The sequence below is a fragment of the Gossypium arboreum genome, chromosome 11 (assembly GCF_025698485.1).
Source record: "Gossypium arboreum isolate Shixiya-1 chromosome 11, ASM2569848v2, whole genome shotgun sequence".
NCBI lineage: Eukaryota > Viridiplantae > Streptophyta > Magnoliopsida > Malvales > Malvaceae > Gossypium > Gossypium arboreum.
In genome coordinates, this window is record NC_069080.1 from 15,045,117 (window position 1) to 15,117,205 (window position 72,089).

Below are 72,089 nucleotides of genomic sequence, written 5' to 3' on the forward strand. Positions count from 1 at the left end.
GGTGACTTTAATGAATAAACTGTACTAATTGGCTAAACCAAAAATTCTGAAAATTTTATGATAAGAATACATGTGAGTCTAGTTTCAGGAAAAATTAACGGATCTTAATTTTGAGTTCTTTAGCTTAATTTATAAATAATTTAGTGACTATGACGCAAATGGACAGCTTTGAATGTACATATAAGTAAATAGTGAAATTATTGATAATGTTACTTGTTGTATGTTATATAAATTAAGGATGTGGAATGGAGAGGAGGAGGAGGAAAATATGTATGAATATTCATCTAGCATGGCTAATTTGCATGTTTTAGGCTCAGGGACTAAATTGAATAAAAGTAAAATTTTATGGGCAATTTTGTAAAAATGTCGAAATGACTAAATTGCATGAAATAGATTATTTTATTATTTAAATTACAGAAATTTAACGAAATTATCAATTTAGTTCAAGATCGGGAAAACATGTTTTAGGGATTAAATTGAAAAGTGTTGAAATTATGGAAAATTTTGATATTTTATAGAATTCATGGACTGTTATCATTATATATGAGAATAATAGTTGGAAATAAGGATTAAATTGCAAGAATTTTACTTTCCGTCCCTAAGGATGAAATCGTCATTAATTAAAGTTTAGGGGCAAAATGGTAATTTTGCCTAGAGCATTAATTAAATGTATTAGAATATGAAATGAATGAAAATGATGATCAAATTTATTTATAAAGATCCGGACGATACAAATACTGAGACTTGATTATGGAAAAGAAAATATATCGAATAATGAAATAATAAACACGAGCAATCAATGAGGTAAGTTCGTGTAACTTGAATTATATTCGAAATGCTTGAGATTGTATGTTATTGATGTGAATATGATTTGAATGTTCATTGTATGAAAATTTATAAAACATTGATATATTTGATAAAATGGGAAGAAATCCGGTTGAATGAAAGGAAAATTCGATGGATCTCGAAAAGGAATTGACGGTAAAAGGATCTAGCAGGACGGGTGATCCTATCTGAAATAGCCCTCCGAAGAATATGTGTAAAATGGATTTAGCCGGACGGGTAATCCGAATTAGGGTCTGAATTTAGCTTTGACTGGTAATTCGGATCCAAGCTCATTAGAGTAATTGTCGTTGAGGATTTAGCTTGGTGGTAATCCCGACAATACTCTATGAGTTTATATTGTAGGATTTAGCTCGGACTGGTAATCCCGCCGCAAGGATGAGGTTCATGGAGTGTGCTCTCGATATGAAATGTGTAAGACCATGGTTGAAAGATACCATGGCAACTTTGAGTGTAAGACCATGGTTGAAAGATACCATGGCAACTGATATAAAATGTAAGACCATGGTTGAAAGATACCATGGCAACTGATATGAAATGTGTAAGATCATGGTTGAAAGATACCATGGCAACGTGATATGAAATGAATAAGACCATGGTTGAAAGATACCATGGCAACATGATGAAAATGAGTAAGACCATAGTTGAAAGACACTATGGCATCATGTCAAAGATAAATAAGACCGTGGATGGGAGACGCTCTAGCATCTGTTGAACAATTGATATTCGTGTAATATGTATCGATGACGAATGGTTATATGAAATAATTATGAAGATAGATAAACGAAATAAGTACAAGTACATGAAATATAATTTATGTTAAGTTTGATATAAGCTATTACCGGAATAAATATACATAAAATATATGGAAATGATGGAGCATGAAATATTGATATAATGAAATGAATGATATATGCTTATGAAGAAACGGTAAGAGCATGATATGTTTCATGACATGTACATATATGATTATCTTTGATATGTTGATACAAGGAAATTATGTAATTGAGACTATTATTAAACTCAAGTGCGATATGTCGAGAAAATAGATATATCAGTGTTGAATTTATATGAGATATGTGCAAGTATACTAACAATGTTGCTGTTTGATGCTTATACAACTGTCAAACTGTTGATTGAATGGTAATATATTTATTTATATGATGCATTGAATCGGTAAGTATTTAAATTTTTTTTTGTGATCTGTAAATGGTAGTAATGCTCCGAAACCCTGTTCTGGCAGCGGATACGGGTTAGGGGTGTTACAATCATCTTTCCATGCATGCAACCAACATTAGAATAGAAGGAAAAGAAAGAAATTTTCTTTTCTTTACAATTTGGTCTTTCCACCAAAAATTCACCATTTTCACCTAGAAATCAAAAGAATTTTCATAGCTACTAAGAGAGAAAAATGTTAAGGAGACCATGGGGAGTTAAAATATCAAGTTGGATTCAAGAAATAGAAGCTGGAGGAGAGAGAAAATCAAGTTAAAGATTAGTTTCAATAGAATAAGGTAAGTATATTAAGATTTCAATATGTTTTTAAGTTTGTTATTATTGACAAAGCATGGAAATAATGTTATAGTAGAGTTTTCTTACATAAGGTCCTATGTTCTTGATATGTTAGTGAAGAGAAAATAAGAGAGAGTGATGAGAAATGGTGTAGAAAAAAGAAAATAAGGGTGTTATAACATGGTAATTAATATCTTGTACTAAAACAGTTTTGGACAGTAGCAGTAGTCTAACTTTGAAAAATCATCAAAATTGTATAAATCTAATTATAGGATGAATAAAATATGAAATTAAATATTATTAAGTCTAGTTTCTTATAGAAGAAATGATGTAAGCAATAGAATTTTAAATAATGAGATATGATGAATTTTGTGAGACAAGGTCAGAATGATTTCGTGTTCCCCTGTTCTAAATTTGTAAAATCATAAAAAATTGGATAAAAATAATTATGGGCTTAAATTTATATTTTTAGAATCCTGAATGAGTCTATTTTCAATAGAAACAAACGGGAACATTATTAGAATTCTGTATGATGAGATAATTAATTTTTAGTGAAGAAGGGCCAGAACTGTTAGACATCAGAAGAGGGGTAATTTTAAAGAATAAACTTTACTTATTGGCTAAACCAAAAATTCTGAAAATTTTATGGTAAGAATATATATAAGTCTAGTTTCATGGAAAATTATCATATCTTAATTTTTAGTTCTATAGCTCCAGATATAAATAATTTAGTGACTATGACACGAGATAGATAGCTTGAATATTCATAAAAGTAAATAATAAATATTATGGATAATGTTACTTGCAAGTGTGTTATCTACATTAAGGATGTGGAATGGAGAGTAGGAGGAGGAAAAATATGTATGAATATTCATCTAACATGGCTAATTTGTATATTTTAGGCTCAGGGACTAAATTGAATAAAAGTAAAACTTTATGGGCAATTTTGTAAAAAATGTCAAAAATGATTAAATTGCATGAAATGGATTATTTTATTATTTAAATTACAAAATTGAATGAAATTATTAATTTAGTTCAAGATCGGGGGAAAACATGTTTTAGGGATTAAATTGAAAAGTGTTGAAATTATGGAAAATTCTGATATTTTATAGAGTTCATGGACTGTTATCAATACATATGAGAATAATAGCTGGAAATAAGGATTAGATTGCAAGAATTTTATTTTCCTGACCCTAAGGATGAAATCTCATTAATTAAAAGTTTAGGGGCAAAATGGTAATTTTTCCTAGAGCATTAATTAAATGCATTAGAATATGAAATGAATGAAAATAATGATTAAATTTATTTATAAAGATCCGGACGACTCAAATATAAGACTTGATCGTGGAAAAGAAAAGATATCGGATTAATGAAATTATAAACACAAACAATCAATTAAGTAAGTTCGTGTAACTTGAATTATATTCTTAAATGCTTGAAATGTATGTTATTGATGTGAAAATAATTTGAATATTCATTGTATGAAAATTGATGAAACATTGATATATTTGATAAAAAGGGGAAGAAATCCCGGTTGAATGAAAAGAAAATTCGATAGATCTCTGAAAAAGAATTGACGGTAAAAAGGATCTAGCCCGGACGGGTGATCCTATTCTGATATAGCCCTCCCGAAGAATACGCGTAAAATGGATTTAGCCCTGACGGGTAATCCGAATTAGGGTCTGAATTTAGCCTGGACTGGTAATTCAGATCCAAGCTCATTAGAGTAATTGTCGTTGCAAGGGATTTAGCCTGGACTCGTAATCCCACTGTAAGGATGAGGTTCGCGGGAGTGTGCTCTCTGATATGAAATGTGTAAGACCATGGTTGAAAGGACCATGGTTGAAAGATACCATGGCAACCTGATATGAAATGTGTAAGACCATGGTTGAAAGATACCATGGCAACGTGATATGAAATGAACAAGACCACGGTTGAAAGATACCATGGCAACATGACAGAAAATAAGTAAGACCATAGTTGAAAGACACTATGGCATCATGCCAAAGATAAATAAGACCGTGAATGGGAGACGCTATGACATCTGTTGAACAATTGATATTCAGGTAATATGTATCAGATGACGAATGATTATATGAAATGGTTGTGTGAAATGTTTACAAGAACTGGTCATATGGAAATATATGTACAAAATAGTTGTATGAAATAATTATGAAGATAGATAAACGAAATAAGTATAAGTACACGGAATATAATTTATGTTAAGATATAAGCTATTACCGGAATAAATATACATAAAATATATGGAAATGATGGAGCATGAAATATTGATATAATGAAATGAATGATATATGCTTATGAAGAAACGGTAAGAGCATGATATGTTTCATGACATGTACATATATGATTATCTTTGATATGCTGATACAAGGAAATTATGTAAGTTGAGACTATTATTAAACTCAAGTGCGATATGTCGAGAAAATAGATAGATCAATGTTGAATTTAGATGAGATATGTGCAAGTATACTAACAATGTTGCTGTTTGATGCTTATACAAGTGCCAAACTGTTGATTGAATGGTAATATATTTATTTATATGATGCATTGAGTCGGTAAGTATTTAAAAAAAATTTTAAGTGATCTGCAAATGGTAGTAATGCTCCGAAACCCTGTTGTGGCAGCGAATACGGGTTAGGGGTGTTACAATGCATACATGTGTAGTATAAATATATGTTTAATTATATTATAAGTAAATAATAATAATAATAATTACTAAAATATAATAATATAATAAAAGAATAAAGAAATAAAATAGAAAAAGAAAGAAAGAACAGACAAAGTGGAACGAAATAGGAAAGAAAAAGAAATGAGAAAACAAAAAGGGAAAAATTAGGGTTTTGGAGTTTCAAGCTTTGATTGGTAAGTCAATTTGACCCATTTTCTTGTAATTTTAGTGTCTATGAAATCCTAAGAAGAAATACTATTTGAGTTATGTTGAAATTTAGAAAGTTATTGAATTTTTAGATATTGATTAAGTTGAATAAATGGAAAAGTTAAGTGTAATTTGATAGAAATTTAAGTTAGAAGTGGGAGAAGAATTGAATTGTAAAGATAGATATAAGTTTTGTTATAGTAAGGATTAAATTGTTTAAATTGTAGAATTGATTTTTATATTGAATATTAAGAGTTGAAACTTGTTTAAAGTAGGTATAAAATGAAAACTATAAGGTTATTTGAAGAAAAGAATGGTTATGGTGGAAGGACTAAATTGGAATTTATGTAAAAGTTACATGGAAAATTAAAGAGTGTGTTATTAAATAACATATATTGATAATTTTAAATGTTAAATTTTATGTAGCCAACGTAGCACCGGAAACTTCATTGAAAAAGGAAAAGGAGAAAGTGAACGAGGATATCGAATAAACCCGAGAATTTTGGTTTGTATTTCTATAAACTATGTTTAATAATTTAATAATTGTAATTGTTATTTTTATATGGTTAGTATGTATGATAAATGATGTGATAGAAATTGTTACTATTTTTGTTCCAAAATGAAATTATTCAAATACGCTATTAATAGTGTCGTGCCAGTCGGATATAATTGGCATGCCGTAGGATTGGAAGTGTTCAGGGATATTCCGACTGTGTGTCGATGAGACACTATATGTGTCGGCTACTGTGACTGTTCCGGATTCGTTCCAAAGAGGTACTTTGTACCTGACTATGACTGTTACTGTTATTGTTACTGTTACCCTACAGTGTATTCCGGTTTCAGCCAATGAAACATTGTATATTATCCTCGGTGTGTGGGTTGGATCCGCGTATTCGTTTAGGTCCGGGTTATGTTAATAGGGGTATATGAAAGTACTGAAGACTGACTGTTATTGATTATGTAACTGTGACTGTTATACAATTGTTGAAAGATATTGAATGATATGAAATGTATATAAAGAATTGTTTAATTACATTTAAGAGCTATAAGTTAGAGGTAAGTGATGAAGTTATTAAGATTATGAAAGTAAAAAGTTTAAGTTACAATGTATATACATAGCTTATTATTGTTTAAGTATTAGTTAATAGAAATACCACTGAGTGTATGCTCAACGTACGGTTTGTTTCCGTGCGTAGGACTAGGTACGAAAGGAAGCTAAGGACTCAGCATCCAAGCCAATCCCGAACTCAAAGTGGTGAAATACCTTTCTTTTGGTAAAATGGCATGTACCTAGGCTGATAAGAATTTTATTTAGTAAATGATAGGAATGAGCATGAAAGATGTTGAAACATTTAGTGTGAAATATGCATATTTTGGAAGTTAAACTTACATGAGTTTGATTAGTATGATAATGTACTATAATTTTGATGAATTGTCGTATATAATCCTCAAGAGGTAATGAAGTGAATGAATGAATATTTGCTAAGTTTGAATGGAATAACGAATGATAATTGATTTAAGAACTATTAGTAAATGTTTGGGTATGAATTAGATATGTTTAGCATGTGAAAATGGATAAAAATGGTCAAAAATCATGTTTTCACACGGCCAAGTCACATGGGTGTGTGCTTAGGCCGTGTGGCTCTCTGTTTATGTCACACGGGTTGTTCTCACGGCCGTGTGTGTAAGTCAGATCTGCCCACAGCTTGGCCCCATGGCCATGGGAGCCCCACGGGCAGGCCACACGAGCATGTCCCAGGCCACACGGGCGTGTGCCCTTATTTTCAAGGAAAAGTTTTCAAAGAAAAGTTTTCAAAGTTCCCGATTTAGTCCCAAATCATTTCCTAAGCATATTTTGGGCCTCGTAGGTCCATATTAGGGACTTAAAGATGATATTTGAGACATTTTAAATTGAAATACAGATTTATGAATCGGTTTTGTTCGTTTATTAGTGTGTAATTTTGGTAATGCCTCGTAACTCTGTTCTGGCGACGGGATGGGGTTAAGGGGTGTTACATAGAATTATCTAATTTGAGTATTGACTATTTTACCCTTCACGTTTCTTTAAAATCTCATCTTTGAGTCACTACTCACTTTGGTAAAATTACAATTTTAGTCCCTCTTATTCTATACGTATTCAATTTAGTCCTTGCATGACAATTCCATGTCATAAAAAATTGAGCTATTTTCATTCTTGGTCTTTAACTTACTCATTTTTACATTTTGACCCTCAAATTTTAAATATTATACTTAATCCATAAGCTTTTCACATATTTACAATTTAGTCATTGCTTTAAATTAATGTATCACAACATACTTCTTAATTTAAAATTTTTTTTATTGGTAGCACTCAACCTTTCTTTTATCATCTTTTTACCATTTTTTCACTTTACCGAAAAAATCAATTATACACCATTTAATTTCATACCGTTTTCCAATATTCCCAATGTAAAGGTGCATGCTGGATGAATCCCATAAAAAAGAGTAGATGAATTCATGCAAATTATCCCAAGTACTTAAGAAGGGAGAAAAAAACCAGTGACATAGAAGAAAGGTAAAGCCTGAGTCAGTGTTTTAAGAAGGACCTCTTTATCTGTTCTTCCAACCAATGATGGTTTGCTCAACCTGAAAGAAAAATTGTTTTAATATTAAATACAAAGAAAATATAATTGGATTAATTACTTGCTGGAAATGGAATGGGACCAAAACTGTTGGGCCTTGCCGGCGTTTTCAGACCATGAAATAAGAGGGCGCAGAATGGCCCAAAAATTGAACAAATCACTCGCTTTCCTTCTTCCATTGACGTTTAAGCATATAAAAAAGCAGGCGTTTTTATCGCTAATTTCACGTGACAGTGATTTTTAAAAAATTTTATTTAAAAAAATCAGATGGAAAGCATTTTATATGCTGGGACCCCTGACGTGGCATCAATAAATGCCGATAAATTTAAGAGATAAGAACCGAATTTTTAAATTAAATAAATAGAATTTGCAAAAAAACAAAAAGAAGAAGAAGAAGAAAAGAAGAAACCCTAACATTTTGAGAGATCTGAAAACCTTATTGTTGTCAGGTGAAGCAGGGGAATCTTGCTCAAGTTCGGAGCCACCAGTTTTCCATCTCAAGTAAGGATTTTTTTTCTCTTTTATTTATTGGGTTTCGCGTATTTATGCTTACCGTTAAAGCCTTTGACTTTTGCATTTGCTTTCTGATTTCGTTATTTGATAGGTTCTTTTTTGAGATTTAGTTATTGGAATGGTTTTTTTCAGAAGCTGTTAGTTTTGGAAATTGAATGTTGATGAAAATCTGCTAAGTAGTTAAGAAATTTGTCGAATTGCAGGTTAAGGATTTTAATTCAGCTGCTAGATGTGGTTTTTGGGGATATTTAAGTGCTTGAGTTGAATGGGCAGTGTTGATTATGGTTTAGGAATTTATAGGGTTTATGTCATAGCTACTGGGTACTCTGTTATAATTGGGGCTTTCCTTACCTAATTCTGAACTCTAATAAAGAAATGGGTGAAATGTTTTGGGCAAATGAGGAAGATAAGGCTAAGGTGGAATCTGTTTTGGGCACTGAAGCCTGCGACTACTTGATATTGTTGGCTTCTAAGAACATGTTGTCAGATTTCATCTCTCCACCACCCAGTTATTTGGGTCTGCAACAAAAGCTTTGCGAGGTCGTAGAAAGGTCAAATTGGAACTATGCAAGTTACTGGCAAGTGTCAAGCTTGAAATCTGGTGGATCGATCTTGATTTGGGGTGATGGGCATTGCCGGGATCTTAAGCTTGGTGGAGTTGGTGATGCAAGTTGCTCGGCTGATGCCAAATTGGAAGGGGTTGAGAAGATAAATGAGGTGAGAAAGCAGGTACTCCAGAAGCTTCGTGCATGCTTTGGTGGGTCAGAGGAGGATAACTATCCTGCTAAGTTGGATGGCGTGTCAGATATGGAAATGTTTTATCTCACTTCAATGTTCTTTAAATTTCATTGTGATGCATCATATGGTCCTGCAGAATCGTATAAGTCAAGCAAACCAATTTGGTCCTCAGATTCGAATTGTTTTTCAGATCATTATCAATCAAGATCATTTCTAGCTAGATCTGCTGGATTGCAAACAGTGGTTTTTGTACCTGTGAAGTCTGGTGTGGTTGAGCTTGGATCCGTCAATTTGATTCCTGAAGATCAGAATGTTGTGGAGATGGTGAGTGCTATGTTTGGTGGATCCAGTTCTGTACAGACAAGAACCGTACCAAAGATATTTGGACGTGAACTAAGTTTGGGTGGTTCGAAGTCTCAGTCGATTAGTATTAACTTCTCTCCGAAAATGGAAGATGAATCAGGCTTCATGTTGGAATCTTACGATGTTCAAGCTCTAGGTTCCAATCAAGTTTATGGTAACTCTTCTAATGGATCTCAAGGTGATAGTGAAGCAAAGTTGTTTCCACAGTTGCTTGTTGGAGGTCCGAATACACAAGCAAGAATTTCTGGCGTGGAGCATCCTAAAGATGACTCACCTTCTTTACCTGATGAGCGGAAACCAAGGAAAAGGGGAAGGAAGCCCGCCAATGGGAGAGAAGAACCATTGAATCATGTTGAAGCAGAACGACAGAGGCGGGAAAAACTTAACCAGCGATTCTATGCATTAAGGGCTGTTGTCCCTAATATCTCTAAGATGGACAAGGCTTCTCTGCTTGGTGATGCCATTACCTATATCACCGACCTCCAGATGAAGATTAGGGTCTTAGAAACTGAGAAGGAGATGGTAAACAATGGGCAAAAGCAGTTGTCAATGCCTGACATAGATTTCCAGCAAAGGCACGAAGATGCAGTTGTGACCATGCGTTACCCTTTGGATGCTCACCCAGTCTCTCAAGTCTTAAAAGCTTTGAAGGAAAATCAAATTACAGCACGTGAATCTGACGTATCAACAACAGATAATGACAAGATTGTCCACACCTTCACCATTGGAGCCCCAGGTGGTGCTGCCGAACAATTGAAGGAAAAACTGTTGGATGCTTTATCTAAGTGACCAATCAGGTAACAGTTGTGTTGATAATGTACATCTAAGCGAATGCTGTGCATCAACTTGTAGAAAAATGGGATTCTGCAGTGACTAACAGATTAGTGGCTAGTGCCTTTTGTTTCAATGAATCATATGTACCTTAGTTCTTTTAAAAGATATGTACCCCCCAGAGTGCATGGATTAGATGCATGACAAGGGAACACTCTTAGCTTGTACTACATCTTAAAGACTTCCAATTAGAAATTCCATCAGGGGTTGTGGCATAGAATCATATATTTCCTTGTGTTGGTTTGCAAGTTGCAATCTGTATACCATTACACTTCATTTGTATTCCTTGCATAATTTTTCTAGTTCCTCTTCTCATATTGGGCTAGGATTAAACTTTTCTATATATGAACGGTTAAATGTTAAATAGCCAACAAAAATAGATGAAGCCTACGCTTGATTATGATTATTCATCAAGAAAGTAGGCACAGCTATCTCAGGCAGCCACTTGCTCCATAAATTTAAGGTGTGACTATCTTGTGAATGCATCTGGCCTCTGAAGTCAGAACCCTTCATTGTTCAAACAGCATATGGTTATTTATTCAGGAAATGACTTAAAATATTCAAATCAATCTTTAAAGTTTTGTCAAATGATGCGGTCGTTTCCTTGATCTAAATTCATGCCGTTGTTTGATTTTGAAGTTTGGAATAAGATTTGCCAAGACTGTTGCGGGTTGATTTGAAGCCTTTTTTGTTTTTTGTTCTTTTTTTTTTTAAACCAAAAACTCTGCACCTGAAGGCATACAAGAGTAGGAAAAGGTTCCCTTCGAATTTATTAGCAGATGATTTCATTTCAATTAGCAATAAAAACAAAAACAAAATTATGTTCGCTCTTTCATTATCTCTACTTTCCAATATAGTTTGTTTTGTTTTTTTCACATTGTATAATTTGTGGGGGTGGATATAGATGATCAAACCATGACTACATTCTTTTGAAAACAAAATAAACAAGTACTATTGTCAAACATTTCCCACTTTTACGACTGTGTGTGAAGGTGCCGTGTTGTTGATCAGTTCCAACTCGTTTCAGTCTTCAAACCATGGCTTAGTCAAATTCAGAAATTTTATTAAAAGTCCTTTAAGGTTGCAGTCAAACCGCACCCATAGAATAAACATGGGGGAACACGGCTCAATATATTGCTATAAATCCATAACGCCCTTGAAAATTCTCAGCCAATTCAGCATATCAACTCTCTCCTCAATACTCGAGCTAGAAAACACTGAAAATATACACAAGTAATTTTTTTTTCCCAAAACAAAAAAGGGGATGGCATTCTCCAATAGGAAAAACCTATTCAGAACTCTATTGGTTTTGTCGTTATTAGTAGCTTGGATTCAAGTTGGAGCAATGAGGCCACTGGATGGAGAGCTTGTGATTCAATCACTCCCTCGAGGACCGGTGACACCATCGGGTCCCAATCCATGCACCAACATCCCTGGAAGAGGAGGTGGCGTTTGCAAGCTGGGTGTCATTAACGTAGCCGGTAATGTTATGCACTCTCCTGCAGTATTTCCCGGCGTTGTAACTGTGTTCGGGGTGGCTTCCACTGCCAAGAGGTCTCATGATGAAGACATGAGCTCTTAATAGCTAAAAACTTCAGCTATCCAAAACTAAAAAATATACATACTAATCTGATCAAAATTTTCTACTTTCTGTATTTTTTTTCATCATATACTTGTAAATTATTTTCATTATTCTTTCTTGGGAGACAACACATCAAACAGTTGAAAAAATTATTTATGTTGTGCCAAATAAATAACTTATAATACCATTAAAGAAACAAATTGCAACAGTTGGAATTTGATTAAGTTAAATTAGAAGGCTAAATGGTTTTAATATACTTTAAACAGCTTCAATTGTCAATTGATGACTACTTAAATTTAATCATTTTCTTCTCCTTGAAATTGAAAATTGGAATTAGATATTAAAGCAGGAGCATCGATATTTATGTGTCAAGTTCAACAAATAGCATGTTTTATTCACAATTCATCTTGTGTTTAGTAAATGCTCAATACATCTCAAAGAAGTCAAAGAATTAATAGGAGAAAGAGAGCTTCAATCGGGTGCTTATAGTATGAAGATCAACACACTATAAATTTTGGGTTATACGTTTAAATAAAAAATTTATTATTAAAAATAGATTTGGATAAAAATAAAACTTATTAAAAAAGTTAATTTTGTAAACTTATCTTTCAATTATATTATCTATACAAAGTTGCACATGAATTTTGATTTAATGTGTAATTTAATACATTAATTTTGATTTGGTGTAACTATACACATGAAACTTTAATCGCGGTTTAAATGTATACATGAAATTTTTATTATAACTCAACTATACATATTCAGAGAAATAAATACATCACTTTATTTTCATATTAGATAAATATAATTAATTTTGCATCTAATATGACATAAAATAGTGCTATATTGTAATTATTATTTTCTTCTTCTTCTTCTTTCTTTCTTGTGGTTGGAAATTAAAAGTTTGTAAATTTATTTTTGTCCAATGTTTGAGATAGACATGGTTATAGTTTTAAGGAACGTTTGAATTTACGGTGGTGTCATGGAGCTGGTTGACTTAAAAATTTTATCTGTCATGTGAGTATGGAATCATCACCCGGGAAGCCGAATCACGTTGCAATTCAAGGTTCAAGTTGTGGTGATTATATGGCCTGGGGTTGAAGTGCAACTAGGGCCTCAAATTTACAAAGGTTATGTTGTCAAAGGATGGAGCTTAAATGGGGCCCTAATTGGCAGTGGTTATGTTGGCACAACAATAAGTTTTTCCTCCTTCAAAGAGGATGCTTTATAAAACCTAAAAAAACGTACAGAGAAGAAGAAAAACGCAGTGGTCTTTTAATATAATCAAGTATTTTGTTTTATCCATGCCCACCAAAGACGATGACCCCGTTATTATAATCTGTAACATAATTAGGGTGTAACAGGTTTTACTAATAAGGACACTGCCTTTCGTGGGCATGGACAACACTAATTACTTGATTATACTGGAAGGCCCTGTGTTTTTCTTCCTCGCACTTCCGTGTGGGTTTCATAAAGCATGCTTCTTTGATGAGGAGAAACTAGTGGTCATACCCACATAACCAATGTCAACTGGGGCTCCAATTATACAACATATTTGTAACTTTGAAACCCTAGTTACACTTCAACCCGAGACAGTATAATCACCGCCAACTTGGACCTCGAGTTGTAAAGTCATCTCGGTTTCTCAGGTGATGGCGCCATACTCACACGACAAGTGAAATTTGTAGGATATCGAGCTCCATGACATCACTATGAACCTAAACACAACTTGAGAATCCCGAGTAGCATGGGTTCAGAGGCAAAAGCAATCAAGTTGGCTTGGAGATTGAAATGGCCAAAGAGAAAAAACTCCTTGCAGGTAGCGTTTTCACTCCCTGCAAGAGACGTTTTCATCTAACATGTCAGTGAAAAACGCTTTCTGTAGGAAGCGTTTTTCTCTTTGGCTATTTCAACTTCAAGGCAACTTCAATTAACCACATTTTTTAAACATATATTCTATAAATTATCCAAATACTTTGATTTAAGATGGTTTTTAATGTTGGAATTTTCTTACTTTGTCTTAAATCACTATCACGTACACACTACGCCTTGAACTCGCAAAGTGGGTTGTGGAGTAAATGCCCATAGCCAATAGGTCAAACATTGAGGTTCAAAAATTTTATTAAATATATATATATTATTTTATTTAATATTTAAAAAATTATATATTATTATTATTATTATTAAAAGATAAAAAGAAACAATTTTATATTTTAAATATTTACATGTTAACGATGATACAACATAGATTAATAGAATTGAATCATACTGAATTGGGCTTGTGATTTAAATTTTGAAGCCCAATTTTAATTATATTTTAAAGGGATGTTTTTTTTTTTACGGACATAATAGTTTTGTTTAAGACTCTTGGATCTTTAAATTTAATCGAATTGTCGGATGCTTACAGTACATGTCCAATGAATAGAATTATCAATGAATTTTGATCAAAGTTCTCTCTTTTTTTAAGTTGTGAGGGTTCGACTTTGACCCCTAAGACAACACTAATCTCTAATTGAATTACCAAATTATTGGATTATTGCATTCGGTGAAAACAATGATGTATAAATTTTATTTATAAACCTAGAAAATAACTTGAAATAATAAAATTGTAACTTTCAAAACTAACCTCTATTAAATTTAAATAATATCTTTTAAATTAATATCTATTTTATCAAACAATATAATTATTTTAACGCTTAAAATTTAAATTTATCAAACACCACTTAAGTCTTACTGCATGTCAATTTTTTTAAAAACTATTATGGGTTTAAATTACATTTTATATATATAAAAATATAAAAATCTTAATAAGAATCTCTAGTTCACTTTTGATGCAAAATTAAATTTAATAAAAAATTATTTGGTACTTTCAGAATAATAGAGGTCGATAGAGAAAGGAAAAGAAAAAAAAAAAATCCGATCGCAGTCACGTTATTGTCGTCCTTGTTCTTCTTCCCATCCTTCTAATAGTATTTAGTATCATCTCTTTCTCCCTCTCGCCACAGGCTCAGTCAAATTACACCTATCTTACCATTCCCTCAACCACTTTTCTGGGCACAATATTTTGCTTGTATTTTCTCACCTCAGCGATTTGATTACAGTATTTCTAATAGTTACCTAATAAGATTGTATTAAATGTATATTAAAATAAAATTTCTCCCTGGATATATAGACATGATCATTAATTCAAAAAGGAATTTGTAATCATTAAAAATACATAAATAAATAAATAAATTTGGTGGAAATTTTGTACTGCTGCCATTTTCCTATGTCTGTATAACCAAGCAAACCTGCCCTTTTAACATATCTAACCTACTCTTTAATATTAAAATGTTGGCCTGCAACTATATATATAAACAGATATATATGTTTAGCAGGAGAGAAATAGGAAAATGACTCAACTTCAATTTGGTGGACATTAGCTGCTCCATGCCATAGAGATAAAACCAAAGAATGTATATGCATGCCAGACATATTTTGATAACGTAGCTACCAACTTATGCATATCATTAATTCAAAACTTGGGATAATTCTAAGATTCTTCAATCATCAACCCCAGATTTTTCTCTACCCTCTACTTTCTGGGTTTACTTTATTACTAAAGTATTTTAAGGTGATCAAAGCAAAACTGTGATCAAGTTAACTTTTCCAATACAAATATATTTATATGCTTATCGGTTGAAATTAACGTAAATCGAAGTGGTTAAAAGATATAAGTGTTTCCCATGGAAAAAAGCTTGTACTCGAGGACAAATGCAAAGTACAAAAATACATTGTTTCCCCTCATAAAATATTTCTGCAGGAAGGTTCCTACATCTTTCGTCACCAGTGTCATAAGCAAGGCTTCATTATACCTATTTTATATATACACCACTTATGATTAATTTGATTGAGGCTATTTCACTTTTTTTTTTTTAAATGAAAACATTCATAAGCATGGACTAATGGATACGTCTAAATATAGCAGTATTAATTCTAGATGGAACATTCTTTTCGTGTTAATTATAAAAACAAAATGCTTAACTTACATAATTAAGGGTTGATTTGCAGTATGAAGCTATAAATTTAACTTAGAAAAGGTTATAATTACTTTTGTAAATTTTTAGTAAAGAAATAGGGATCCAAAGTTAATTTTGAAAGTTTTATAGGATAACGTATTTGACACACAAATATTAGTAATTGGCAAATTGTATTAACTATAGAGTTAGGCTTCAATGTTAATATGTAAGAAATCAAAGATTATGGGGATGAAAGCAACAAGAGAGATTAAATAGGCAGATAAAAAAATATTTAAGGAATGTGTTGTAAAGACGGATCTAACCAGCACAGCCGGCAATCAGAAAAGCGCTCAAAGCTAACATCTAAGAGACTTTTTCTCAGTAAATCTTGACACCCAATGCCTATGTCCTTTATTTGTCTCTTGTCTATCTCTTTCTTCTCACCTTTTCTTCCTTATAATACCCCCATCTTTGTGTTTCACTGCACATTTAATCTATCTATCAAATTAATTTCTTAATTCCTAATTGGCACTACTTTCCATGGAAACCAACCATCAGCATGAAGATTCCAAGAGCTCGAGCGAAGAAACCGATCGGTCGGAGCAAAGCAACGATGATGTGGGCAGTGGCCGGTCCTACGAGTGCGTATTTTGCAAGAGAGGGTTCACGACAGCACAAGCCTTGGGAGGGCATATGAATATTCACAGAAAAGATAGAGCCAAGAGCAGTAGGCCTAACTCAGTTCCTATAGTTTCGGGCAAACTGGATGATGAGAATTACGCAAGCCTTAGATCGTCTTCTTCATACCTGCCAATAATCCAAAGCTACCAGCCGCATTACGTAAGTTATCAAGCTTTTTTCCCAGCTTCATCAGGTTGGGGTTTCAGACCCCCACACACACCTCACGGGGACGAATTATTTGTGGACAATTCTTCACGGTATCTAAATCCGTTTAGAGAGGAGGATTGGCCTAGGAATCTTAACTTGCGAATCGGTCCATCCCATGTTGATGAAAACAAGAAGATTGATCATGGAAGTAGTCAAGATGATGAATTGGATTTGGAACTTCGATTAGGTCATGATCCGTAGTATATTTTTATATAATGTTTCATAATAGCTAATACTAATAAATTAAGAAACCTCCTCTCTCTATATGTACAGTACAGTAGTTGTGGATACTCTTTATGAAGTACTACTAGCTAGGAAGGATATATATGTTTGCTGATGTCGATGGTACAATACTACAACTACTACATGATCAAGTTGTTTCTTCCACATCGATAAATGTATGAATTTTGGCCTATTTTTATGGCGATTACGACCGAGAAGACACCAAGTAAGAAGAATAATGAGGAGAAAGAAGAAGAAAGATGGATTCTGTAAGATGTTCCTCTTTATTATTTATATATGTGTCCTTCTGCATTATCTTTTTTTCTCCCATTTGAGTACTCATCTGGAAATTTTCTGTAATGTCATGTTTTAATGGAGTCGGAAACTTGAATTATATATCTTCTTATGATTCCATTAATAATTTGAGAAATTATTAGTCGACATAGATATGGAGCTAGGAGCTTGGCTGTTAACTTGCATATATATTTTCAGCCCTTTTTGTTTGCAAGGTTTTTAGAGTATACTGGAAACCCTAATTTCCTTTCCTATGGTTTCCCCAGGAATCATTGTTGATGTGAAAAGCCTCATGATTTAGACAAATACTAATAATATGAAATTGAAAACAAGTAATAATCAGAATTCTCCCGGTAGGGTTTTTCTATTATTAATCCTATTACGTTAGATTAAATCTGTTGTTCATGAATTAGGTTTTTGTTTTGGATGTATTAAGCTTGTTTTCTGGTGCAATAAACCCATGTAGGCAGTTGAGTTGCAGGACCCCATCATGGAAACATATGCCTTTCCTTTCAAAATCTTTTAAAATATACTCTACTATTTGCCTTCGTTGTTATGCATCCAAACCAAAAGTAAATAGTGGTTCCTTGTCTTGATGTACATCTATTCATACATACATACATACATGCAAAAAACAAACATACAAAAAAGTTATATAGACCTTTTAGCATGGATGCTTTTATGAAGATCATGATCAGATAGTGTTAAGTTATTGATACCTGTTTACAGCAATGGATTTCCATTTCTCATGTCATCCATGGAAGTTACTCATGTTAGGTAGTGCGTAATCACTGATCCTTTGTCTTTGCTCCAACTTTCATCATCAGCAGTAGTATATATTTTCATGGCGAAAAGGTTCAAATATGGAAGATAAGATCTAGTTTCGGCTTATAAGGCCATATTTTCTTAGCCACATTTCATGATTAAGTAATAGGGAAACTTTCCTTCTTTAACGTGAATCTACTTTTCGAAACCCGTCGTTTTTCTCTTTCTAGACTGTTATTGTAATTTGATCCAACAACATTCAGTTAGATACTCTGATAGATCTTTAGATCTGGTATATATATGTAAGTAAAATTATTTTTTGTGTTTGTGTTGATGTGCCTAAACTCTATTGAGAGCCCTATGATTTCATAGGTCGAAAGGTACACCAGCAAGTCCGAAATTTGTGTTGACGTCACTCAGTTCTGTCATGAGCCTTACGGGTTCCGCATAAATAGCTTATACGCCATTAGTAATGGGTCAAGTGAAGAGTTTGCCTATGGTTCTGCCTGTTGAGCTACTTTAAAGCGCTTCCGAGATTTTTAGCAGAACTGAGAGACAAAAAATAATATTGAATTTGATGTAACCTTGACGTGTCAATCCATATGTGCCCTCCGGAGAGCCTAAGCAAATCAACAATATGAAAAAGTAACACTACATGTAGGGTTGAATGGTCATCAGCAGCAAGATCCAGCAATCTCCTCCACCTTCAAACACAAATCCATGAGTTGTCCTCTTATCTTATTCAATTAACCAAAATATCATTTTGGAGGCATATTAAGATCTACGATAGTGCTAGAGTATATATATACATATATACATACTACAGATAGAAAAAATTCATGATGTTAAGATAAATAAGAAATATATATATTTATATATATCGATGGAGATTGAAATTAGATTTACACAGATTGAGGGAAAAAACAGGTAGAGTTGTGGTAAAATCAGTAGCATTAATGATCAAATAAGAGTGGGGTAGTCAATCAAATCGAGTGAAAAAGAAAAGCAGATGAATATAAAAGCAAAGAGTATTACTCCCATCCTGTCGTGAAATAAGTGGGTTTTCACTACAAATGTTCCTAGACGAATTCTTTTAGACTCTGCTTTCTGTCATATCTGAACTGGCAGTATCCAACAAATAAATCATCATTTCTTGTCACCTTATGGAATTCAGGAGATTCAGTAGGCTATACATCAAGAATGTCTCTTTGATTTCACTGGATCATGCATCTGTTTGTATTATATTTCCACTGTGACAGCACCGTAAGCTGACAGCTGCAAGTCATTTCCATATTTAGTGCCAACTTTATATCATCAGTGCCTCTACTGTTTATGTAAAGTTGCTAAAAACTTTAAGCTGATTTGGTCTTTCAATGGGTGAATCAATGGAGATCTCACCCCCCACCCCCCAAATTAGAGGCTCTAGTTGTTTATGAATAAGTTGATAAGTATATGCTAATTTTAGCTGATCCAAAGACAAAAAATACCATGCATTCTTACCCTTAAAGCAGCACCTATTCATTTTCTAGCTAGTTTAACAGCAATCAATTTGCATAACTTCAAAAGTTATAGCTGATTGGCAGTTACGCATTTTTAATCAAAATATCAAAATAACATTGTAGTGCAAAATATCTTCTACAATTCTTGGTCTGTTAAAAGAGTTTGATATATCACATTGTCACAATTATTCAATTTTAACAATACTCCAAACTTCATCTCTATTAATTTGTTGTTAAGTAACTTTCAAATGAATAGACTATCTATAGAGTTTGAGTTTAAGATTGGAATCCTGAATTCCTTTGACAAATGAAAAAGTCTTTGGCTCAAATTAAAGCACTGTTGCAATAAAATCAGCAGCTTGCGTGAGGCTAAAATATTGAACCTGAAAATAGAAAACAATGGGAGAAAAACCCCTTGGAGGAACCTAAAGGTTAAAAGTATGTTCTACCACAACACGTAATTAGCAACCAAACAAAGCAAATATTTGTTGTGGATGTTTAGAAATGGAGAAAGTAAGATGGTTTCAGCAGAGGGAAGAATTGTATCTTAAGTAGCAATTACAAAAGAGTTGTTACGACTAAGTGAACAAAATTTTGTCAAATCTGAGCTCGAAAATTTCAGCCTGGCCGGGGCCGGCACTTCATCAAAGTTAGTTTGTGGGCAGACTCCCATCAAATCTTACTTAAAACCCAGGTTTTGTTTTATTTATCTTATTGAATTAGACACGACTGGACTAAAACTCTGGGTTAACTATCCAGTGAAGTAAAACATAAACAAGCCAGGTGCTAGTTAACTAGAAGGAGCAATAATTGATATTGCTTAATGTTATTAATTATATAGTATATATATGAGACCCAAGGGTGTCAGGTAGGTTCCTTTTTTGCCACGTTACAGGCATGCGCTCGATTCCTTTATTTTTTTTATTACCAAAAGTCAAAAAACTTATCGTGGATGTCATACCATTCAAAGGCTTATCCTTTTCAGGCATCGACAACAAATAGATTTAGAATCAGTGTGGGTGACGACTGTAGTTGGCGTGGAAACTGGCAAATTTAGGCGGAATTATTGGGACGGCAAAGCTTTGAAATTGGAAACTAGATGAATCCTGCCAATCGCTACTATCTCATTAAAAGTGAAAAAGGATTAATCAACTTCGAAGTTAATGACTTGACCTCCCGTAATTGCAGCTCTCGTTTTTTGCATTAATGTGATTCTGGGTCAAAATCCACCATACAACCTAATCGCTTTAACCTTTAGGATGAAGAATCATTAAAATGCTTCTCGGACCTCAAAACTTAAAAATTCAAATTGAAAACATTGAAACAAATGACAGTGGCTCAGTTATAAGTAGAAAATTGGAAGACAGCCATTGACAGGAATATATGAATGACTATGCATATTGTTGATGTCACTGCTAACCAGTTCATGCTATGAAAGGCCTGTTTGTTTGATATATCAAAACATATTTATACAAACATGCCACGATATCATACAAGTAGGAAGCGCATTGTTTACAGTAACACGATGTACTAGAATAAGGGTCTTCCAAATTCTCATATAAAGCTTGCAGTTGTATTACATCACATACACCACAGACCAGTTACCTAGTAAGATAGTATATAACAAGGAAAATAACCACAAAAGATGCCACAAGTGTAAACATTCTCCTGCTTGATTTGGTCTCGAATACCTGAAAGGCAGATCGAATTCATTGTTATGACATCAGCAATCGATTTGCAAAACACAGAAACACATCCACACACTTAACAGGAAGTAACAAAAACTGCAAGCAAAAGATGCCATTCAAAGTCACAAAGAGAAGAGTTTGCTAGTTCTGATACCATCTTAAACTTGTCCATGGTTCCTGAGAGTATTCCTCTTGATGAATCCATATCATTTCCCTAGTTACGAACCATGTGCCACATGTTAACATCAGCAGCATCAAAAACCAATTAAATTCAGAGGAAGATAGTTTTATTCTGCTGCATACATACCATTCGATCCAGCATGCGATTGTGGCTATCCACCTCCTCATGTATGTCGCCTGAAAGCTATAGAAGTAACATGTGTCAGAATATGCGTTACATTCAGGACATATTATATTATGATATCATAGAACATGTCAGGATTCAAGCTGAAAATCTACCGTGAAACATGCTAGAGCCAAAAATCCTGAATAATAGAAATGCCTCTAGCAATATAAAACATAGATTTGTGCAAGAGACTGTCATATATATTACTTAAGTCGAGCATACCACCTTTAATACTCTTTAAAAGAATGAGCTTCAAGATTTAAATTGGTAAAAAAGGGAAGGAAAAGGAATTCAAGAATGTAAAAGGATCCTTCTATTACATATAATGACAGGATTCTAAAATCCCATTTATCCAGGTTCTCAATAGTTAAATAAGCTCATTAAGAAGCTCTTATTTATTATATAGCTCGATAAACCGGACGAACAATGCGATTAATAATGGCATGAGATAGAAGGGTTCAATTAGCACCGAAGATCATACTTACCCTCTTCAGCAGATTGACTCTATCCTGCAATCCTTCCATTGCTCTTTCATTATCATGCTCATCAATTTCATGCGAGTAAGAAGAAGTGGCCCTTATGCCACCCTCCTCGATGCCATCGAAAAGGGCAACTCTGTTGTTACGCATGTCCCTGCATGAAAGCAGATCTCAGTAGACTGCCACAATATTTCCATAAGGATAACTATTCCACAAACTGAAGGCACAATCAAGATAGATAACCAAAGAGCAACTTACGATCCAATCACTTCAGATTTATAATTAGATTGCAAGTTCAGATTTAAAAAAAAAAAAGATTGAAATTTTGATGTAAGAACATCACTATAATCGCAACACCTTCTTGGGATCACATGTGAATCATGGATAAACCAATAAAACATATATGGAATGGGGCAACTAATTAGGTAAACTTTTCAAATAGCTTATAGATGCCAATTATTTACAAACAGATCTAATCAAGCAATTTAAGCGACCAAACCATTGGGGTAACGAAAACTCGCACAAATAGAGATTAAACTGACCGTCTAGGATTCATGTTTCTTCAATTATGGGAGAACCAAAGCCCTATAAATCTTCTTCGAACAAGTGTGAAAAACAAAGTGTTTTACCTGTTTGGGTAATTTTAAAATCTGCACTAATTCAAGAAATGAAGGGAATTAGTTCAAGAAATAATGAAAACAAAAAGTGGAGAATGGGAAACCAACAAAGTGAGAAAAAAGGGAAATCGAAAGTGAATAAATTCGGATCGGAAGAGAATAGCTTAAAAAAGAAAGAGCGTGGAAACTGCAAAGATTACCTGCTAAGGCTAAGGTAGCACCCGACAAATTGTTGAAGAAAAAGGATATATCCTAATCAGGAATTGAGATTAGAATTTGAACGATTTAATGGCATTTTCATCTGGGGAGTTTTCTTTGCTGGGGGGATTGGGAAGATAAACAAATGGGCTATAATGAAAATAAAGCCCAACAAAAGGGCTTTTGGTTTTTGGGTTGACCCTGATATTAAGGGTAAACCTAGAAAACTGAGAGCTTTGATTTCTCTCTCACCCATTCAATGCGTTAAACTTTTCAAAAACTCAGGACCTTATTTAATCTAAGCTCATTTTTCCTTTTGCTACCAAACCAAAGGAAAACTATTACATGCATATATATTGCATGTTCATGATGCTCGTATACCTTTGCTTGTTTCGAGCTGAAAATGTCGCATAATAGTCTCTTTGCCCCGCGCATTTTCAACCCATTCATTCAATCCCGTAATAAGGTGATGTAAAATCTCGTTCGTTCTTGGGATGCCAAAACTAACTAGTTGGACTGAGAAAAGCGTCAATGCCAAAAATAACTCCCGCCATGTCTTCACAAAACCACACCAAAACCCTCCTTTTCTCTCTTTTCCCTTTCACCAAAACTCTAACTCTCGCCCAACAAATCCATGCCCGTATTGTTCTCCATGGGTTCAATGAATTCGTAGTTTTTGGATCCAGGCTCACCGACGCCTATATCCATTTGGGTTCTCTGCAATTTGCCCAGAAAACCTTTGATCGCATCACTTCCAAGAATCTCCATTCATGGAACACCATTATCTCTGGGTATTCCAATAAGAAGCTTTTTCTCGATGTTTTACGCCTTTTTAATCGAATGCGAAGGGAGATTGTTGGGGTTGACAGCTTCAATTTAGTTTTTGCAATCAAAGCATGCAATGGACTCTCGTTCCTGAAAGATGGGGAATTGATTCACTGTTTGGCTGTTAAGTTTGGGTTGGCAGGAGACCCGTATGTTGCACCGGCTCTTTGTAAGATGTACGGTCAATTGGGTTCTCTTAGAGATGCTAGGAAGGTGTTCGAGGGTTTTCCTGGAAGGAATTCTGTTTTTTGGGGTACTATGATGAAAGGGTACTTGAAGTTCTCTGAGGAATTGGAAGTCTTTGAACTATTCCGTAGAATGAAGAGATCGGATTTTGAATTTGATACTTTTACGGTGGAAGGGTTGGTTCGAGCTTGCGGAAACGTTTTGGCTGATAAAGAAGGCAAGATGTTTCATGGTTTGTGTATTAAAAGGAACTTCATTGGTTCCAGTCTTTTCTTGCAAACGTCCCTCATAGATATGTATTTGAAATGTGGTTTGCTTGATTTGGGGCTGAAATTGTTTGAAGAGGCCAATGAAAGGGATGTGGTTTCATGGAGTGCGATGATTTCTGGATTGGCCAAAAATGGGAAGGGCTCGGAGGCTATTGCCTTGTTTAGACAGATGTTGCAACAGCCATTATTAACTCCAAACTCAGCTACCTTGGCTAGCATTCTGCTTGCTTGCTCCTTAGGGGGGTCTTTGAAACAAGGAAAGAGTGTTCATGGTTACACGATAAGAAAAGGGGTTGACTTGGATGATCTAAATTACACTGCTTTCATAGACATGTATGCCAAATGTGGTTCTATTGCAATGGCACAAAAAGTTTTTGTTCAGATGCCAGTGAAGAATGTTGTTTCTTGGAGTGCAATGATTAATGCTTTTGGAATTCATGGTTTATGCTCAGAAGCTTTGGCTTGTTTTGATCAAATGAGATCAGAAAACCAAGTACCTAATTCCATAACATTCGTTTCGATTCTGTCAGCTTGTAGTCATTCAGGAAAGGTTGCAGAAGGATGGAAATATTTTAAAGCAATGACTCAAGATTACGGGATTGTTCCCACTCAGGAACATTATGCATGTATGGTAGATTTATTAGGAAGGGCAGGGAAAATTGATGAAGCTTTATCCTTCATCCACAGCATGCCTATGGGAGCAGGTGCTAGTGTTTGGGGGGCTTTGTTGGATGCATGTAGATTGCATAGAAGGGTTGAAGTAGCTGAAAATGTAGCTAAGAAGCTCCTTCGTTTGGATGCCAATAAGGCTTCTGTTTATGTTTTGCTTTCTAACATCTATGCTGATGCTGGCAGGTGGGAATCGGTGAAGAAAATAAGAAATAAATTGGCAATAAGAGACTGTGTAAGTGTGTCAGATTTACCGCAATTGAATTGGGGAAGAAGTTGCTCGTGCGTTAGTGCCTAGGATTGATTAACTTACATAAACACAAACGTAATGATTATGAGATCAAACAAGAAGTTGTTTATGGCCATAGTGGGAAATGAGAAATCATTTCTGAACTGATGAACAATGGAGATGGAATGCCCAGCAGCATGATTAAAAACTTAAGAATATGTGGCGATTGTCACACAGCATGCAGTTGCAGGGAAGATGACTTCATTGAAGGATTAAGATATTTCATCATGTTCAAAATGGTCTTTGTCCATTTAAGGACTACTGATAAGAACTGCTGCTAAACTGACCATGGAGGTATTTGTTTATGAATAATTGATGCAATAAAACAGTATCCACTGTCAGAAAAAAGAATTCTTCAGAGCTTCTGTTAAAGCATTGTGCGGCCTGCTCGGAGTTGCCTACCATCGAATGGTAAGAGAAAATGCTAGGCCAACCACTCAAAAGAAAAGAAAAAAGGGTGCTGAGCTTGTTTTCAGTTGACTTAGAATTTGGTATGGCAAATGAGAGACACTAATATCAGTTCCTTATACTAGTTTACAATATATTGTCATTGAATCAGTATCAGTTATTTTATATGCTATGTCATTTGTCCAACTAAGTTGCTCAGCAAAAGGTTTAATTCAATTGTTTGGAATTAAGTATATATTCCTTTCCTGTTCTCATATTACAACTTTTGCTTAGATTGTGGAAGAAGCCAAGCACATAATATTTATTTATTTGTTTGTTTATGATTCGGCAATAATATTATTGAGTTAATTGAGGGGTATTTCATTCAACTTCTACTGGATCATTATTCGGCATTTTAAAGAATAATGTTTGAAGTACTACTTCCTGAACATGTCCAGGCAGACACCTAACTTAATTGTTGCAGAAGCCAATGTTGGATATGGTTTGACTTATAACCACCCAAGTTTATATATTAATTTATAGTTGCTGTATTAAATTAGTCTATGCGATTCCTTTCAATATATATATATATATATATATACGCAATAGCATTGAAATAAAAATAAAATTTACAAGTTTTTTTTAATAAAATTAAAAGAGACGTGATAACATTATAATCTTAGAAGTTTTTTATTCCATTATAAGATAAACATATATGTGTATATAAGCAGAGAATTTGAGAAAATTTTAACTAACAAAATTATCTTTTATTCTTCATTTTGTTATTAAATTGATAATTAAAATAATTTTAAAATAAAATCATTATAATATATTAATCTCTTACTTTTGTTATAACATTAAATAATTAATAATTAAAATATATTGATTTATTTACCAAATCAGATATTATATTAATAAAAATCAAATCTTGAATTTGGTCTACAATATAGTTTTACTATAAATGAAAAACCTTCTAAATGCCATGATTATCTTTGGGTAAAATAACCATAAATAGGAAAAGAAGTAAATTAAAAAAAGAAGAAGGGGTGATTGGGTAATGGACCACCTAAGTAACTAAGAACTTAGAATGGAACCTGGTGCTGTTAAGAATAGAAGAGACAAAAGCCCGGCGGAGGTGAGGGTTAGAAAAGGGTACTTTTCATCTTTCAAATTTTTACTCATTGAAAAGGAATGCCTAAGGGCGAAGCCAAGCAAACAGATTCTCTCTTCACTCAGTGTTTCCCAATATTCACTCTCGATTTCTTCTCTTATCCCACACCTATATATGCTTTTGAAACCCCACTCTCATAAACTACCGCATTCTACTCTATTCATCCGCTTCTGATTCTCGAGAGCAATGGCGAACCCACCAAAGCCATGGAAAGCGGAGTACGCCAAGTCCGCTCGATCATCTTGCAAAACTTGCAAGAGTGTTATCAACAAGGAGGTCTTCAGGCTAGGCAAAATGGTCCCAGCCACCCAGTTCGATGGCTTCATGCCCGTACATTCTCTCCATTGTTCCTTTTTTTTTGTTTTTTTTTTCTGGGTCTTCTGTTTTGTTTTGTTTTTCTTAATTCTGGGAATTGTTAAATACATGCAACTATAGTTTTCATTTTGATTCTGGTGGGATATTGTTAAATTGCTTATTAATGTGTTGTTTTCGTTATATCAAATTTATCTTTTAGGCTTTGGCAGTTGTCATTCACTGCTATGTTATTCTAAAACGCAAAATCTCCATGTTTCTGTCGTCATTTCTTTACCTTTTACTTAAACTTTACTCTTTGCCTTATTGTGGATGCTTAATTCTTCCAGCATTTTTACTTATGTTCGTCTGTTTTATGAATTAGATGTGGAACCATGCAGATTGTATACTAGGGAAAGCAAATCAGATAAAGTCGTACGTACTTCACTAATTTTCTGTTCTGTTTTCTGAAAGATAATCTGTATTGGATGCGGAGGTTAACTTTTTATCTTTCTTTTTTTTTATAAATGTGTAGTACTGATGATGTTGAAGGCATAGAATCCCTTCGATGGGAGGACCAACAAAAAATCAGGAACTACGTGGAATCAGGTGGACCTTCAAATGCAAAAACTGTCACTCCTCAAGCCATGGAATATGCTATTGAAGTTTCACAAGCTTCTCGAGCCACTTGCAAGGGTTGCTCCCTGAAGATTATGAAAGGAGAGGTGGGTTGTTTATGTTTAATGCTTTATTCTATTTATGCTTTTCATATACTTGGTTTGTCTTTAGTTACTAATTTTTTGGTTACGTAAAATGGATCTACGGATTAAGTGTATAAGGTTGAAAGTATCAGTTCGAGGACCCAGTAAGTGTATAAGGTGGAAAGTACTGCTTCAAGGACCTAGTAAAATTGATCTACGGATTAAGTGTATCAGGTTGAAAGTATCAGTTCAAGGACCCAGTAAGTGTATAAGGTGGAAAGTACTGCTTCAAGGACCTAGTAAATCAATCTTCTTTTGTTTGTTGCCTTAGCATAGGAAAAATTGATGGTGATAGAAGTTTGCTTCATGTTTAAGGATAGATTGGAAAGTTTTTACCTTTGGTCTTGCAATGAGTTATTAGATGCAAAATGGTAAGATAAACTGGTTTTATGTGGTCAGATCATTGTTCTGAGATACCGGCTGGATTAGAGCCATATGTTTTCTTCCATTAGGTGTTTCTGAGGTGTATATTTAGTTGAGATGTGTTAACATTTCACCTTTCTTCAGCTTTGAAATTAATGTGCTTTCTACCATTGTTTCCTCTCAAACATTGGTTTCTGGGCGGTTCCTTCGAACCAAATCAGATGCGTCATTTTTGTTGCTGTAGCATCTCAATATTTGTCTTTCAAATAAGAATCTCTTATGCTCTTCTTTGTTTTCTTGCTAAAGGTAAATATTTTTATAGTAAATATTCATTATATTAGAATGTTCTTTTCCTTTTTGTTTCTAGTTTATCTTAAAGAAAATTGATATATAAAAGAACATGGTAGAAGCATGAGATGAATTTTGAAATTCATTTATGTTTCCAGCTGATGGCTTTTATGCTGCTGCGTAAGTTTTTGTTACATTTAGCATTTTACAGTTTTTTAAGACAACATTGATGATGCTAGTTGTGCAGGAATGAGGTTTAACACTCTTTTGCCCATGGGCTTTTCTCATATCGTTAGGTTCGAATATCTTCCAAGCCTAAGGGTCAAGGATCTAAGGGATTGGTGTGGAACCATGCCAAGTGTTTTTTGGATTTGTCTCCAACTACTGAAGTGGAAAAGTTGCCTGGATGGGAACACATTCCATCTTCCGATCAGGCATCTATTTCTGCATTGGTTAAGAAGGTTCCTGCTGCTAAGACAGGTATGGGATTTACCATCCTAGGCTTTATCAGATGCCATGGGGGACTCTAAATTTTGACTTCAATTGTGTTCTGTTTGAATCGTCATTGTCCCTTTCAGGCAAAGGAACTGATGTACCAAAGGATCAACAGGCACAATCAACCTCCACAGCTGGTGCAAAACGTAAGAAGGATGTTGGTGATGATCAAAAATCAAAAATCACCAAGTTGGAAGGAGAAGTGTCGGCACCTGGGGCTGGGTGTACAAAGAATGCCAATGACTTGGCGGACAAAAAGCCAAAAGATTCTGATCTGGAAACGAAACTGGAGGCCCAGACTAAAGAACTGTGGGCTTTGAAGGATGAGTTGAAGAAACATGTTACAACAGCAGAACTGCGTGAAATGCTTGAGGCCAATGGTCAAGATGCAACAGGATCAGAACTTGATTTGCGTGACCGCTGGTAAGGTTACTCCTATGCTATGGATTTGATATTGTGTTTTTCCTTTTATGTAAATCACTAGTTGAGCAGTTTTCTTTTTTTCTTTAACTGTAATGGATGATTTTGGAGATACCTTGATGATGCAAATTGTTGTACCTATATCAGACACTTTATAATTGAACCTGTTGTTTGTGTGTGTATCTAAATGTAGTTTTCATGATGAATTGCTTAAGATTTTTCTCCGTGCCATGATGAACGTAAACTCTAATAAACTGCACTTAAAATTGAAAGGATTCTTTTGGTATAATTCTGTGCAGTGCTGATGGGATGATGTTTGGAGCACTTGGTAAATGCCCAATGTGTTCTGGTTGTCTTCGCTTTTCTGGAGGCAAATATCGCTGCCATGGCTACATTTCAGCATGGAGCAAGTGTTCTTACTCTACTTGTGAACCTGAACGTCTTAAAGGGAAATGGAAAGTACCAGATGAAACAAATAATGAATTTCTTAGCAAGGTATTAACTAATATTGACGTGATATGTAGAAGTGTTTAAACTGTAACATTTTCCTGCCTCAAACTTTTGCAGTGGTTTAAATCACAAAAAATTAAAAAACCTGCTCGCATCCTGCCTCCACCTTCTGCTTCTTCAAGTCAAGCTGCTAATGGCCAATCTCAAACTTCAAATGTTGAAAGCTTGGCAAATTTGAAAGTTTCCATTGTTGGATTGCCTAAGGAGTCTTTGGTAATATCTCTTCCACTGTATTTTAAAAGTTAGTGAAGTTATATTCAGTTTGTTCAGAATAAATGTGAATGTTTGTTTATTCCTTGACGATATTTGCTCCTCAGGAAGAGTGGAAGGGAAAAATCAAGGAAGCAGGTGGTATGGTTCATGCCAAGATCAAGACTGGTATGTGCTTCCTGGACTATATTTTGATATAATTGCTTGTGTTGATTGGTTTTTATTTAATAAATAAGTAAATAATGTTACAGATACAAATTGCTTGGTTGTGAGTGGGGACTCGGAGGGTCATGATGCTGAGAGGAGGAAGGCAAGGTAAAGCTGCTTCCATATTTCTTCTCTTGAGTTCTTCATTCATTTTAGACTCATTTAAAGTGTTTCACTTTTCAGGAGAATGAGATTGCCAATTGTTAGGGAGGACTATCTTGTTGATTGTTTTAAAAAACAGAAGAAGCTTCCTTTTGATTTGTACAAAGTTGAAGCCATCGGTGAGGCCTCTAGCATGGTCACTGTCAAAGTAAAAGGACGAAGTGCTGTGCATGAAGCCTCTGGTCTGCAAGATTCATGTCATATACTTGAGGACAGTGGAAGTATATATAACACAACTCTGAACTTGTCCGACTTATCAACCGGTGTTAACAGGTTCATTTTATACACCTGTCTCTGTTGTTGGCTTTCTAATCTGTTATAGCTGACTGACATTCCTGATTTCGAACTTGTGTTAAATGTTTTCCTTATTGCTTATTGACATATGCAACTTAATGATTGTGTGTTCCTTGCTTCTTCAGAGGATAATAAGGGCATTTTTCTTGCCTTAATCCTCTTTGAAGACTGACACACATGCTACTTTGGAAACATTGTGTTTTCCCCATTGCTTTTTTGACCTACTGTACTTGGACTTGGACATGAGTGTTGGACATGGTTATGTGTCCATCTCTGGTATGTTCAAATTTTCTCAAAATTCCCATGTATTTTGAGAGTTTTTGGAGGATCATATCCTATACTCATTTTTGGATAAGTGCCAGACGTGAGTACCGGACATGGGCACTTCAAGAAAGATGAAGAGTCGGAGTAGCATAGTTTCTGACTGTTTTGTATATCAATTTATCGCCACATTAATTTTGCCACTTAGCTTTCTTAATTTTCTGTTTTAGTATTTTTGTTCTCTTTTGATTATTTTCCTTCTCAATAAATGTTAACTTCTACTTGTTTGTTATGTGAAGTTACTACATCCTCCAAATAATCCAAGAAGATAAAGGGTCTGGTTGTTATGTATTCCGTAAATGGGGTCGTGTTGGGAATGAAAAAATTGGCGGAAGCAAATTGGAAGAGATGCCAAAATCAGATGCAATCTCTGAATTCAAACGTTTATTTCTTGAGAAAACTGGGAACTCATGGGAGGAATGGGAAAAGAAACAAAATTTCCAGAAACAGCCTGGCAGATTTTTCCCTTTGGATATTGTATTGCTTATTTTCTTTCCGTCTTTCATCAAATGTGTTATGCTTCTTGCTTGATAGTGGATTCCCTTTTCTTATAGTTCACTTTTACATGCTGGAAATTGTAGGATTATGGAGTTAACAAACAGGTGTCAGAAAAGAAGCACACTGATGCAGATAGTCAACTTCCTCCTTCCTTACTTGAATTGGTGAAGATGCTTTTTAATGTGGAAACATACAGGCAAATTGCCCATTTTCCAAGCAAACTCTCCCCTCTCTTATTCTCTCAAATTACTTTGATCTCTTAAAGATCCATTCTTGATTACAGGGCCGCAATGATGGAGTTTGAGATTAATATGTCGGAAATGCCCCTTGGAAAGCTAAGCAAAAGCAATATTCAGAAAGGTAGGTAACTGTAAAATCTGGTTTATTTTCTCTATCATGCTGAACAACTTAGAGGTTGCATTCTAGGAGTTAAATTTCTGGCATATGCAGAGTAGAAATTTTAGTAACCATATCTTCTTGGCCCAGGTTTTGAGGCATTAACAGAGATACAAAATCTATTGAATAGTGATGCTTCTGATTCTTCTCTCAAAGAAAGCTTGATTGTTGATGCCAGCAATAGATTTTTTACTGTTATTCCTTCTATCCATCCACATGTCATAAGGGATGAAGATGATTTTAAGGCAAAGGTATACATCCTACATATTATTACCTTTTCTTGATTTTTGACTGCTTTCAATTCAATGATGGTACCGTGTCACAGTCCGTCAAATTTGATTTCCTTTCACTTGAGACAGTTATGGCCTAGTTAAACCCAAATTATAAGGTCTAGTTTGTGCCGTATTTAAATGTTTGGGGACCAATTTCCATTGTGTAAAAAAATAAAGTAGTCTATTTAATTATCTCGCATGCATCTAGTTTAATTTACTTGTCTGCTTCCTGTATTGGTTTATTTTAAGCAGTCCCAACTCTGTTTGATCTGAGCATTGGTGTTCTCATGTTCAATTCAGAAACAATTTCTCATTCTAGGATTGGTACTTAATTGCCTTCTCTTTTTTTTCCTTCCTTAAATACTGAAGGTGTTATGCTGTTTCCTTATGACATCTTCAACTCTTTTGCAGATTAGGTGCCTAGGTTGTAGCTCTTTGTTAAAATTTGTTGATTGCTTGTACTGTGCTAGATTATAGCTGGACATTTTCTCCTTGTATTGTACCATTATGCTGTTGGTGAAATGCCATTTTCATTTTGTAGAACCTACATTTTCTCGGCACTTGATAGTTAGGTGCTATTCTTTGCTACAAAGAACACTGTTAAAAATTTTGAAAATGTTATTGACTGGTTATCTTGAGACTGCTTTGTTGTGGTATCATCTACCATGGGTATGAGTGAGATGCCAATGTTTTTTACACTATTGTATGCAGAAGGCAGGAAGTTGGGAGTCAACTTGCTCAATTATTGCTTGAAAACTGTTTAAACTAATCTGCAAGTTTATACAATCTTTCTATGAGTAATCTATGGTCCTCCTTTTCTGCTTGAAATGTAGGTGAAAATGTTGGAAGCTCTTCAAGACATTGAAATAGCCTCAAGACTAGTAGGTTTTGATGTCGACAATGATGACTCCCTTGATGAAAAATATAAGAAACTCCATTGTGATATTACTCCCCTTCCTCATGATAGTGAAGATTTTCAGTTGATTGAGAAATATCTCCTTACCACTCATGCCCCTACTCATACTGTGAGTATGCATTTTGCATTTGTGAAAAGCTCTTACTGTTAACTGGTTATGGGCTTGTTTATTGTTTCCCCCACCTCTGCCTCTCTCCTGTAGATTCAATTTGCAATATTAAATTACTGCAACTATATATATTTTACTCGCAGGATTGGAAGCTTGAATTGGAAGAAGTATTCTCACTTGAAAGAGAAGGAGAACTTGATAAGTTTGCTCCTTACAGAGAAAAGCTTAGTAACAGAATGCTTCTCTGGCATGGTAAATGGCTTTGTTATTTACGCAAGAGATGCGTGCTTCGCAAATTGCTACAAATAATTTGGGGCAATTTTCCTCATACTATGGTTTGTTTTTTTTTTTTTTTATGCAGGTTCTCGGTTGACAAATTTTGTAGGGATACTTAGCCAGGGACTAAGAATAGCTCCTCCAGAAGCTCCAGCGACTGGCTATATGGTTCTCTTACATTTTCTTTATTGTACATCACTGTATACAGGACATACAAATTTCTTTCTCGAAATTAAATTTGTAACACTTTTGCATTCCAGTTTGGCAAGGGGGTCTATTTTGCTGATTTGGTCAGTAAGAGTGCTCAGTATTGCTTTACAGATAGGAAAAATCCTGTGGGCCTCATGCTTCTCAGCGAAGTTGCTTTAGGGGAGGTCTATGAACTAACAAAGGCCAAGGTTAGTGCACCGTCTATGCCAATGTGTAGATGCAGAACTTGGCATTTATTCATTATTTTTCTTTGCTTTTTGTCATTCTTGTTCAGTATATAGAAAAACTACCAAAAGGAAAGCACTCAACGAAAGGGCTCGGAAAGAAAGTACCTAAGAGGTCTGACTTTGTAAAGTGGAAGGATGACATTATTGTTCCTTGTGGCAAACCGGTTCCATCCAGTGTGAAGGAATCTGAGCTGATGTATAATGAATACATTGTTTATAACACTTCTCAAGTAAGTTAAAAGATCTTTTCTTTCCATATAGCTAAATATTGATTCTGGCATTTTGCAGTTGATGAGTTTATCTACCTTTAATGCATGAAATGAATTACAACTTTGGTTCGATTGCAATGTGCTTTACACATTTCCATCAGTGTATTATTTTCTCTGTAGCCCTTTCCTCAAAGATGCCATCATTTCTATCTCTGTCTTTTTAAGTGCTTTGAGGTTTTTCTTTAAGAAGTGGTTTGGGTTAGATGAACAATGGATTTAATTTTGAAATCATAAGATTAAGGTTTGAAAGGTGCTGAAAATATTTGAGGCTAAGAAATTGTTGGCATTGTTCAGGGAGGACTAAATGACCTTTTTTTGAAGTAACCTATGACATATTTCGTTCTTGCAGTACTTAAGTGGCCTTGTTTAAAATTGAGTGGATATGTGTAATTATTATTACTACCAACCTACCATCTAGGTTACCTGGATTCGAGGAAAGTGTTTGGGGAGGACTAAATGACCTTAACCTCTGACATATTTTGTTCTGGGTGTAACATGTAGCCTTGTTTGAAATTAATTGGACGTGTGTTGTTATTATTACTACCACCTACCGCCTATAGCATCAGGTCCTGGGGTAAGTGACGTGATGGGTATGCTTAATTTTTCTGTAAGTTTTTCCATACATTTGGAAGATTATACCCTTATATCTATGTCTGAACATTTGTCAGACACAAGTACTTCATAAAAACTGAAGAGTCCGTTTAATATAGCTACCACTGCTGCTAAACCTGCTCCTAACAATGTTATTGCTATAATTATTGAAATCCAATTGATGTTCTTAATGTGATTTGTACTTATCATCTACAATATTGTTGATTGGGACAGGTTAAGATGCAGTTCCTGTTGAAAGTGAGGTTTCATCACAAGAGGTGAAGGAAGGTGATGGATGTTTATAATGTATTTTGGTGAAGGGCATATCTGTATAAATGTTAAAACAAAAACGTTTGTGCCGTTGTGCATTTTTTGAAGCAAGGTCGAGTCTTGATAAGATCTAGTTTTGGGGATTGGCTTGGAGATCTTTAACTGGAGCCTGTTATGTCAAAGCTTTTTGTAAGTAATGGAAAAACAGTTGCTACTTTAATCCATTTCTTCTAAGAAAGATTTCATCTTCTCTCTCTACAAGGTGGGATTAATGGTAATGGGCATTCCAGCTTATTGCTTTGTTGTTCATATGACAAGATTTGATAGCTTTAGCTTCACTTTGAATAGCTCTTGATCCCTCTATTCAGCTGTTTAAGCCGGTAGAATCTGGAATCCCCACCCAAGAGCTTAAAGTTAGATTAGAGATCACCTAAGGATAGATTTTGCTTTATCAGTCACAGCTCCTCAACTACATAGATATTATGTTATATGAATGAGAAACGTCAACCTATTAATGATGTAGAAATTATTGGTTTGCATGTGCATGGATGACGCTGTAACTTAACATGAATTATGAATGCTGGTAACATTTTGTGGCTACAAATGATTTTGCATTTCTTTTCATATGAATTTTTAGCCTGGTTACTGGTGTGGTGGCAAGGGGTTAGCTAGCGAGGAAGACCCTATGGCAGGTGTGTACTGTTTTTGACTCAAACCGCCATTATTCTCTGTTAGGGAGTGACGAACCATTAACCCATTTATGCTTCTTTTTTAGGCTGCAATGCAATTAGGGTTGGGTACGATTTTTGTTAACTCTTTGGGCTGATGTAGCAGAAACCCACACCATGTTTTACTCCGGTTCCAGCTGTTTTGGATTTAGTCTTTTGGGTTGATTGACTTTCACGTTTGCCTATGGCTGATGCAAATATAGTATATGCCATACATGCATAACTGCGACCCAACTCCCAGCATTTATTTATTTTCGAAAAACGACTGAATTTCCAAAAAAAATGTAATTTTGTTAAAAAAATTATGAGATTAGGTCATTTTATCAAAAAATTACGGGAATAGGTTAATTTTATGAAAACACTTTCAGTTGGAACTATTTTTAATGTATTTGTAGGAAAATGTTTTTAGCTGGAAGTAGTTTTCTTGTGTTATGTTTTTTAGGGTTAGGGTTTTATTTTTTAAAATTTAGAGTTAGGGTTTTTAGGGTTAAGATTTTATTTTTTAAAATTTAGAGTTAGGGTTTAGGGTTTTTAAAGTATGGTTAGAGTTTTTTGGTTTTAGGGTTTCTTTTTTATATATATTATTTTTTTTTATAATTTTTGAGTTGTATAGTTAATAATGATTTAATTTGATGTTTAGAAGTATCGTATTTACACCGATCGTATATTCTAATTATGCGAATTGTAAATTTGAATTCACATCATAATCGAAACTCGAACTACTCGGTTTGATTAAATATTCCAATGCATTATTTTTGAACATTGAGATAGGTTTAAAAAATATATCCCCAAAATCCTGGGATATTTGATGGTCGAGAGGTTAAAAGTTTGGAGTTGAAATTTTTTTAGTGCATGTCAAGAGAAAACGCTCCACGTAGGAATTTTTTTAGTGCATGTCAGGAAAAAAAACACTGAAAGTGCCTCTAGCTGGATGTATTTTTAGTTGATGTGGCTAGAAAATGCATCCTGTTGGAGGTGTTTTTAATGCTTTTTTTTACAGGCACTGAAAAAGCGTCCTATGTGGAGCGCGTTCTCTCTAGAAATTTTAACTCCCACTAGCTTGAGAAAATTTTCTGAATCAATTGGCACTCACCTCTAATAAATGCAATCTATTTCAACATTGAGTGGCATAAGGTATTTACGAGAAAAGAAAATTGAAAGATCATAAGAAGAGAAGTTTGCACATAAGACATAATTTGGAGCTACCATGCAATTTGTTTGAAGTAAGGACCATTTTTTGTTGTTCATATTTAGTTACAACACTATTTCTCTACATGATGTTTTTGTTTTGAACATGTGGAACAGGTTATTTCGTTGAAAATGAGTGGATAACTTAATGTTTTATTATGACGGTGAAGTGAATGACATCGAGAATGGGGTCATTTTTTTATCAGAGAACACAGCGCTGTTGGTTTTTAACCAGAACATACAATTGCTAGAACTTCAGACAAAAATTAAGAGGAAAAGCATCAGATCCAACCAGATGAGAGTTTTATCCCTTAAATATTGATTTTGTGCTTCGGTCGACCCCGTCATATATGATACTTTCGATATCAGAGGTGCAAGAGGGTTGAAGGCGATGATGCAAAATCATATTGACAGTGGATTACCATTTCTCGAGTTGGTGCAAGAATAGATGAAGGCCTTCGGAGGTCAACACATGTTCTTGTTCGAGAGGTCAGAATGAGAGAACAAGCCAAGAGTCCAACGACATAGTTGTGTGGTGGGTTCATCGTTTTATTAAAAAGTTCACATTATGATATCCCAGAATCATCAATAGGAAGACACTCATCTATTTTGGCCCTAGATGTCAACTACGGCAGTGGGTATACTGAACAGTCGAGGTTTGGTGGTACCACAAAATACTGGACCCATGCACGGTACTCAGTTGGTGGTTTTGATTTGAACTTCGGTTAGCCGATGTTCAATGCTAGGAAAACTTATAGGGAATGACATCAAGTTCCAGCGGTTGGCAATCAATAGCTGATTTTGATTATTTCGACAACTATACAAGAAATGATGATGTACTCTCTACGACATCTACCAGCGAGGGGATATTTAACCCTGGAGATGTTGGTTGGGTTGAGAATGAAGAGGGCACTAAATCCGATGCCAAATCCAATCGAGGAGCCTGATGTTCATGGATCAGAAATTGCATTATTTTCTAAATCGGAGCTAGTTCCAACTGAACCAGAAGATGGAGGTTCAGACTATGAAGGTTCAAGTGAAGATGCCGAAGAAGATCCACGATTCAGGGCATATTCATGTCCAATCACATGCATAATGTGGACATATCAGCAGAAGATGAGTTGGAGTTTGCAAAACTACCATACAGAAGATCGAGTCATACGAGTTCTTTGTTGGATTCAAGTAATTTAGAAGTAGGGAAGGAGTTTTCCTCTAAAGATGGTTTTGTCGTTGCAATGAAGTGATACAATATCAAGAATGGGGTAAACTTCTACATTGTTAAGTCTCGATCTGACAAGTTCGAGGCGAAGTGCAAAATGCGAGAAATAGATATATGTGGAAAATCATGGCTTCTGTTAAAAAGAATATGGGGATACTATTTTGTATTACAACGACCGATGAATTACTTAATTTAATGTATTTGTGTTGTTGCAAGGAGTTCACCGGATCATTCAAAATTAGATTTGGAGATGACCACAAACATTATACAACCTATAGTTGAAGCGATTCTTGGGATTGTTGTGCCGATTTTAATTACAAATATTTGTATCCAGTTCGGTTACATGTCATTGTACCACAAGGGGGTGGATCGCAAAGTAGAAGGCATTGGAGAATATGCATAATGGGTGGGACACGTCGTATAACGATTTATGTCAGTGGTGTAGAGTCTGAGAGAGGTACGTTCCAGGTTGCGTAACCAATCTCGAAATGATGCATACGTACTACAACGATCGATTGCTCCGTGGATGCCAAAGTGTTCCATCGTTTCTTTTGGACTTTCAAGTTATGCCGACAGACATTCCAGTATTGTAAGCCACTGGTACAAATTGATGATACCTTTATGCATGGGAGATACACCTATCGGTTTTTGTTGGCTGTGGTTTAGGATGACAATAGAAAAATCTTGTCAATTGCCTTCGAAATAACACCAGAAGAGTCAACAGACGATTGAGATTTCTTCTTATCTAGGTTGAAGAGACTTGTTTGCCCCCAACCCTATATATGGGGTCATCTCTGACAAGGGACCTGGAATACTGGTCGCAATTGGACGGTAGGGAAACCTTTGGAACTGCACATACTGTAGGTATTGTCTAAGACATGTTGCGCTGAACTACCACAAATAGTACAATTCTGCAGCTTAGTGTGCATAAGTGATTAATATAGGTATGTATTCGCCACTATCAACTATTTGGTATTTAACTGGTCAACAGATGTTGTGATTAATGGATAACCTATTTACTTTCTCAATAGGGTACGAGCTCGTCTGACACTATTTCTGCGAAATGTTGGAAAATTTGCAGGCCATTAACGATGCAAGTGCTAGCTACCTATCCAACATACCCTTCAATTAATGGATACAATCATATGACAGGGGTCTACGATGGGCACATGATTACAAACCTGGCCAAATGCATCAATTTTGTCTTGAAGGGAATAATTCATTTGTTAATAACCTCAGTTGTCAAAGAAACATATTTTCGTTTTGCTAAAATTTTTCCAAAGCGAGCGGTGAAATATATTAGACAGATGTAGGATGACCACATTTGGAGTAAAGATGTATTAAAATAAATTAGGAAGGCTACAACACGAGCGAACTGTATGTATCCAGTGTGTCACTTGCACGAAGACATATTATTTCGGGTCACAGAGTTTGGCTAATAGAACCAAGGTACTATTAGGGGAGTGTATTGTGTAGACTTGAGATAATAAACCTGTGTATGTGGGAGGTTTGATGTACTTTATTTTCCATGCGCTCATGCAATTGTAGCATGTAGCTATCAAAGCTTGGATCATAGGAGCTTTATGGACAAAGTGTATAAACTAGAACATATGTATAACGTGTAGAGAAATGTATTCCTACCAGTCCTAAATGAACGTATGTGGTCGTCTGTATCGAACACTCCATTCAAGTTTTTACCTGATAGATTATCTTGTCGCAAACCAAAAGGTCAACTGACATCGACTCAGATATACGACAATTGAGCTTATGCGGGTGGTGTAAGAACCCAGGGCATACAATGTCTTCATGTCTAAAACGATAGGATGATATAAAGACAACACTTAATTAACATATTTAATAACTTTTTCCATTTATATACAAATTTTGGTGTTAGTTGTAAACACATGTTTTTATTATACCATACAAATAATAAAATGCAACCTTGTTCCATTGTTCTTGTACATCAGTGTTTTAATAATATGGAATGATAATGACAGCCAATTTTGGTGCAAAAATGATATTTATTTAAAAAACATAAGAATGTACAACATCGTTACAATAAAAACATTTCATATTTATTTAAAAATTTACATAAAAAGTACAAAAATAAAATAAATCAATTCAATATCTGGTAATATGTGCCATATCGGAGTAGATGTCGATTGCAAGCCAGATTCCTTCTTGGTTCAACTTCCGGTGTAGGTTTTGGTCTCGACCTTTCATCTTCTTCACCTTCGTTAGTAATTGATTGTGACCGGTTGGTCCTCGATTTCCATCTTGTATCCTCCGGTCTAGGAATAAGTGGTTGCAAATATGTTCCACCTTGGTAAAATAATAACCCCAAAGGTGTTTGTAACACCATCGACGTAACAGTATAATTATATTGTGTCCCATACACCAATGGTACATTGATTGGATAACCGATCGGTTCCCCAAACATTGATGACCTATATGTCATCGTCGACATCATGGTCGTTGGAAATGTCGATTATATTGGCATGTAATATGTCAGAGATAGAGGTTCATAAGCAAAACCTAGTATCAAAGTAGAAGCAGAAAAATGTGGTGCAATGTGTGGTGCTTATGTAAAAAAAGAAGGGGTTAGTATAAACACCAAAATAAATCGAGTCATACTAATTGGGGAGTGGTGCAATCATCAATGTCGGTTCTTACATTAGTAGTGATGATAGACCCACCTCAGCAGCTCCGTAGCTTCCTCGTATAAGGTGGCTTGGCCCTCGCCTCTTAATTTAGCAGATATTACTTACCATGAACCTTAAACCATGACATATACTCCGGATAGTAGACTCGCGAGTAAGTAAAAATTGGTACCTATTGTTCCAGATGTTGATATATTGCGTGTGAAATGTAATCCAATTCTCATCCGTCCTCCCCCTTAAGTCGACATGATGTAGATCTCCGATGTCTTGGGGTGCTATTGGAATCGATTGCCTGAAGCTGAATTGCCGCAACACTCTACCCAACTCATGCATCTTCACAGTAGCGTACATGACTAATGGCACTAAGAATTTCAATGGGATGTATTCTTGAATTGTCGGATCGGAGTAAGATATTCATTCAAACTATATTAAAATAATAAAAATTTTAGTTATCTATATACTACTAATTCTTAAATGAACTATGTTAATATTATATAATTCAAATTTAAAAAATAACATACATTCGCTTCCGGTCATTGGTTTAACAGAAACTGTATATCTCGAAGCTCATCAGGTAGCCCCACGTAACTCAGCCTATGGTTCCACCTATTGAAATAATATGTTAACACAACAATTTAAAATTTATATAATTTTATTATGGTAAATATATTATCTAATAAAATTTAACTTGTTACGAGTGGGAATGTATAAGGGTAGTTCGCTCGAGGATGTAAAATTACAGTCGATACCGCACCCATGATTGTTATAAAAGCATGCAACCATTGCTTTTGATTTTATGGTTTGGTCACCCGACACATCTCCGTGTATAACGTTACTAACATGACTGACCCCAAATTGAGTTCGCTCGCTTCTCTAAAGTTGAAAAGTTGTAGAAGTCACCTTAAATGGATGAGATTTCATGACTTATCAGGCATTAGGAGACTTCTAGTAATCATAAGGATGTATGCCCAAGCGTGTTGTACGTTTTGGACTTCAGTCGAATCCTCATCGAGCCTACCGAAATTTCTTCTTAGCCAATTCATATCTATCTGGGCTCTATAAATGGTTTCCAGAACCCGCTCTAAAAGTTTCTTACATACGTCTCTCCAATTAGCTACGTGAGCTGACCTAGTAACTATCGGCCCATCCACCAGTAACCCGAGCTGTAACTACACATTCTCCAAAATGATAGTGGACTCGTCGTATGGAATATGGAATTGGTGCATATCGGGTCTTCACATTTTCACTTGTAACACCCTAAAATTTAGGGTTTGAAGTTTTGAGATTTGTGTTTAAAGTTAGTGAATAAGTTGAGCAATTAGGTTGATTTTCAAGTTTTAATGTCAGAATGAGCTTGCTGGTTTGGTGGTTGGATGTGTGTTAGTTTACCTTTGAGTTCTGGGTTCGAATCCTTATGTGTGTTTGAGGAATTAATTTTATTTAAGTTTTGTTTTTTAAGTTATATATATATATATATTTTTCTTTATGTTATTTATTTTATTGTATTTTTATTTTTGGAAAAAAAAATTTGTTTCTAAAATTCTTTTGCACGTTCCCCCCCCTTTTTTTTGGTTTCCTCTCTTTTTCCACGTACTTGCTATTCTTTTTGGTTCTTTTACCTTTCTCTTTTTCATTGTTGGCGAATTAATTACCATCGTATTTTTGTTCTCAAAATAAATTCTGGGTTCTAGTATTGACGTTGTTGGCTGATTGTCCTTGTGTGTTACGTTTGATTGGTTGCGAAATTAGGTAAGTTTTGTCTTTGGAATTAAATGAATAATTGCTTCAGTTTCATTTATGTTGTTGGATTGAATTATAATAGTTTGGTTGTGTGTATAATTGAGGTCTCTAAATGGTTTGGTGGAGCGAATCGAGTAGTTTTCGGTACTTGTTATCGTATTCTAAGGTGTGTGTTCTAAAACTGTTCAATTTCGATATCGAATTGCTGTTGGATTCTATGGAATTCGGAAACTTCTTGTATGTTCTTGAAATTGTTGATTTTAGGTATTGGATTGCATGTTATTCTATAAATTCTGGTATAGTTCAGAGTTACCAAGTGTTAGGGGCCATTTTGATGTCAGAACCATAATTTTTAGCCTATTTCGGTGTGGTTTTGTGACCACACGGGTGGCCATATGAGAGTGTAAGACACACGGGCAGTCCACACGGTCGTGTGAAATTGGGAATTGGGGTTTTTGGGCGATTTTTGTTGCCACACGACCGTCTGGGTACGATTTGGGGATTTTTTTCAATTTTCACACAGATGTGTGAGATTTCCACACGGTCGTGTCTATTCTACACTTAATTTTAACACTTTTGGACAGTGAGTTACATGGGCTGTTTACACGGGAGTGTGTCCCCTCCACACGGGCGTGTGTGGCATTAATATGGGCGTGTAAACCCCCCACACGGCCTATGCACTTCCATACGGCCGGGATGTACAGCCGTGTAGCCCTATTTTGCCAATTTTTCTACTGTGTCTATTTTTGTTCTGATTATGATTCTGTGTGTTCTGACCCTTGGCTAGGTCTTAGTAAGGGTGGTCGAGACTTTGTTTTGGCCTAAACTTATGCGTTATTTGCAATCATAGCTCTAATTAAGCGATTCAATTGAGTGTTAATTGTTGTTGTGTTATATCTGATTCTGATTCTGGGCATTTGAATGTGTGAATTTCTGATTCCATATTCTGTTTCTGTAAGTCTGTCTACAAATAGTGTGCATTTTGTATTTGTATTAATCTTTTTGGGTTGGGTTGTGAATAAAAGGAAAATTGATTCTGATATGGCAGTTTAACTGCAACTTATCGGTATCGCGATTTACCGCAATGCACTGTACTGCATATACGCCAGCCTTGTTGCGTATTATTATCTGAGTGGCTTAGTCCACATACATGGTGTGTAGGGTTGGATGAGACTTTCAAGGTCCTATTTGGTGTGTTTGGTTGGATGAGCTTAAACAGCTCTTTTGGGGTGTATTCGGAGGACGGAGAGGTGTTTTGGCTGGACGGGTGGATTTTTTTTATTAATTGTTGCATTCATTCCGCATTTTTTCTGTCTGTCTGATTGCGAGACTAACTGTTTATAGATCGAGGTGTTTCAGTACTGATATGTTTGAATTGTTTATGAAGACTATTCGTATATCGGATTGCCATTGAGATATTTTTTTATTGTGACACTTTGGTGTTTGTTTTTCTGTCGTTTTCGAACTCACACCGAGCTCGTGTAGCTCACCCCCTTAGTTTATCCCTTTCTCATTTTCTTTAGCTAGACTTAGTATGTTGGAGATCTCAGAGTGATATGTTTTACACAAACTAATAAAATGACTTTTCATACTTTTTAAATTTGTGAACTGTTTAGGACTATAAACATCTATAAAGAATGTGGTACAATCAAATTTTGGATTTTCATAAATAGTTTTGTTTTGAATTCTAGAAACTTGAAACTTTACTTCCGAACGCCTTCGACGTGACTTGAATTCTTTATTTTGAATCCTAAAAGGGCGAAACGGTTTAGTTCGATTTTAATAACAGTGTTCGTATAAGATTTTAACAACTCGTTTGTAAAATTATTTCAGATCGCTTCGATGATCAATGTAATCTCCAAGATTCGGTCTAAACTTCTAGGCCGGGTTTTGGGTTGTTTCACCACCAACGTGCTTACCATGTGGGCTCTAATTTACACCCCGACCAATAAGGGCCACGTGCAAAAATCTGGCTTCCCTTAAGTATGGTTCGATTACGGGTGATGGAGGAGCAGGTAAATTACAAATATAAGTTTCTAAAATTCGATCTTTCGCCTATATATAAAAAACATACAAAATATTATATTTCAATATAACAATAAAATATTTAAATTAAATTACATTAAATATAATAAAAATTTCTTACCATTTGCTATTGATCAACGAAATGTGCTTGTTATCAAAATGGATTAGAGATTGTGTCATTGTTAATTTTGAAAAATAGGAAATAAATTGTAATATAAAAATATTTTACAAAAACTTAAGACAATTTCTTTAAAAATAAAGTTGAGAAAGAAATAATTTTTAGTGAGAAATTATGAAAGAATTGAGAGAAATTTTAAAGAGTTTTTTAGAATGTGAGAGAGAGTTGAGATTGATTTAAAGAAAAAATGAAACGGGGGGTTATATAAAAAATGGTATATGACAATTAAGGAGTGGGGGAATGCTTCTAACTGGAAGTGTTTTCCTGCAAATAAGTTGAAAACGCTTCCAATTGGAAGCGCTTTTCTGCATATCACTTGAAAACGTTTTTAGCTGGAAGCGTTTTCATAAAATTATCCTATTCCTATAATTTTCAAGAAAATGGTCTAATCTCGTAATTTTTAAAAAACAATTGGCATTTTTTTAGGTAATGCATTCTAGAAAAATAGTTGGTGGATTGTTGTTACATAAATATACACGTTTTGTGGTGTAAAATACTTTTTAGAAGCCAAAAATTCACAAAATAATAATTGAAAGATTATGAGCTTCACGTGAAGAAAATCCCTTCACTATTGTTATCTATTTTGTGTTGATAATCCTTTAACAATTACTTCAACATTTAACTCTGTTAATATTCACTAAAAGTATCAATTTAATTGCTTAGTCTAAAAGGAGCTTTTGCTTAAAATAAAGTAAAAGCTTACATAACTTAAAAATACTAGTGTCAGTCACTAACATATGGCATATAGATTTAGATGCTTCTTATATCATTCAAGTTCACATGAGAAAGAGATGTTAACCGCCCTTAACAACCAAGATTGTTATTTCAATATTTGAACAACCTATGAATCAATTTAAAACATTGAGTTTTATTTTCACCTCATGTATGATCTCTCCCACATATTTTTTACTCTATTATCATCTTTAACCTTGTTGACAAGTAAAATCAACAAGGAGAAGGTAATGACTGTGGTAATTGTTGTAACACCCCCTATCAGTATCCGTCATTGGAATAGGGTACGGGGCATTATCGGAGCTTATCGAATCATTATTAATTAGGGGAAAAGTAAAACAAAGTAAACATGTAATATTTAATAAATTCGTATAACATGGTAATTAACTTATCGCTTCTCTATACTCAACATAATTATGCAAAACATAATTATTCGAATTGATCATGAGCTCTAATACCTATTCTTATCACATTGTTAGTCATATAATTCATATAAATATCAAGAAACATGTATGGGCTCAACTTTCATTAAATTTCTCATATGCATATACTTTTATACATCATTTATTCTCATAACTTATAACAATCATATCTATGTATTTTAAATACACTTTCATAACAATTTGCCTTGACTTCAGACTATCTCACATTAGAGCTTTACTCATCAAATCATTTGAAATACTATCTTTATACAAATAGTACACTTGAGTTGCACAAATCTTATAATTACGAACAAACACATTTATAAAATATATTCCATATTCATATATCATAGGCTCATGTCTCCATATATCAACTATATAACCATCATTTTCTTGTGTTTCAGATAAATACATATAACCATACATAAGCATGCTATTCGTTATTTCTTCCTGTCTATCACAATTTCAAATGACAGATTCATGTGAATGAGCTCAATAATAACCATGAAAATACTTACCACATTCTTTCACACATGTTCCACTTATAACATATTTTTTTTTTATATTTGGCTTGACTTTTACTAAGCAATATCGGAAATTCATTTATTAGGCAATATCAAATATTCAAATTATTCTTTAACATATATAACATTTAATTCAAACATGAATTTATAACATTTTTCATTTTAACAAAGTTTAACATTTACCAAATATAATCGAGCATGTGATCAATTTATGCATAAGTCACTCACATATTTTCCTCCTCTTCCTCTCCATTCTACATCCTTAATGTATATAACACGCTTATAAGTAACATTATTTATAATTTCACTATTTATTTATATTTATATTCCAAAGCTGTCCATCTGTGTCATAGTCATTAAATTATTTTTAACTTGAGCTATGAAGCTCCAAATTAAGATCCACTAATTTTCCCTGAAACTAGACTTACATATATTCTTACCATAAAATTTTTAGAATTTTTGATTTAGCCAATAAGTACAGTTTATTCTTTAAATTCACCCCTGCTCTGCTGTCTGACAGTTCCGACCCTTCTTCACTAAAAATTAATTATCTCCTCGTACGGGATCTGAATAATGTTTCCATTTGTTTCTCTTGAAAATAGACTCATTCAGGATTCTAAAAATATAAATTTAAACCCATAATTTTTTTTAAAATTTTTTATGATTTTCCAAAGTTAGAATAGACGAACCAGAAATTTTTCTGACCTTGTCTCACAAAATTTATTATATCTCATGATTTACAATTTCATTGCTTACATCTTTTCTTCTATAAGAAACTAGACTCAATAAGCTTTAATTTCGTATTTTATTGATCCTCTCATTCGATTTCTAAAATTTTTGGTGATTTTTCAAATTTAGACTACTGCTACTGTCCAAAATAGTTTTAATGCAAAATATTGATTTCCATTTTACCCCAAATTTCACAGTTCATACAATTCAGTCTTTACTCAATTAACCCCTCAATTGAGCTAATTTTTCTCAATTAATACTTTAGTCTATCATTTTAAACTACTTCATAACCCCCGAAAATCAGAAATTTAGCACTAGATCTTAAATCCAAACTCTTTCGTAATTAGGTCCTAAAATCAATTTCTATCAATATTACTTGATAAAATCATCATATATCAAAATTAAAGCTTCAATTCTATATTTATTCATCATATGCTTCCATCACTCATCCATAGCAACTTTAAAAATTAGCCGTGGAATCAAAAACTAATGACATAGTAAGTTGGACCCAATTGTAAAAGTCCAAAATCTTAGAAATTTCAAGGAGAAAGCAAGAATTAAACTTACATGAAGCAAAAGTATGAAAACCAGCTTGAACTCTCTTCCGTGGCTGTTTTTCAGCTGATGAAAATGAATATTCCAATTTGATCCCATTTTTATTTAGCTAATTTTGGCAATTTTCTAATTTTGCCCTTATTTCACTCGTTTCCTAATTTTTCTCAGCTATTGCTGCCCAAAATATCTCCTTTGGGCTTATTTGCACTTTAGGTCCTTCCTCATTTGACAATTGAGCTATTTAATCCTGCTAGCAACTTTTACACCTTTTTCAGTTTAGTCATTTTTATTTAATTAATCAGCCAAACGTCAAAATATTTTAACGAAATTTTAATACTACCTTAATGACACTCCGTAAATATTTATTAAAATATTTATGGCTCAGTTTATAACACCGGGATCTCGATAATTGTTTTCTCAATTTCTTGACCAAATAAATTTTTATAAAACACAATTTACTATTTCAAAAATCTTTTAAAACCTACATTTGGCTCATAAATATTAAACAATATAATCTACGTGTTCATTTTTCAAATTTGGTGGTCTTGAACCACTATTTCTGACATCGCTGAAATTTGGGCTATTACAATTGTGCCAATGTATTTGGTGGTTATGAGGATTGTTTGGAAGGTTTAGGTGGATTGAGAAAGAAGATGCTAAGTTTTTTTTTTGTCTCTGTCTTGCTCTACCTTGCCAGGTGCCATGGTTAGGTTTATAAGCTGAGGAAAAAGTAATACTTGTGTCCTAAGTTCACTGGCAATAGAGTTATACATTATTTTAGGGATGGCAATGGGGTGGGGCAGGGAAAACTGTTATTAAATCTATTTTTTTTGTATTTTTAAAGTTCTCATCCATTTTTTTTGGCTTCTTGAAACTCCTGCAAGGCTTACATTATTTTTGGGTTTCTTAAATTCTCACAATAATCATATTCCACAATCCAAATTTTGTTGTGGGCAATTATGCAACCTAGATTTTGTGGTAACAATTTGGAAACCCTAATTTTGTGACAATTTTATAAGAACGATTTGTGTGAACGATCTTATAACCATGATTCTACAATCTTGATTTTGTGGAGGTGATTTTGTAGCCCAAATTCTACAACTAAAATCTATGGTGACAATTCAGTGGTCTTGGAAACAATGATTTTGGGACCACAAATCAGATGTGTCGATTTGTAAATATTTATTATTTTAATATTTACAAGGTCATTAGTGTAGTATTAAAATTTAGTTATGAGATTATATTATTTAGAAAGTTAATTAGGTAAAAGGACTGAATTGTAAAGGATATAAAAGTTAAGTTTATTATGAAGGAAGATTAAATGAGTAATTTAACCTAAGAAAAATAAGGTAGTGGGTTTGCATCAGGTTATGCATGTGTGGTTAAATTAATTAAGCTTAATGATGATCAATTTAGAATTAATTAAGAAAGTTGATTTATTTACAATAAAACCTAAGTATATAAATTTAAAAAAATAAAGAAAAGGATGATAAATTGGCTTAAAACTTTCATCTTCTTCATGGCTCAAAGGGAAAATTAGGGTTTCTTAGCTTCCAACTTGAAGCTTTGATTTGTAAGCAAATCTTAGCTTGTTTTTAGTAAATTTTATATTTTTGAACTTGAATTAGCTTAATCTTGCCAACCCGAGGATTAATTTGTAAAACTGTCAAACTTTTTGGATTGTGTCATTGATGAGTTGAGTTGATTTCTTGAAGTTTTTGAAAGATTTCTAAGCTTAAATGTTAGATTGAACTATTTTGTATAGTAGTTTTTGACAATTTTAATGTTTAAGAACTAAATTGCTAAAACGATGAAATTACTCTTACTTGATAATAGAGGCTGTTGGAAAACCATGGAAGGTTTTGGATGAAATAGGTTTAAGAGAAAATGGGCAAATTGCATGTTTGGGGTTTGGGGTTTGGGGTTTAGGGATTAAATTAAATAAAGGTGAAATATTGAGGGTAATTTTGTAACTGTAAAAAAATGGCTAAATTGTATAGAATGATTAAATTTGGCTATCGATTTAGTTAATTGAATGAAACTATTGATTTAGATCACGAATGTGTTGGTGACCGAGGAAAGGACAAGGTAACGAGGTAGTCCCTATACTTTGGCTATTATTAAAAATTAGCCCGGTAAGTTCGTATTTCTAATTTATAAATAAAGTTGAAATTTATAAACATATTATGTCAACTTGAGAGTTGATAATACGAATAATTAGTGTGATTCGGGTTTGGGCCAGGATGAGAAGTGATGAAATGATTAAATATTCTGTTCTGATGATATAGACCATTTTGATGGATAAAAATCTTGCATAAGTTGCGTATTCTCGACAGCTTGTGTGATCAACATCGAGATCTGGTGAAATGATTAAATGCTCGTTCTGATGAATGAACCGTAGCGATGGCTGATGTAATGGCCTAAATTCAGGGTTATCAGAATAGTGGTTTCGTAACCACAAATTTGATTTAAAAAGAATATTTATTTTAAAAATTATTGCATGAATATTAATATAATAGGAAAGTCGTATGAAAATACCGATAGAAAAATTTTACCAATTTAGTGGTTAATTAGAAAAAATTTAAAAAAATATTGAAGTAATTGGGTAAAAACGAGGTATTGAGACCTCAATCTCGTAAAACTGAGTTGAAATTTTTTTAAATATTTATGAAATGTTGGTATTGTGGTATTAAAAATTCGTTAGAAAATTTTAACGTTTGGGTAGTCAATTAAATAAAAAGGACTAAATTGAAAAGGTGTAAAAGTTGCTAGAATGATTAAATAGCTTAAGTGTCTAATGAGAAAGGATTTAAAAGGTAATTAGACCCAAAATTATTTGGGCTGGACGGCAACGGCATGAAATCAACAAGAAAATTGATGATTTAAGGGCAAAATTGGAATATTGCATAATTAACTAAATAAAGTTAAGACTAAAGTGGAAATCTCTAAATTTCTATTGATTTTTCTTCATTCTCATCACCCAAAATGCCATAGGAGGGGTTCTTTAAACTAGTATTTCATAATTTTTGCATCAAATCAAGAAATTGAAGATAAACGAGGGAAGGAAAATGTTGCAGAATAGTCCTTAAAATATCTACAGCTACTACAAATTGTTACAAGTAAGTTTGTGTAACTTGAATTATATTCTTAAATGCTTGGAATGTATGTTTATTGATGTGAATATGGTTTGGATGTTCATTGTATGATATTTGATGAAAAATTGATAATTCTCGATAAAATAGGGAAGTAAATCCCGGTTGAATAAAATAGACTTTGAGGGATCACTAAAAAGGGAATTGACGGTACAAAGGACCTAGCCTGGACGGGTAATCCTAATGATATAGCCCTCCCTAAGAATATGTGTGAAATAGATTTAGCCCGGACGGGTAGTCCAAATTAAGCTCATTAGGGTAATTGTCATTGCAGGGGATTTAGCCTGGATTGGTGATCGCGACGATACTTTTTGTGCATATGATACAGGGGATTTAGCCTAGACTGGTAATCCCGGTGTAAGAAATGAGGTTTACGGGAGTGTGCTCTCTAGAAAATGGGTATACCCATATGTGTACGAATTGACGAACCCGAAATTGTACACAAAAGTGTACTACTGAATATCCATCAAAATTCTAAGAAATTTAACGGGATAAATATGATAAATGGAAGAACATGAAAATTATGGAATTGATGAGCTCATCAATCATTTATCTTTGTATTGAATTTATATGATGTTGCTTAACTAATGCAAAAGTTGAGTTTGTATGTGACAGGTATGTAGCACCCCAAACCCGGCCCAGAAGTTATGGCCGGATCCGGCATGCCACATCAAAAACATAAAAAAAAAATTCATTCTAAGTCCAGAAAATCGTACTTGATGTTCAAAAGATTAATTCATTAAGGGTTAAAGTGAATGGAAGCTGTGCACCAGGTAGGAAACCGGAAAAGAGGAGGTGAGTCCATCGGACTGCTTAAGTACCAAACTCCCTTCGGATCCAATCCTAGACATGCAAACCACCATTGCCATACCTTAACGTCATGTATATTTCTAGGAAACCGATTTGATTAAGTCCTTTTTAGGAAAAGTGATTAACTTTGGAAAATATCTTCATTGCGGAAGCTTTGCTTGTTTTTGTGTTATTTTGAAAACAATTACTGTTTTTGAAAACGCGCCTTAAAGCTATCCAATTTCAACAGTCAAATATAAATATTACCTATCTTAATAAAACATATAAAAACCATCAAAAATAAATAAGCGGCCTTATTACATTTAAAAGCCCAAAACCTCAAACGTAATTAAAAGGATATCCAGTTCAACAGAAGAAAATCAAACTTTCAGAACGGGTGGCCACTCCAAATTCTCTCACAGCTCCAAGCCCACTATGGTTGGGGATTTCCTGCGTGGATGAAAATAAAAGGGGTGAGTTTGGGGAAACTCAGTGTGTAAGGAAAACCCATTCAAAGTCCAAGTCACTCAAGCCCATTGGGCCTAAGGCCATTCAGTAATGATGGTCTTTGGGCGAGCCCTTTCGATTACAATAAACTGGGCCTTAGCCCCTTATTCAGATAACAGTAGGGCCCATAGGCCCATTTCAAAATACATGCAACATCAGTAAACATATGCAAGCCCATTTGGGTAACAGTGGTACTGGGCCAGAGCCCTTTTCAGATTACAATAAACTGGGCCTTAGCCCCTTATTCAGATAACAGTATGACCCATAGGCCCATTTCAAAATACATGCAACATCAATAACATATGCAAGCCCATTTGGGGAGACTACTCAACCCACCAACCACTACACTCCACCCGTACCAGCCATACACTCCATGTGGGAATAGCTCAACCCACCCAATTTAACACTCCACAGATTTGCGACCTTTGCTGCTCAGATTATCAATAAATTGAGGCAACGCCTCCAAAGATGTGGACAAGCCACTTTCAGTACTTCCTCCGTCAATATCCCATTCCATGCATCGATAATAACAACATGGCATGCAGTAAATAACAACAATCAAACATGCATTTAGGTCAATTTAACCCTAAGGGTATTTTTTAATTTATCTACTAGGGGTAAAGCGTAAATTTTCTACTTTTAAAGGTATTTCAGTAATTTATCTATTTTAGGGTTTTTCATGCATATTCCTACTTTTCACGTACTAATGTAATCACGCATCGAGGGTTCTTACGAATTGGGCCGTTGGCCCATCATTCCAATTTTGGCCCATTAAGCCCAAAAATATCGAGGCACGTAAATCATGCACTTTGCGGTCCAAACATTGCAGCTTACCAAAAACATTAATCGATTTACCTCACGAGCATTCGCACACTCGCAAATCTACAAAATACCGGTTTTCGACATTTCGCTTTTGCCGATCTAGACTAAGAAAGAGGGTGTTAGTTACACACCGCCATGACGATATCTTGTGAGATCCACACACGAACCGCCTACAATTGGATTACTAACACATTAATCTAACTATTCAAATACGAACTACGATTAACCCCTTATAATATTCGCCAACCACACCTACAGATCATAGTAAGCTTATAAGAAAACAATAAGCAACTCATTAACAAATTTTTGTCAATGTTTACCACATAATCATAATTTCACTGCAAGCTGTCTTCCTGAGCAACAGTCACTAAATCATTTATAAATGGAGCTACGAAACTCCAAATCAAGTTCTGTTAATTTTCCTTGAAAATAGACTCATATATCTTCTATCCATAAAATTTTCAGAATTTTGGTTTAGCCAATCAATACCAGATTTTTCTCAAAGTTTCCCATGTTTCACTGTTTGACTAATCTGACCACTCTTCATTACGAATCAAATTTCTCATTGTACAGAATTCAAAATATGTTCTTGTTTATTTCATTAGAAACTACACTCAATAAGCTTTAATTACATAATTTATTCAGCTTCTAATTCTTCTCCCACAATTTATGGTGATTTTCCAAAGTCACGTTACTGCTGCTGTCCCAAGCAGATTTATTACCAAATTCACTCTTTCACACATAACTTGCATGCATGTTATTTAAACATGTATATCACCAATCAAGCATCACATATCTATGATTTTACTTAAGAATAATCTCCATTTCATCATTTTAAAGCACAACATGTTAGCTGATTTTTCCCTTTAACATCTAAGGCACATGCATGTTCATTTGTTTGGCTCAACTTCACCTATCTTCCATTTTTCATCAAAAGAACATGAAACAACAACCATTTCCTTCATTTTAATTCATGATCAAATGCTCACAACACAACTAAAAATCAAAATATACTTCAAGAGTTAAGGTAGAATCAAGAAGAACTCATGAACCTCAAAATAGAAGCAAGGTACCAAGAACTTACCTTCAATTTTCCTCCTCCTAATGACCGAATACTCAAGAGCTTTCTCCTCTCCTTTCTCTTCTCTAACTTTCAGCTATGATGAACAAAGATGGACAAAACTTTGTTCTTTTCATCCCTTTTTCTTTTAATAAAACTTCATATTTCATCCATTTAATTCTTTAATACAAAAGACATGAAATTCTTATCATGAAACATTTACCTAACCCATTATCATGAAACATTTACCTAACCTATTATCATGAAACATTTACCTAACCTATTATCATGGAACATTTACTTAACCTATTATCATGAAACATTTACCTAACCCATTATCATGGAACATTTACCTAACCTATTATCAATTTGTATCAATTTGTACCATAAATTATGGATATCAAGTGTACATTTTGTCTACAACAACATGATAGCTGGCCACTTCATGTAAAATGGGAGGTTTGTCATGCAAATCCTCCTATTTTGCACTCCTATTTATTTGGCCACATCAATTTAGCCTATAGCATTTTCAAACATTTTCACATAGGTCCTATTTCATAATTTCACCCCCTTTTTCTTATGGAACAAAAATTAACTAAAATTGTCGGGTTCTATCTTAAGTTTGGGCTTTCTAGAGGCCCATTAACATAATTAAACCTATGCCAACATTCACGAATTCCGAAAATTGGGCGTTACAACTCTACCCTCCTTAAAGAAATTTCGTCCTCGAAATTTACCTAATCCAAACAGATGAGGGTATTGTTGTTGCATCCTCTCTTCGCTCCCAAACTCGAAGTTTCCTTCCTTAACTTGTTGAAAGCGAGCGACCAAGGACTCATCGTTCAACTGTTTTTCCTTAATCTGATCCACCAGTTGGCCTCACTTGCAACTCACCAACAGACTTCCATCATCATCTGACTCAGACGAGCAAACATTGCTCTCAGATCAGATACAGCTCTACGACTTAGAGCATCGGCTACCACATTAGCTTTGCTTGGGTGATACTTGATCGAACAGTCATAATCCTTAAGCAACTCAATCCATCTTCTTTGCCTAAGGTTCAGCTCCTTCTAAGTCAACAAATACTTAAGACTCTTATGGTCAGTGTATATAATACACCTTTCTCCGTACAAGTAATGTCTCCAAATCTTAAGTGCAAATATTACTGCTGCCAACTCTAAATCATGAGTCAAATAGTTTCCCTCATGAGGCTTAAGCTATCGTGATGCATATGCGACCACCTTACGCTCTTGCATTAACACGCAGCCCAAACTCACGTGTGATGCGTCACTGTACACAGTAAAATCCTTCCTGCACTCATTTGAATTAACACAAGTGCTTCAGTCAGAACTTTCTTCAACTTCTCAAAAGCTTCCTGCTGTTTCTTAGTCTATACAAACGATACTCCTTTCCTTATGTGTTTTGTCGAGGTGCTGCTATCACGAAAAACCTTCCACAAACCTTTCAGAGTATCCCGCCATCCTAAAAACTCCGTATTTCGACACCGACCTAGGCGGCTTCCACTCCAAAATCGCTTCAATTTTCCGAGGGTCCACCTTAATCCCTCAGCAGAGACCACATGTCCTAAGAAGGTTACCTCCCTCAACCAAAATTCACACTTGCTGAACTTCGCAAAGAGTTCCTTCTCCCTTAATACTTACAGCACTATACGGAGATGCTCATCATGTTTCATTTCAGTTTCAGAATATACCAGGATATCGTCAGTAAAGACGACTACGAATTGATCTAAAAATGGTTGGAACACATGATTCATCAGATCCATAAACGCTGCAGGAGCGTTCATTAGTCCAAATGGCATAACCAGAAACTCGTAATAACCATACCGAGTCCTGAATGTCATCTTTTAGATATCTGCCTCCTTAACCCTTAACTGATGATATCCAGATCGAAGGTCGATCTTGGAAAATACCGAAGCTCCTCTAAGTTGGTCAAATAAATCATCAATCCTTGGCAGTGGATACTTATTTTTAATCGTCAGTTTGTTCAACTGGCGATAATCAATGCACATCCGCATTGTACCATCCTTCTTCTTCACGAATAGCACCGGTGCTCCCCATGGAGACACGCTTGGCCTAATGAAGCCCCTATCCCACAACTCTTGAATTTGAGCATTTAACTCTACTAACTCCTTCGGTGCCATCCTATACGGTGCGATAGACACTGGTGCCGTTCCAGGCAATAAGTCAATTCCAAACTCCACTTCTCGGTTCGGAGGCAATCCTGGAAGTTCTTCCGAAAAAACATCTTAGAATTCCTTTACGGTCCTAACCTTATCCATTGTCAGTCCCTCCTCTTCCGACTGACTTACAAATGCCAAATAGACCTCCCAACCTTTCTGAATCCACTTTTCGGCTCTTAATGCCGACACCACATTGGACAAATAATCCCTTCGCTCACCTATCAACATAACCTCCTCATCCTTTGTGGTGCTTAACACCATTCGTTTAACAGCACAATCCAGAGTCGCTTTATGCTTAACAAGCCAGTCCATTCCCAAAATGAGATCAAACTCTCTAACGGTAACTCTATCAGATCTCCAGGGAAAATCCTACCTTGAGTTTCTAAGGGTACATCCCTATACAGTTTGTCTACCCTAACCGAGTGACCCAAGGGACTTAGTACAGATACCCCACTCACAATCTCCTCAGAGCAGTCCAAGTCGTCCATAATCCGTTCTGTGGCCTCCAACCAATATTCCGCCACATTCGGGGCTATACTAGACACGCCCTTAAAGATCTCTGTTCCGTTAGTCCCGAGGTCATTCAGAAATAGATCCCTGAATTTCGTTGCCCGAACTTGCTCCGGCAACCTTTTCCAAAACACGAAGTATTGCCTGTGACAGGGCATCATCCTCGGCACTGCGGTCATGAGACTCTACCTCTATTGTCGGTGGTACCGGTGCATCTGCCGCCGGCATATGTCCCGAAGACGAAGATACCGCTCGAGCCCTTCCTCGGCTACGTCCACGGCCTCTTCCACGAGTAGCTCTTGTACTCATATCGTATTATCTTGATTACGAATTTTTATGCATCAATTAATATTCCAGTGTTTATTACAGATGTTTTATGAATTAGACAGTAGTTCAGAGTTTGTTTTCACAGAATCGAAGTCTAGCTACAGTTTCAGTCTCTTATCAGATTTTCCTATGGTTTCAGTATCATCCTATCTAGAGTATCCTAGCAGGATTTTAGTACAGATAGATAATTCAGGAAAATATTCAGAAAAATTCAGAATACTTACAGACTTGAGCCGGAGATTCGGAATGCCACCTTCTAAAGATCTAAATTTTGAAAATCAAGTTTTTCGCATTCTTTATAAAATTTTCGCTTTCAAAAATCTTTGTTTTTGTAAACCCATTCCACAGCCGAGTTGTTGTAATCTAAGCTCTGATACCACTAAATGTAGCACCCCAAACCCGGCCCAGAAGTTATGGCCGGATCCGACATGCCACATCAAAAACATAAAAAAAAAATTCATTCTAAGTCTAGAAAATCGTACTTGATGTTCAAAAGATTAATTCATTAAGGGTTAAAGTGAATGGAAGCTGTGCACCAGGTAGGAAACCGGAAAAGAGGAGGTGAGTCCATCGGACTGCTTAAGTACCAAACTCCCTTCGGATCCAATCCTAGACATGCAAACCACCATTGCCATACCTTAACGTCATGTATATTTCTAGGAAACCGATTTGATTAAGTCCTTTTTAGGAAAAGTGATTAACTTTGGAAAATATCTTCATTGCGGAAGCTTTGCTTGTTTTTGTGTTATTTTGAAAACAATTACTGTTTTTGAAAACACGCCTTAAAGCTATCCAATTTCAACAGTCAAATATAAATATTACCTATCTTAATAAAACATATAAAAACCATCAAAAATAAATAAGCGGCCTTATTACATTTAAAAGCCCAAAACCTCAAACGTAATTAAAAGGATGTCCAGTTCACCAGAAGAAAATCAAACTTTCAGAACGGGTGGCCACTCCAAATTCTCTCACAGCTCCAAGCCCACTATGGTTGGGGATTTCCTGCGTGGATGAAAATAAAAGGGGTGAGTTTGGGGAAACTCAGTGTGTAAGGAAAACCCATTCAAAGTCCAAGTCAGCTCAAGCCCATTGGGCCTAAGGCCATTCAGGTAACAGTGGTACTGGGCCAGAGCCCTTTTCAGATTACAATAAACTGGGCCTTAGCCCCTTATTCAGATAACAGTAGGGCCCATAGGCCCATTTCAAAATACATGCAACATCAGTAAACATATGCAAGCCCATTTGGGTAACAGTGGTCTTGGGCGAGCCCTTTCAGATTACAATAAACTGGGCCTTAGCCCCTTATTCAGATAACAGTATGACCCATAGGCCCATTTCAAAATAAATGCAACATCAATAACATATGCAAGCCCATTTGGGGAGACTACTCAACCCACCAACCACTACACTCCACCCGTACCAGCCATACACTCCATGTGGGGAATAGCTCAACCCACCCATTTAACACTCCACAGTTTGCCTTGCTGCTCGATTATCGATAAATTGAGGCAAAGCCTCCAGTATGTGGACAAGCCACTTTTAGTACTTCCTCTGTCAATATCCCAGTCCCATGCATTAGATAATAACAACATGGCATGCAGTAAATAACAACAATCAAACATGCATTTAGGTCAATTTAACCCTAAGGGTATTTCGGTAATTTATCTACTAGGGGTAAAACTGTAAATTTTCTACTTTTAAAGGTATTTCAGTAATTTATCTATTTTAGGGTTTTTCATGCATATTCCTACTTTTCACGTACTAACAGAATCACGTACCGAGGGTTCTTACCGAATTGGGCCCGTTGGCCCATCATTCCAATTTTGGCCCATTAAGCCCAAAAATATCGAGGGCACAGAAATCATGCACTTTGCAGTCCAAACATTGCAGCTTACCAAAAACATTAATCGATTTACCTCACGAGCATTCGCACACTCGCAAATCTACAAAATACCGGTTTTTGACATTTCGGCTTTTCGGCTTTTGCCGATCTAGACTAAGAAAGAGGGTGTTAGTTACACACCTGTTTGCGACGATATGCTGACGAGATCCACACACGAACCACCTACAATTGGATTACTAACACATTAATCTAACTATTCAAATACGAACTACGATTAACCCCTTATAATATTCGCCAACCACACCTACAGATCATAGTAAGCTTATAAGAAAACAATAAGCAACTCATTAACAAATTTTTGTCAATGTTTACCACATAATCATAATTTCACTGCAAGCTGTCTTCCTGAGCAATAGTCACTAAATCATTTATAAATGGAGCTACGAAACTCCAAATCAAGTTCTGTTAATTTTCCTTGAAAATAGACTCATATATCTTCTATCCATAAAATTTTCAGAATTTTTGGTTTAGCCAATCAATACCAGATTTTTCTCAAAGTTTCCCATGTTTCACTGTTTGACTAATCTGACCACTCTTCATTACAAATCAAATTTCTCATTGTACAGAATTCAAAATATGTTCTTGTTTATTTCATTAGAAACTACACTCAATAAGCTTTAATTACATAATTTATTCAGCTTCTAATTCTTCTCCCACAATTTATGGTGATTTTCCAAAGTCACGTTACTGCTGCTGTCCCAAGCAGATTTATTACCAAATTCACTCTTTCACACATAACTTGCATGCATGTTATTTAAACATGTATATCACCAATCAAGCATCACATATCTATGATTTTACTTAAGAATAATCTCCATTTCATCATTTTAAAGCACAACATGTTAGCTGATTTTTCCCTTTAACATCTAAGGCACATGCATGTTCATTTGTTTGGCTCAACTTCACCTATCTTCCATTTTTCATCAAAAGAACATGAAACAACAACCATTTCCTTCATTTTAATTCATGATCAAATGCTCACAACATAACTAAAAATCAAAATATACTTCAAGAGTTAAATTAGAATTAAGAAGAACTCATGAACCTCAAAATAGAAGCAAGGTACCAAGAACTTACCTTCAATTTTCCTCCTCCTAATGACCGAATACTCAAGAGCTTTCTCCTCTCCTTTCTCTTCTCTAACTTTCAGCTATGATGAACAAAGATGGACAAAACTTTGTTCTTTTCATCCCTTTTTCTTTTAATAAAACTTCATATTTCATCCATTTAATTCTTTAATACAAAAGACATGAAATTCTTATCATGAAACATTTACCTAACCCATTATCATGAAACATTTACCTAACCTATTATCATGAAACATTTACCTAACCTATTATCATGGAACATTTACTTAACCTATTATCATGAAACATTTACCTAACCCATTATCATGGAACATTTACCTAACCTATTATCAATTTGTATCAATTTGAACCATAAATTATGGATATCAAGTGTACATTTTGTCTACAACAACATGATAGCTGGCCACTTCATGTAAAATGGGAGGTTTGTCATGCAAATCCTCCTATTTTGCACTCCTATTTATTTGGCCACTTCAATTTAGCCTATAGCATTTTCAAACATTTTCACATAGGTCCTATTTCATAATTTCACCCCCTTTTTCTTATGGAACAAAAATTAACTAAAATTGTCGGGTTCTATCTTAAGTTTGGGCTTTCTAGAGGCCCACTAACATAATTAAACCTATGCCAACATTCACAGAATTCCCGAAAATTGGGGCGTTACAAGGTATATGTTTATGTGAATTGGATGTGTGCTTGTGTTGTTAAATGATGGATGTATAAGTATGGTAAGTATAATTCTTGTTGCATGAACTTACTAAGCACCATGTGCTTACCCCGTTCTCCTTTTCCCTGTTTTGTAGTGCTCGAGAGCTCGAAGGTCAGAGATTAGTCGGAGCCTTATCACACTATCAACTCATATCTTTTGGTATATGAAAATGACTTATTTTGAAAGAATGACATGTATAGACTAAATACCAATGTTTACATGAAAATGAATGTTTGTAACCTAGTTATTGGCATGGCTAGAGTAAGTACAATTTTGGGATTTTGCGAAAAATTCCCTGTGATTCTAATTTGGTTCCGGTCTGGTCCCGATGCATAATTTGGGCTTCGAAAGCCCATCTAAGGGACGTAATAATAATTTTCGATAAATAAATGGTACTTGGTTCGAGTAAATGGAAATTGGTTTTGTAAGTTCCGGTAATGCCTCGTACCTTATTCCGACGATGGTTACGATAGGAGGTGTTACATTTATTGGTATCAGAGCTTCAGTTTAGCCTGTTCTATGACCGACGTAACAAATACGAGATTAGCTATACATGCTATTATTTTATATTTGATAGTGTGATATCTCCTAACCATTTAAAATGTGTTTTTCTTATATTAAATGCCTACCAGCCAAGCTCAAATCGAGGAAGCCGGGAGTCATGCTCCGGCTCCAAAACATGCACAGAGGGAAGTCGAAGTTACTAGTAGTAGAAGGTTTGAGATAGAGGGCCAAGGTAAAGAGGCTAAACTGACCTTCTTTCAAATGATAAATGAATGGTTTAGTCAATACTTAAGAACTAACCCTATAGTGCAGCAAGCTTAATCTCCCCCTTTTGCTCCTCCACCGGTTCTCGAGATCCTACAGGGTACAAGTACTGAATTTGTCAGAAAAGAGAAAGCTCTAGTTGATAAAATCCAAAAATATGGGCCAAAGAATTCCGAGCAGTAGTTGATGATGATCACGAACGAGCTGAATTCTAGTTAGAGAATACTACTCGGGTTTTGGAAGAATTATCTTGCACATCAGAAGAGTGTCTGAAATGTACAGTATCATTGCTAAAAGATACAGCTTACCATTGGTAGAATACTAAAGCTTCAGTTGTTCCGGAAGAAGAAATTATATCGGAATTCTTTCAGACTGAGTTTAGAAATAAATATATCAGCCAGAGGTTCCATGATTAGAAGAGAAAAGAATTTCTTGAGTTGAAACAGGGTAACAGATCAGTATTTGAGTATGAAAGAGAATTTGTCCGATTGAGTAAATATGCTCGGGAATGGGTACAGTCAGAAGTCAAAATGTGCAAACGATTTGAAGAAGGGTTGAATGAAGATATTAAGCTACTGATCGGAATTCTTGAAATTTGAGAGTTTGCTACATTGGCAGAGTGAGCTTATAAAGCAGAAGAATTGAGCAAAGAGAAGAAACAGGCTGAATGGGAAGCTCGAATTCTTAGTAAAAGACCGATGGAAAAATCTCAGTTTTCTGCTTCAAAGAAATTGAAGAAATACCAGGATTGTTCTACCTTAGCCACTGGGTATTCAAGTACAGAGCGAGGTTCTCAACGCACTAATCTAAGACCTTCCACTCCATCAGTGACCATGGTTGGCAGTGTTGGCACCCCAAATGTAATACCCCCTACCCGTATTCGTTGCCGGAATAGGGTATGAGACATTAATAGAGTTTACCGAATTAATTTTCTGTTATTACGAGTTAAATACTATTCAATTATCAAAACATGTCATGACATCCCTTAGATGGGCCTCCGAGGCCCAAATCATACATCGAGACCAAACCGGTATTAAATCGAAACCATAAGAAATTTTTCTTAAAATCCCAAAGTTTTTTTTTCATGAACTCAATAAAACCCGTTTATAAATATCCAACATTCCCTGCAATTTTAAACTGAGACCAATCCAAACCAACCAGTCCATTTCAACCTATTTTCAAGATAGATTCAAGCATATCCATAAGATAACCTCATCACATACCAAAACCAAGATTCGTTAGCCATACCAATGGCTAACCTTACATTTATTTCACATTAACATTTACTTTATTAGCTTATACATGCCATTGATTTCCAAAATAAAGTTTCTTTATATACTAAAATCTTGAGGTTGGCAGTGTGATGTGTCTCCGACCGAATCCGACCTCCGAGCTCTTAACACTACAAAATAGGGGAAATTGAAACAGGGTAACCACTTTGTGCTTAGTAAGCTCATGTAACAAGAATTATACTTACCTAATATTTTCAATACAATGCAATAAACATTCATACATCCATTCAATGCATTATAACCCTAACATTCACAAACTCAACATTCAAGCTAGTCCAATAATTTCCAGGCATCAATAATATATACCATGATTGATGAGCTCATCAATACCATGACTTCCATTCCCTTGTTATTTTTCCATATTTATCCCGTTGAATTTCTCAGAATTTCAATGGATTTTCAGAGGTACACTTTAGTGTACAAATCCGAGTCCGTCAATTCATATTCATGTGTGCACATTTCCATTTCAGAGAGTACACTCCCGCGAACCTCATTCTTACAGCGGGATTACCAGTCTAGGCTAAGTCCCCTATAATATAAACTCATAGAGTATTGTCGGGATTACCAGTCCAGGCTAAATCCCCTACAACAACAATTACTCTAATGAGTTTGGATCTGAATTACCAGTCTAGGATAAATTCAGACCCTAATTCGAATTACTTTTCCGGGCTAAATCCATTTTACTCATATTCTTCGAGAGGGCTATATCAGGATAGGATCACCCGTCCGGAGTAGATCCTTTTTACCGTCAATTCCTTTTTAGAGATCCATCGAATTTTCCTTCTATTCAATCGGGATTTCTGCCCCTTTTTTATCAAATATATCAATGTTTCATCAATTTTCATACAATGAACATTCAAACCATATTCACATCAATAACATACATTTCAAGCATTTAAGAATATAATTCAAGTTACACGAACTTACCTCGATACTTGTTCGTATACAAAAATCTACTAATCCCGAACTTTTTCTTTTTCTCGATCTAGCTGCATATTTGAATTTTCTAGATCTAAATAAGTAAATTTAATCATCAATTTAATACAGTTCATGTTCATATGTAACATTTTCTATAATTCCATTATTACTTATAGTTCATTTAGAGCTGTCTCCTTGAGTCATTGTCACTAAATTATTTATATCTTGAGCTACGAAACTCCAAATTAAGATCCGCTTGATTTTTTCGAAACTAGACTCACATATCTTCTTATCATAAAATTTCAGAATTTATGGTTTAGCCAATAAGTGCAGTTAATTATTTAAATTCATCTCTATTCTGCTATCTGACAGTTTCGACCCTTCTTCACTAAAAATTTAGTTTCTCCTAGTATGGGATTTGGATGATGTTCTCGTCTATTTATTTTGAAAATAGGCTCATTAAGAATTTTAAACATATAAACTTAAGACCCTCATTATTTTTTTTCCATTTTTTTATGATTTTCCAAAGTCAGAACGGGAGAACCAGAATTCATTCTGACCTTGTCTAACAAAATTTATTATATCTCATGATTTACAATTCCATTGATTACACAGTTTCTTTTATGAGAAACTAGACTCAATAAGCTTTAATTCCATATTTTTTTTCATCCTCTAATTCGATTTTCAAAATTTATGTTGATTTTTCAAATTTAGCCTACTACTACTGTCTAAAACTGTTTTAGTGTAAGATGTTGATTACCATTTTTTTCCTAAGCTTTCAATAAATGATAATTTCGTCCCTGCTCAATTAACCTCTCAATTGAGCTATTTTTTCTCAATTAACACTTTATTATATCACTTTAAACTTCTTTATAACCTTTGGAAATCAGAATTTTAGCACTAGACTTTAATTCCAAACTTTTTCACAATTAGGTCCTACAAATCAATTTCTATTGAAATTACCTAATAAAATCATCTCATATACAAATTAAAGCTTCAAGTTCATGCTATTTCATCATAAAATTACAGAACTCAACCTTGGTGACTTTCAATTTCATCCATGAAAACAAAAACCAATGAATTTAGTAATAGGACCTAGTTGTAAAAGTTTTAAAAACATAAAAAATTACAAGAAAAAGACAAGGATTAACTCACTTGATGCAAAAATTATGAAATACCAGCTTGAATAAACCCTTAGGACATTTTTGGCTGATAATAATGAAGAAAATATGAAGAGAATTCTAGATATTCCAATTTGGTCCCATTTTTATTTTAGTAAATTTTGTTATTTTCCCATTTTGCCCTTATTTCACCAATTCTCCTGATTTTTCTTAGCTTATGCCACCCAAAATATCTCTTTTTTGACTTATTTGCAATTTATGTCCTTCCTCATTTAACAATTGATCTATTTAATCCTTCTAGTAACTTTTACACCCTTTTCAATTTAGTCATTTTCACTTAATTAACTACCCAAACGTAAGAATTTTCTAACGAAATTTTAATATCATATTACTAACATTTCATAAATATTTATAAAAATATTTTGGACTCAGTTTTACAAGATCAAGGTCTCGATACGTTGTTTTTACCCAATTTTCTTCAATTTCTTCTTTTTTTTTAACTAACCACTAAATTGGTATTTTTTTTTCTATCGATATTTTCATATAATTTTCCTATCATATCAATATTCATGCAAAAATATTAAAATAAATTTCTCCATAAATTGGATTTGTGGTTACGAAACCACTATTCCGATAACCCTGAATTTAGGTCATTGCAACTCTCCCCCATTAAGGATTTTTTTCCTCGAAAATATTACTAGTAAAGAGGTTCGGGTATTGTTTCCTCATTGCCTCCTCCGGTTCCCATGTCGCTTCCTCAATCCCGTGCTTTTGCCTTAATACTTTCACCAAATTTATCTTTTTATTTTTAAGCTCATTTGTTTCCCGTGCCAATATTTTGACCGATTCTGCACTGTAAATCATCCGACTGAATCTCCACTTTTGTTAGAGAAATAATATGTGAAGGATCTGATTGATATCGTCGTAGTATAGACACATGAAAAACATTATGAATTCTATCGAGTTCCGGTGGTAATGCCAATCGATAAGCGACCGGTCCAATTCTTTCAATGATTTCATATGGCCCGATAAATCTTGGACTCAATTTACCCTTTTGACCGAACCGGAGAACTTTCTTACAAGGAGGCAATGAGGCATTTTTAGGAATACCTTATCACTCACCTGAAGTTCAATCTCTTTTCGTTTAAGATCGGCATATGACTTCTAACGATCGGAAGCTGCTTTTAGACTATCCCGAATCACCCTTATTTTTTCTTCTATTTCCCGAATCAAATCAACCCCATGTATCTTCTTTTCACTGAGCTCTGTCCAATATAATGATGTTCTACATTTTCTACCATACAAAGCTTTATACGGAGCCATTTTAATACTGGACTGATAACTGTTGTTGTAAGAAAATTCAATCAAAGGTAGATACATCTCCCAATTACCTTTAAACTCTAGTATACAACATCGGAGCATATCTTCCAATACCTGAATTACACGCTCAAATTGGCCGTCTGTCTGTGGATGAAATGCAGTGATGAAATACAACTGAGTACCCAAGGCTTCTTGCAATTTGTCCTAGAAATGATACGTAAATCGGGGATCTCTATCTGATATAATGGAGACAGGCACTCCATGTAGCCTGACAATCTCAGATATGTACAATTGTAGCACCCCTTAACCCCAACCCATCGCTAGAACAGGGTTACGAGGCATTATCAAAATTAAACGCTAATAACGAACAACACCGAGTCATAAATCTATATTTCAATTTAAAATTTCTTAAATTCCATCTTTAAGTCCCTAATATGGAGCTACGAGGCCCAAAATATACTTAGCAAGTGTTTTGGGATTAAACCGGGAACTTTGGAAACCTTTCCTTGAGAATAGGGGCACACGCCCGTGTGGCCTGGGACATGCCCGTGGGGCCAGCCCGTGGGCAGATTTGACTTTCTTATACGGCCGTGGGACTAACCTGTGGCCAATTCTGACTTTGCCACACGGCTTGGGCACACACCCATGTGACTTGGCCATGTGAAAACGTGATTTTTCACCATTTTAAAGCTATTTTCACATATCAAACACGCCTAATTCATGCCCAATACATTGACTTATAAATCTTGATCAAATAACATTCATTTATTCATTTCAAAATTTCTTAAAAGTTACAAATTACTTACACCCAAAACATAAATATATTAAGGTGAATAAACAAAACCTAATACATGCCACACTTCTAAAAGATAGATTCATCACCAAAAATTAAGCTGAGGTCGGGATTGACTCGGATGCTGCACCAAACTTCAACTTTACCTAGCCTGTGCACGGAAACAAACTGTACGCTGAGTATTGGAAATACTTAGTGGTATTACCATAATTCAAATTATAGCAAATATAAAATATTATAAACATGCATAGATAATTAACAAATCATACATATAATTCATACTAAGTTATCATATTTCCATTGTATCATTTTCATTATTTGATTCAATATCTCATCAATAAGATTACCAACTATTCATGAACCTTTGGTTCATCTCTCAATCACATATAAATATCCAATTCACATTCAAATATGAATAATTCATGAACCTTGGTTTTATGCATTCAATCTCATAGCACAAATTACATTTCTCAATTCATCTTACTATATTACTTTCTCATTTCATTCAATAATTCAATTTATCAATTTTATTTGATTTTTTTCTTCACATATATTTCCCCTATTAACATAACTCGGACTTTAGAGGATACACGGATCCGACCAAACACACCAAAGTGGTGACCAATGCCTCATTGGATAGTTCGAAACAAATAAGTGACGACCAACGTCTCATTGGCTAAGCCGAAGCAAAGTGGTGACCAACGCCTCATTGAATCTATCCGAAGTAAATATGACACACCAAGTGTCTCATCGACTCGAGGTCGAAGAATCCCTGAATTCTTCCTATCCTATGGCATGCTAACTATATCCACCTTAGCCCGACTAGTTAATAGGGTATCGAAATCATTCGAATTCCAATCAGTCACAATGACAATTCAATCACAATTTCAAATTCACCACAAATCATTATACAATTCAATTTCACACATGAATACATTCATCAAACAAATCCAATTCTCATTCAATTCAATTATCACTACTTACCTCAATTTCATTTTTCATGCACATATATTGAAATTAAACATTTAATAATAAATAACTTGAATTAAGGTAATACAAACCGATATTTTCTCGAGCTACTCTTCGATCACTTTTTCCTTTCCCTTTGCATTAACGTCTCAGTTTCCTTTTTTGCTACTAAAATTAGCATAATTATAATTAATTAATAACACACTTATTTTATAGAAAATAATAACTTTCCATGCAATTTTAACATAAATCCCAAATTTGTCCTAACTATTTTCATCTTCTTCCTTTTATAATTCATATAATTTCCTTATTCAATTTCCATCAAAACTTTAATATAACCATCAAAATTTTATCATTTTTCCATAATTTTGAATATCTATCAATTTAGTCCCTACAATACAAAACTTATGACCTTGTTTACAATTCAATCCTTTAATCAATTTAAATCAAAATTTCTATCAATTAAACTCCTAATTTCATCATTAGTTCAACATAAACCCTACTTAAAAGTCTATCATCTTTCATTATTTTCACACAAATTCAAAATTATTCAACTTTAGAACTTCAAAAACATCAGAATCACTAAGAAAGGGACTTAATTGACTTACCAATTTAACTTCCAAGCTTTCAAACCCTAATTTCTCCGTTTTCTTTTCTTTTCTTCTTTCTTTCTTTCTATTTCGTTTCTTCTCTGTTTCTTTTCTTGTTTTTCTTTCTTTTATTTATTCTTTATTTCATTTTATTTCTTTCATTTACTAAATTAATAATTAATTATAAAATATCTAATTAATACAAATAAAATACTACATGTGTATTTATACACACAAGTACACATGTAATATTTCATCACCATACATTTGTCATTATCTCAATTAATTGATAAAATATAATAATAATAATGATAATAATAATAAGTAAATATCTTTTACTTAATTTATAAGTAAATTTATATATTATATACACTTGTACTAATAATTTAAATACACATGTATTTATTTTCTAACTTACATATGTCACTAATTTAGTTTAATTACTAATTTAATCCTTTATCCTTTCTCTATTCTATGATTAAGCTTTTATGCTCTATTCAATTTAATCCTTTCTGCCAATTACTTCTAATTAAAAATAAATTCACCTAATTAAAATCTAATTCAACTCACAACTAACTTCATAAGTATTTTTTTATAAATATTTACGAACTCATTTTCCTAAGACGGAAGCCCTAAACTCACTTTTTCAGTGCCCGTGAAATATGGGTCGTTACAACAATTCAGCCAGTTTATCTAAAGAATAATCCATACGTACCGGCGTTGAATTTTTCAATCGGTCAACAATCACCCAAATGACATCTTTCTTCTTCGGAGATAACGGTAAACCAAATACAAAATCCATAGTGATTCTTTCCTATTTCCATTTTGGTATAGTGATTGGCTGAAGTAACCCTAAAGGTGCCTGATGTTCAGCTTTAACCTGCTGACATACCAAACACTTTGATACAAACTTACAGATATCACGTTTCATACCCGGCCACCAGTATATCTTTTTCAGATCATTATACATTTTATTACTCCCCGGATGTACAAACATAGTACCACTGTGAGCCTTGTGTAGAATCTTCTGTATGAGCTCTGCATCCTTAGGTACACAAACTCTGCCTCTGAATAATAAACAACCATCAGAACCAATCTAAAACTCCAAATCAATACCTGACTCACATTGTGCCCGTTTAACCTGTAACTTCTCATCATTCTTCTGAGTTTCACATCTTAGCTGTAGAAATGTCGGTTTAGCTCTCAATTTAGTTATGATTGAACCATCATCAGTCAGAGACAATCGGGTAGTCATAGTTCTTAAAGCAAACAGAGATTTTCGACTCAAAGCATAAACTACAACATTAGCCTTACCCGGATGGTAATTAATAACCAAATCATAGTCCTTTTTCAGTTCAAGCCACCTGCGCTATCTCAAATTCAAATCTTTCTGTGTCATCAAATATTTCAGGCTTTTATGATCAGTATAAATATGACATTTCTCACCACACAAGTAACGCCGCCATATCTTTAATGCAAATACAATAGCAGCTAATTCGAGAACATGTACCGGGTAATTTCTTTCATGTGGCTTAAGTTGTCTTGAAGCATAGGCTACTACTTTACCTTTTTGCATCAAGACACAACCTAACCCATTTAATGATGTATCACTATAAATAATAAATTTTTTACTCGGTTTAGGTTGTACCAACACAGGTGCTTTTGTCAACAAATCTTTCAATCGGTCGAAACTTTGCTGGCATTCATCAGCCCACTTGAATTTAACACCTTTTTTTTTGCAATAAACGGGTCATCAGAGAAGTTATCATAGAGAACCCATGTACACATCTTCGATAATAACCAACTAAACCCAAGAAACTTCTAACTTCAAATACATTCCTCGGTGGACTCCAATTAATAATAGCTGAGATTTTATTTGAGTCTACCTTGATGCCTTCGGTGAATACAATATGTCCAAAGAGACCTACTTCTCGGAGCTAAAATTCACATTTACTGAATTTAGCATAAAGCTTCTTTTCATGCAGAATTTGCAACACTATTCTCAAATATTCTGCATGTTCATTTTCATCTTGAGAATAGAATAGAATATCATCAATGAAAACTACTACAAATTTGTTTAAATACGGTCTGAATATCTAGTTCATCAGGTCTATAAATACTGCAGGTCATTAGTTAGCCCAAACGGCATAACCAAAAACTCATAATGCCCATACCTGGTTCTAAAATTTGTCTTTGGCACATCTGGCTCTTTTACCCGTAGCTGGTAATAACCTAATCGGAGATCAATCTTCGAGAATACTGTGGCACCTTTCAGCTGATCAAATAAATCATCAATCTGGGGCAACTGGTATTTATTCTTTATAGTTACCTTATTGAGTTACCGATAGTCAATACACAATCTCAAAGACCTGTCTTTCTTTTTCACAAACAGAACCAGAGCACTTCAAGGTGAATGACTAGGACAAACAAAACCCCTATCAACAAGTTCTTGTAACTGTGTATTTAACTCATTTAATTTTGTAGGAGCCATCCAGTATGGAGCTATGAAAATCGGAGTAGTTCCAGGAACCAAATCTATAGAGAATTCCATTTCTCTTTCTGGTGGCAACCTTGGTAATTCCTCTGGAAATACATCAGAAATTTACATACTGCTGGCACTACCTGAATCTTCGACTCAAATACCTTGGTGTCTAATACATAAGAAAGAAAAGAATCATACCCCTTTTTGACATACTTCTAAGCAGTAATAACTGAAATCAAATCAATAATCCCTCTGTCTGATCAGATTTAACCCGGAGTAACTTACCGTTTTGACATTTTAAAAAAATATATTTCTGTCTACAGTTTACTACTGCATCATGTTGAGTTAGCCAATCCATACCCAATATCACATCGAACTCATCAAAAGGAAGTAACATCAAGTCAGCCGAGAAACAATAACCTCTTACCATCAGTGGACAGTTTTTACAAATTTTATCCATTAACACAGACTGGCCCAAGGGGTTTGAGAATTTAACCACAAATTTAGTAGGTTCAACAGATAAATTTTTAACAAATGCAAGTTTAACACATATATATGAATGCGTAGAGCGAGGATCAATCAATGTAGGTATATCAGTAACAAGTAAAGAAAATGTACCAGTAATAACATCAGGTGCTGAGGTATCTTCTCTAGCACGGATGGCATATGTCCTAGCAGGTGCTCTTACTTCAGATCTGCCTGCAATATCTTTCGTAGCTTCTCGGCTACCACTAACATTACCAGATGGTCGAGGTGGTCTGCCCCTCGAAATTGGATTACTCAGCTTCGATATCTGTGCAGCTTCTTTTTCACCCATTTTTGGACAATCTCTGACGAAATGGTCGAAAGAACCACATCGGTAACAAGGCACACTCTTTAATCAGCATTAACCAAAATGGGTTTTATTACAATAATGGAATCTCAGCTTAGGACTGGCGACACTACCTGTACTAGTCACAGACGGAGTGGGAGATCGCGGGTTAGTGCATTGGAAGCCCCGTTCCTTTCCAGAATATCCTGT

The 72,089-nt window shown here is 34.6% G+C and overlaps 6 protein-coding genes and 2 long non-coding RNA genes across 10 annotated transcripts; 5 read left to right on the forward strand and 3 right to left on the reverse strand.

Moving 5' to 3' along the window:
• The first annotated feature begins 8,095 nt into the window (after positions 1 to 8,095).
• LOC108460608 (transcription factor bHLH3) lies at positions 8,096 to 10,694 on the forward strand. Of its 2 annotated transcripts, none has more exons than XM_053021896.1 (2): positions 8,096 to 8,373; positions 8,477 to 10,694. In XM_053021896.1, exon 2 carries the CDS (start codon positions 8,761 to 8,763, stop codon positions 10,273 to 10,275), a length of 1,515 nt encoding a protein of 504 aa, XP_052877856.1. In that variant the 5' UTR covers positions 8,096 to 8,373; positions 8,477 to 8,760; the 3' UTR covers positions 10,276 to 10,694. The 2 variants fall into 2 exon arrangements, with proteins under 2 accessions (XP_052877856.1, XP_017615658.1); XM_017760169.2 differs by having other exon boundaries at positions 8,113 to 8,373; positions 8,589 to 10,694.
• A 769-nt stretch (positions 10,695 to 11,463) lies between these two features.
• Positions 11,464 to 12,051, forward strand: LOC128284165 (uncharacterized). The gene has a single exon (XM_053021897.1). It carries the CDS (start codon positions 11,582 to 11,584, stop codon positions 11,897 to 11,899), a length of 318 nt encoding a protein of 105 aa, XP_052877857.1. The 5' UTR covers positions 11,464 to 11,581; the 3' UTR covers positions 11,900 to 12,051.
• Positions 12,052 to 16,131: 4,080 nt separating this feature from the next.
• LOC108460160 (zinc finger protein 10-like) lies at positions 16,132 to 17,246 on the forward strand. Its single transcript, XM_017759530.2, has one exon. It carries the CDS (start codon positions 16,438 to 16,440, stop codon positions 16,984 to 16,986), a length of 549 nt encoding a protein of 182 aa, XP_017615019.1. The 5' UTR covers positions 16,132 to 16,437; the 3' UTR covers positions 16,987 to 17,246.
• Positions 17,247 to 21,031: 3,785 nt separating this feature from the next.
• Positions 21,032 to 23,067, reverse strand: LOC108457857 (bet1-like SNARE 1-1). 2 transcript variants are annotated; one of them, XM_017757037.2, is made up of 6 exons: positions 22,896 to 23,067; positions 22,621 to 22,728; positions 22,085 to 22,232; positions 21,561 to 21,617; positions 21,408 to 21,467; positions 21,032 to 21,256 (listed from the first exon to the last, which is right to left on the reverse strand). In XM_017757037.2, the coding sequence occupies exons 2-6, from the start codon at positions 22,632 to 22,634 to the stop codon at positions 21,167 to 21,169; spliced, it is 369 nt and encodes a 122-aa protein (XP_017612526.1). In that variant the 5' UTR covers positions 22,635 to 22,728; positions 22,896 to 23,067; the 3' UTR covers positions 21,032 to 21,166. The 2 variants fall into 2 exon arrangements, with proteins under 2 accessions (XP_017612526.1, XP_052878172.1); XM_053022212.1 differs by having other exon boundaries at positions 22,621 to 22,733; positions 22,896 to 23,016.
• A 58-nt stretch (positions 23,068 to 23,125) lies between these two features.
• LOC108457856 (pentatricopeptide repeat-containing protein At1g06140, mitochondrial) lies at positions 23,126 to 25,774 on the forward strand. The gene has a single exon (XM_017757036.2). It carries the CDS (start codon positions 23,425 to 23,427, stop codon positions 25,138 to 25,140), a length of 1,716 nt encoding a protein of 571 aa, XP_017612525.2. The 5' UTR covers positions 23,126 to 23,424; the 3' UTR covers positions 25,141 to 25,774.
• Positions 25,775 to 26,559: 785 nt separating this feature from the next.
• LOC108460895 (poly [ADP-ribose] polymerase 1) lies at positions 26,560 to 35,306 on the forward strand. Its single transcript, XM_017760592.2, has 20 exons — positions 26,560 to 27,019; positions 27,366 to 27,415; positions 27,516 to 27,705; positions 28,689 to 28,872; positions 28,971 to 29,310; positions 29,607 to 29,802; positions 29,875 to 30,030; positions 30,135 to 30,195; positions 30,279 to 30,342; positions 30,418 to 30,669; positions 31,251 to 31,488; positions 31,593 to 31,705; positions 31,793 to 31,869; positions 31,996 to 32,156; positions 33,011 to 33,202; positions 33,346 to 33,454; positions 33,564 to 33,646; positions 33,739 to 33,876; positions 33,963 to 34,145; positions 35,010 to 35,306. Exons 1-20 carry the CDS (start codon positions 26,876 to 26,878, stop codon positions 35,055 to 35,057), a joined length of 2,979 nt encoding a protein of 992 aa, XP_017616081.2. The 5' UTR covers positions 26,560 to 26,875; the 3' UTR covers positions 35,058 to 35,306.
• A 16,506-nt stretch (positions 35,307 to 51,812) lies between these two features.
• LOC128284352 (uncharacterized) lies at positions 51,813 to 54,299 on the reverse strand. Its single transcript, XR_008274778.1, has 2 exons — positions 54,100 to 54,299; positions 51,813 to 52,136 (listed from the first exon to the last, which is right to left on the reverse strand). It is a non-coding gene; the product is annotated as an uncharacterized LOC128284352 (long non-coding RNA).
• A 3,609-nt stretch (positions 54,300 to 57,908) lies between these two features.
• Positions 57,909 to 60,295, reverse strand: LOC128284301 (uncharacterized). Its single transcript, XR_008274690.1, has 3 exons — positions 60,096 to 60,295; positions 59,139 to 59,180; positions 57,909 to 58,117 (listed from the first exon to the last, which is right to left on the reverse strand). It is a non-coding gene; the product is annotated as an uncharacterized LOC128284301 (long non-coding RNA).
• Between the last annotated feature and the right edge of the window lie 11,794 nt (positions 60,296 to 72,089).

Bases quoted from the DNA above. Each gene is read 5' to 3' on its own strand.
- LOC108460895 (XM_017760592.2), top strand. From the start codon at position 26,876: ATGGCGAACCCACCAAAGCCATGGAAAGCGGAGTACGCCAAGTCCGCT. The intron at 30,343-30,417 runs GTAAAGCTGCTT...TTCACTTTTCAG, and splicing joins GCTGAGAGGAGGAAGGCAAG to GAGAATGAGATTGCCAATTG. The intron at 32,157-33,010 runs GTATACATCCTA...CTTGAAATGTAG, and splicing joins AAGATGATTTTAAGGCAAAG to GTGAAAATGTTGGAAGCTCT.
- LOC108457857 (XM_017757037.2), bottom strand. The intron at 21,618-22,084 runs GTAAGTATGATC...TTACTTCTATAG, and splicing joins GAGTCAATCTGCTGAAGAGG to CTTTCAGGCGACATACATGA. The intron at 21,468-21,560 runs GTATGTATGCAG...GTTCGTAACTAG, and splicing joins ATCGCATGCTGGATCGAATG to GGAAATGATATGGATTCATC.
- LOC108457856 (XM_017757036.2), top strand. From the start codon at position 23,425: ATGCCAAAAATAACTCCCGCCATGTCTTCACAAAACCACACCAAAACC.
- LOC108460160 (XM_017759530.2), top strand. From the start codon at position 16,438: ATGGAAACCAACCATCAGCATGAAGATTCCAAGAGCTCGAGCGAAGAA.
- LOC108460608 (XM_053021896.1), top strand. From the start codon at position 8,761: ATGGGTGAAATGTTTTGGGCAAATGAGGAAGATAAGGCTAAGGTGGAA.
- LOC128284165 (XM_053021897.1), top strand. From the start codon at position 11,582: ATGGCATTCTCCAATAGGAAAAACCTATTCAGAACTCTATTGGTTTTG.